This window comes from Passer montanus, unplaced genomic scaffold (genome assembly GCF_014805655.1).
Source record: "Passer montanus isolate IOZ18808 unplaced genomic scaffold, ASM1480565v1 scaffold7, whole genome shotgun sequence".
Lineage (NCBI taxonomy): Eukaryota > Metazoa > Chordata > Aves > Passeriformes > Passeridae > Passer > Passer montanus.
In genome coordinates, this window is record NW_024372147.1 from 3,238,168 (window position 1) to 3,310,256 (window position 72,089).

A 72,089-nucleotide genomic window follows, 5' to 3' on the forward strand; every position below is an offset into this window, starting at 1 on the left:
AGGTTGCCAACCTTGCAGCGCAGTGCATGTGGATGATTCCTATTTCCCTGCCAGCAAACCAGCTGCATTAATTTCAACAGTTCATGTAATAGTTTGAATTAACTTAGTTTATTTTGCTTGATCTGAATTAGGAAGTATTCCAGGACCAGTTTAACAAGACACAATATTGGGAGGTGGAAATTTCAAACCATCCAAGAAAGATACCCACAGGGAATGAACAATAACATCTTTAGCTGATGCTGCTGCACTCAAAAGGGAGCATCTGTCCATTATATAAAATGCAGTTTCAGAGTCTGTAATACTGGAGCTTTAAACTACTGAATTACCAGACATTATCAATTTGATTTGAATCAGGTGTAGATATATAATTGCATTTTTATCAAATTAACCATAGCAAACAATCCCTGATCCAATAGGAAGTTATGGCAAATTATGTTTGTTCCAAAATAAAATTTACCTGCAATACCACAAGCAAAATACATTAAAACCACTTTGTGAGGGGGAGGTAAACATAGTCCTTTGGTAGGTTTTATCATAGTAGTGCAGCTTTTTTGATCCATATACAAATACTGCACATCAAAATCACATCTCATGGAATCACAGTTTGAGAGAAGCTTGTTCCAGCCTGTTTTGTTTTGGGTTTTTTTGGTTTGGTATTTTGGGATTTTTCTCACTTATTTTAAGAGGATTCATGCTTCCTAGGTTTTGAAGAGATCCCCTTACGTGGGAGCAAAGAGAATTTCATAGAACAAAAAGGGGAGAGGTGATCTCTGTGTGTCAATGAAGGTATGGAATCCACAGGAAAGATTAGGGTACCATTTATAGGAAATTCCTATGTATTGTAGAAAAACTTACAACAACCTTGTTCGTATGAAATATTGCCTTATTTCTTAGGTAAGCCCATGGTAATTAAACACAGTGAGGTCACTGGGACCAGAGTCACAATGATCAGAGTTAGAAAAATCTCATAACGGGGTAAAGGGCCACAGCCTTATACAAGGGAATTTTTGCTCATTGCTTTGATTTTTATATTCTTTTGACTCAATATTTTAAAAACTTTTTCCTGAAGTTCAAGCCAAGAGCAAATTCTACTGCTGATGTCCTTATGAGTTTCATTGTTGATTGCATATGCAAGTAATGCAGTGATTGAGCACTGCTTCAAGAACTTGTTTTTGAAATTACACTGTGAAGATCAAACATTTCAACACTTCTATTATTGAAAATTATAATGCTGTATGGGGCAGATGACTGTAGAGAAGACTTACCTTAAATATTATTTGTCTTAACTGTTATCATTAGATTAAAATATGCAGCTGAGGATGAGTCTAAATCAGAGCAATCAAACCTATTGCTCTTGATGTAGAATGGAAACAAAACCCAGATTAGAATCTTGAATGATCACTGTAAAGTTAGAAAAACATCTAGGATTAATATTTCTTGAACTATCTGTGGTGTAAGATCCTAGCCAAGTTTCATATCAATATTTTATCTCAACATTTAGACCGTTTCAACAATATTGCATCTCCTTTAACATGTAAGATTAAGGGAATCTATAAAACTAAATTAACCAGACTGCTAAAGGTGCCTTTGGTCAAGTGAAGTCTGTATATGGAGAAATGCCCTGCCCTTGCCATTTGTATAGATGTGCTGATGAACAGAGGAGTGGGTGGTTGCAAGAACACAAGTCTTTTCTGCTCATCCAAGCCAGTTTTTAATTGACAAGGGAAACAAACCTTTCAGCTTTCTGGCTGCTGGTTGAGGTCCTCTATGCAAGATCTAAAACTAAAAAAAACCCCAAATTAAAATCAAAACCCAAAACTAGAACCCAATGCACATTAAAAAAACCCCAAAACTCAAAGCAGCATCACCATTACCACCACCACTACCAATAATTTAAAAAAACCCAAACCACAAAATCACAAAAAACTGAACAAACCACTCACAAAAATTTGCAACCCAGGACCAACACCCTATAATTTTAAATCTGTAGATTATTTTCTGTTTGTAAAACTGGGAAAGCAAAGAACTAGTTCAGGACTGATATTTGCACTCAGATGTTCTAGCCTCTATTCTCTGAATTGTGTCTGTTTGGGTTGGGTTTTTTGTTCTATTGTTTGGGTGGTGTGTGTTCAATTATTTATTTCTATTATTATTTCTATATTTCCTAGAGGCACTGAAGAGAATCTGGGTTCGAGTAAATTAAGTTATCCAAGACATTTAAAACTTGCAGCCATTTTTTATGAGTGGGTTTTGCACTTTTAGTTCAAATTACTGGGAGATGCATACAGTAGACATCTTTTCAAATGAAGTAATTATCCTCTGTGTACTCAAGAAAATAATGGGGCACTCCCTCAAGAAGATAATGGGACAGTACCTCCAAAAATCCCTTTTACTAAAAAATTGCAATTAATTTTTTCTGTTTGGGTAAAGCAGCAAATAGCATTACATACTCTGGAGCACCATCTGCTGGTACCTGATAAATTCTTTATTCACCAGAGCAATTACTTTTTTTTTTCTCAGTGAACAGCTTTGCATCTTCTATGATTTGGAGTCTAAAGGGGGTGGGGGCATCAGAGCTGGGGGGAGAGTTCCTGTTTTACTACAAAGTGGAGAAGCTGCTAAATTGAAAAAAAGACTATTTCACAATAATATTCCTGTCATCCACAGCAAATACATTACAAAGCAATCTCGATTTTTGGAATGAATCAGTCCCTTGGAATGCACAGTTCAGGACCTGTAACAACCCAGCTTTTACCCATGCAACCCAGGGCAACAGGGGCTTGGCTGCACAGACTCACTTGGGATGATAGCAAGAAGAGATTACATGAGCTACCAGGGTATAAATATATAATGGGTCTTAATAAATTATGTGGGTTTGTCTCACAATGGCCATAGTCATTACAGTTCCAGTATGAAGCAATAATCCACTCTCCAGAAGTGGTGCCTTGGGAGACAACAGCAACCACTGTTTCTGTGCTGTCCTTCCAGTATCCCCAGTATTGACCTGTTTATGGAAAACAGTTGGCTAGGAGTTTCCGTGGAAAATGGCTTTTCATATAATTTTTTTAACTGTACTCTGTGAAAACTGACATATTTAATGAACAGAGTCCAACAAAAGACGCATGGCCATATCCTCTCTGGACTCTTAATATAAGATAGCTCAGGGGAAACACTGGAACCACTATGGGCTGCAGTTGTGGGATGGTATCATGTTCCTACCTATTCAGAGCTGGAGAGAGCCTCCACTGTAGGTTTCAGAACAGCTAGCTTCTCCCTGGGAGACCCATAGCCAAGTCATTAAGTTCAGAATGTGGATTCCCAAAGGAAATAATAAAAGACCTCTACAACTATACCCTAAATAAATTATTTGACTCACTGCTAACCAAAGGTTCTTAAATTCTTCATCCCACTGAAAATGCTAGAAAATTGATTTACTTTTTCCAAAGAGAAGAGAATATTTTTTGAAATTTCCATGGAGGGGAATTTCAGTTGCCAGAGTCTTCTGAGAAAGATTACTCAGTGCATTGCTGTCTTCTAAATCCAGCAATTGCTAGTCATTCAGGAAATGAAAAAGAGGCCAAAGCTCTCCTCTCTCTCCAAACACACACACACACACACACACACACACATATATCTTAATATCTCCTGGAGCCAGTGATTTCAGCAAATGTTTTCAATGGGCCCTGTAACTTTTGAATTCTGATTAGTTCAACTCCCAGCTCCCAGCAGTACTGCTTCACTTAGCATAAATTATTTATTTATTGCCAAGAATTTCAAGGGGATGAGGAATAATTCAGCTTGATAAAAACATCAACTAGCAGAAGGAGACTGAACTTTCCATGTAGTAAGAGGGGGAAATTTCTGTTCGTTGCTTTTCAAATGAAAACATACAGAAGGATGACATAACTGGACATGAAAATCCCCCAGCCTCATCCCTAAAATTATTAATAAGTGAATCCGGTTTGTAAAAGCAAGCAATACTAAATATATAATGCTTTATATCAAATAAAGACCTCTCTTAGCATTTGCAGGAGACTGAGTTGTTTTCTGATGTTATTTTTTTTTTTTTTTAAATCCTGATGTCATTTTTTGGGACAAAAATCCACTTTTGAGCATCGTGAAGAAAACCATAATGTAACACGAATTTATTGCATACTATAAAAACTATCTCATGAGGCCAACAGATTCTCTCCTCTCCTTTTCCCAAGCAGAAAAAGCAGAACTGAAACTGGGAGGAGGGGGACTTTAAAATATATTTTCATTCTAATTAACTGTAAAAAGCTGGTTGCATTAAGGAAAGAAAATATTTACCCAGAAGTCTTTATTGTTCAGTTTTACTGAGGCATCAGAATGTGGCTTTTGCTAGTGGCACCATTTTAACCTGCTGTTGATGTGTACAAAAAACAAACAGACAAAACCAAAACAAAATTGAAACACAAGCATTTACACAAATTTTATTTGATAATAAGGTAGGTTTGATGTAAATTTCAGAGCATCAAAATGCTCTGAAGGGGTTGAAATTTGTAATTGGTATATACGTGCTAGGGTGGTTAGTGTACTCCTGCTCACTGCAGACCTTGTATTGAGCCAGGGTGCACTTGCCAACTCCTCCTAGATGGTTTCTTGACACATTTCTACCTCTGCCATTCCTGTGCAGCATTAGCAGGGGATTGGTTTGGTCATCTGTACAGGCTAGCCACTCTCAGATAATCTCTTCCAAATGTATCACCAGTGGTGAATCAGCAGGAAGCTGTGTAGGAGGCTGCTCATTACACCTGGGGACTGCTCTCACCTACTCACCTGTTTAGACATATTCTACAGCACCTGCAAGTTGACAAGTACTTCAGCCACTGCAGAAGAATTGTAGTCCCTTGAAGACAATAACTATTGGAGGCTAATGCTGCCATAACAATCCTATCTTCACTTTTAATCAATAGAAACCAGATCAACGTTATTAGCTGCACTGTGATGGATTTCAAATCTGTTTACGTAACTTTTGTCCTGAGATCGAACAGACAGGGTCATGGAGAGCTCCCAAGGCAGAAAGTCAGCAATAACTAGGAAAATGAAATAGTTAAAGGAAAATAGTTTTTGACAGCTGTGGCATTAGGATTGAAGAGAATAAATCATATTTATTCTCCTTCCACTCCTCTTCTGTGATTCCCTTCCGTCCTGCACCCCTTTCCCAAAATGCTTACAGCTCTCCAGAGATTGCATTAAACAGAGTTAATGGAGTAACCGGTGGAAGAACCCAGAGCAAATACTGCCATCAAGTGTCCAACCGACCTGTTAGCAGTGTAGACTTCCATCTACATCTGCACATGGAGATGAGAGTGTTAACTCACAGCAGCCATTGGTGGTGGATGTTCATATACAATTCTCTCTGGTACAAAGTCAAACGGTTAACAAATCTGAAGGTACAGGTCAATGGAGACCCATCCTCCTGGGGACAACAGAGATACATTAGAGTCTGAAAAGTGTAGCCAGGATGGGAAATCATTCTCCCTGTGTCTGGGCTTCTGTAGCTGTACAGCCTACTCTATTTCCTGGAATGCCTCAAAATCGAATTTAACTGTTTTCTCTTGGTTCAGAACTTAGGTGTGATGTCAAGAGCTTCAGGAGAAAGTGCACTTAAGCATGTGGGATCACTGCCACCACCCTCATGGGCTGCCATTAATGCGTGTGTCTTAGGCAATGCACTGACCACAGTGCAACAGCACCCTACAATATCCAAAAGGACCTCCGAGTCCACAGGACACCCCCAGGGCACTGCCCACCCAAAGGCAGAAACCAGCTACTGGGTCTTATTCCTTCTTCCCTCCTATTTACTTGGGCGGTCACACCACACTGCCCCTCTGACTCACTAGCAAGAAACTCTTTCCCCCTCTTTATCTTTTGATCTTACTGCTTAATTTCAACAAAATCTAACTGAATGTATGTAGTTTTTGAAAATTGGTGATTTCCAGTGAAAAAGAGAAACCCTAGCTGAGTTTTATTCTTATTAATCTTGTGAGATGGCTGATTCATAAAACTGGCAGGGAATAGATGCATTCTCATTAAAAATATTTATACTTCAATTTTTCACTGTTTATTATTTTAAACAGGTAATGTACAAAGAGTTCTTTGTAGTCATCAAAAACAAGTGTGTCCTCTGATGATGTTAATTTTCACTGTGTAACTTACTATATGAACGATGTAAATAAAAGTTTTAAGGGAATTGTGTTTAAACAACAATAATCAGTACAAAAAGCAGGAGCAGGAAAGTTTTCTTGTTAAACTTTCTTCAGAGAGGCTTGAAGGAGACTGATGGTGAACAGAAATTGTGCAGCTTCTTGAAGATTAGGATGCACCAGGGCAGCGTCCAGGAAGTTGAAAAGCAGAGAAAGAGATTAAAGAAATGGTGAAATTTAAGGATTAAGAAAGCCAATTGAATTTATTATGAATTTACAATAAATAAAGATGTAGATTAAAGCAGAAATATGACTACATGGAACAACCAAAGTAAAAACATACAAGAGATTAAATAGAATGCATAGCTTCAATATTACATGTGGCATAAAGGTGAAGACTAAAAGCCTGAATATGACATAGGAAGGTAATCAGATAATCAATGTCTCTAAATGGAATCCAAGACTCTTAATAAGAATATCATTTTATAGGCAGCAGTGGGTTAATTATTCTGTGTGTATTCATTACCAGTAAGAAAGCAATTAGTACTACTGGCCATAGTTGAGCTTTGGGATCCTTATATTGACAAAGAGAGGAAATCCTTACTTAGGAAGACTAGATATAAACAAGGAGTTATTTAATGTAAGTGTTGAAAAAAGGAATATTACAGTTAATCCAAGTAGTATAGATACCACATCAAAAGAGAAAGTGGGATTTCGGTGTCACCAGAGAATGTGGGCAGGGACTTGGCTGTTCCTGTGTTTCCACAAAGGATCTGGGATGACCTCTCCCTTTGGGAGTTCTCACAAGCAGCAAGGGAACCTAGCTTGACTTGACTCTTTCAAGTTAAACTTTGACTCTTGGCTGGAAAAAGGATATGAATGTACACTAAAGAATGCATCTGTCAGTATCTGGACCAGATACTTCTTTTACATTATTTTGTCAGGGAATCAGGGTATATATATGAATAATCACATACCAGAAATAGGAAGAATAATGCTTACATTCACTATTCAGACCTGAAAGACAGCTCAAAAGACCAGTGCTTGCTAACGCTGTCACTTTAGAATAAACAGAGACTTCCTGCTCTGACAGTCTCTGGTGTGTGGCCTATCTGGAGAACCCCACACATATATTGTATTTCTGCTACCAAGAAATGTTACTCCTCTGCTTAAAATTGCATAATTTATTAGAGCTTGTTTCCTCTTTCCAAGAAAGAAAGGGGTCAGGAAGTGCACCTGACCTTTCATAGTTCTACGCATCAATCACTACGAGGATTGTAATATGATTCCCACACAGTGTGGTTTGGTGCTGCCTAACAATTAATCTTATATAATACAGCTGGTGCAAGACAACTCTGCAAGGCAATTTGCTTCCAGTGGAATTTTCGAATGTACTTTAAAGCACTTGAGTGTAATACTTTGTAAAATGAATAATCCATCACAAATAATTAGAGCTGTCCTTAGAGGACTTGGCTACTCAGTCAGAAACAGATGTGTTGTGTTTATCTTACTGCTTATGCATAGCCTGAAGAGTCAGTTTTTCTGAGAGAGGGTCTGACTTCGATGGCAGTTAGCAGCTCCAGAGGGTGTCAATGGACAGCCTATTTAATGTGAAAGAAATCCACAAAAGAAGGCAAGGATCAAAAAAGAAGTAGCAAGTACTTTTTCAGTGGTTAAAGAGACATGTGACCAGCCATTTACTTTTCTTTTCCCCTTGTGCTATTCACTATTCAACTGGCAATTGCTAGTTTTCTGCAACACAATATCTTTTCTCTCATTACGCTCCACCCGGTTCCATAATTAACTAGAACATCTTGCCCTCAGGTTGCAATTCCTTCCTGCTTTTAAACTAATTATGTACTTTTTAGTCCAATGGTAAACAAATCATTTTCTCCTTCACTACTTTTAAGCTAGGTTTGTCTCTTCGTACATTCTGAATATGCCTGACTCACTCTGCTGTCTTGTGTTTGAGTACTCAACAAAGATTTGGAAATGGATCCTGGAAGGATTAGAGTTTGACTTTCTTCATGGTACACTCTTGCCTACTTTTTAAAAAGGTCTAAATTATTCACTAGTAACATTCAAGGATCTCATAGACCTATTCAGGACAAAACACGTGGGATTTAAAGACGTGGAGAAATTGCAACCTGTATGAGGTCTGCCAATATTCAAATGAACTATATGGGGAATAAGAAAACTAAAGTGAACAGAATCCTGTGTAGAAGCTTTGTGCATTTGTATCACCAAATTTCACAAATTTTTTAGATCAAGCTAGATAAACAAGCTAGTGTCATCAATCTTTGGATCTAGGTCACACAAATCTGCTAGACAGCACTCTTTTGTTGAAAAATCTGGAAGAAAAATTACACTTGTGATAGGGTCAAATGAGATAGATTACTTTTTTTCTGTCAGAAACATAATGAAAAAAAATGTATTTAGGTTACGCTGTGTCAATTTATTAACAGGTTACTCTATCAAGCAGTATATTTAAAAAAAACTCAAAAGGTCATTAGGCCAGAAAATGTTTAGATGAAAATGTACTAATGAACAAGCAGTACATACAGCCTGTAGTACAGAAACATTATAATAAGCTTTGGAATTTTTTTTTTTCGCACAGGCAAACGAGAGCTGCAAAAATGAGACTGCAGAAATAGATTTCCCACTAACATTAGCTGCACAAACACAGGATCCACTGGTGAAAGGAGGAATAATTTATGGTACTGGTTGTCCAAATCCACTTAGGCCCTGTTAAACTTTTGCCTTGACAGACAAGATGTAGCTTTGTGTCTCTTGAACCTTAAATGAATATCCCAAATTTCTTAGTGAGGAGTGGGAGATTGCAACTCCTTATACTAAACCGTGCTTAGAACACATGTTCTTAGGTATAATTCCAGGCTGGTTGTCTTGCAAGATGGGTTTGACTGTTTCCCAGACAAAGCAAACAGCTCAGCGTGTGGGCGAAACGGTCTTGCTGGGATGACACAGGGCACAAACACCTCCAGACTTCAACAGTCAGTAGATTTCAGCTGGAAGAACTGGTCTGGGCAGCTCTGCTACGACGCTGGGGCAGCCCAGAGGTCTCCGCATTGCTCTCTAAGCCGGGTCCTGCCTGAAAGCCATCAGGATGATAACAGTTTATCTGTGTTAACAGCGGTATGTTAAGAGTACTATTTAGCCACTGTTGACCTCTTCTCTTAACACTTCTCAGCTGTTGCAAAGGCTTGAACTTCTAAATATCCATTAACAATTCAAAAGATCATTTTAAATTGTGCTTCTCCCTCCCCTGGAGGCAGCAATTTTGAAAAATGCCCTGGAGTTCAAAACCATTGCATATGTTGTTCTCGGATGGTGTAGTATTTCAGAACCCTGGAATCTATTTTCTATTCTGAAGCATTTTTTACTTTGACTTCTGCATCTGGTCAATAAACGCAAAATACACAGATAGGCAAAATATCAAAAGGGTGCTTAATCATATTTAAGTATTTCAACAAGCCAACTTCTTGATATTCAAAGGGTAGGATTCTTTCTTGTAAAAGGTTTTCATGCTTCTATTTCTTTCAAATTGCATTCAGCACTCAAGAAATGACCTTTAATAGAATCATGCTGGGTGTTCCCATTGCATCAAGCAGAGAGATGCTATATCATCTCTAGTGCACCTAGGGAACCAGTATGAGGGGGAGATTTAGCACAGTAACTTTGAATTCAACCTCATTATCCTTCAAGACTTTATCCTCCATACTGGTCTCATTTTGGAAGATTTGCTCTTGCTGTAGACCTCTGGAATACTAATTCAAAAGGAATTCAAAACCTCAGTGTGTGCTTGTGTTGCTTCCAAGTCATCCACTCCACCAAAATGTATGTATGTAATTAAATTAGCATTGTTTAGTGGAAGTGTATGAGTAGTGTATTTGCCATTCTCTCAGAGGAAGTATCAGCATCACACAAGCAAAAAAATGAAACTCGACAAACAGACAGACTAACGAAAAGTTAATGAGTAAGAAATTTGCCCAAAAAGAGTATGTATTATATAGCATTTATGTCCTTGGATAGGCCTTGTTACCTTTCCTAGATAAAAAGTACTTCTAGTACTAGTACACTAAATTAAAGATACTCACAGTAGCATACACCCTCTACCTCCCATTACTTTTTTTGTGTTCTTAAGGAGCCCCTGACGCTAGAGGTGCTGTAAATTAGAGCATAACCCTTAGTTCTTTTATTCCAAAAATAGAACCTTGCTGAACTGCCAGTGTGACCAGTTGATGGTTTTCAAAAAAGGTAAAATAGGGCCATTTGCTGGCAGTTAAGACAGTATTACAGAGACTTCAAGGTTAAATCTCTCATCAATGCTGTTGCTTTTAAATCTAAGCAACTTGACTGCAATTGAAGGTACAAGTCTATATAAAAATGCTCAACCTCACTTCCAGCTGATGGTTCCCGCTCTATAAACTGTGCCATTTTTACAGCAGTGAGTCTTTGTTGTCTGCATAATGAGTGTCTCCACAGGGAACCACACTGAGCACTGTATATTCACAGTAAATCACCTTGGATCCCAATAACAATAAGTGATTTATCATTAAATGTAAGGAATGTAAGTATAGATTTTTTTACTCTCTTTTCATTTCCCAGCCAGTAAGGGTTCCCACTGCCTGGTTTAAGCTCCTGCTTATCATCATCCTCTTGCAGTTCCAAGCTCCAGAAACCCTATTAAGTGTGCAAAGAAAGCAATAATCACACAGAAGAATAAGTTTTGTGTTTTGAGTATAACTTTTCTTGTAGACAGACATCAAAACACTTTCAGAACTTTTAGTCAGGTTTTTTAGCTTTCTGATCTATGGCTGTCCCCTTTTTACTCCTTTTGAAATTCTTTATCATAAGGAAAATATTCATTTGTGCTGCTAGATCTTGAAAATACTACGCTTGAGCTTATACTACACTGGCAGATTATCTCTATTTACTTACACAGAAAACAGTTCAAGTAGGTAAGTAGTGTTGTTTGATTATAACAGCAACAAACAAATACACTACAAGCACTGAAGAAAACAACAAACCACCAACTTCTCAGATTCTCGCCTCACTTTTAAACAAGTAGAAATAGTTTGTGTTAGTTTATACCAAATTGTTTTAAGAAGAACACTCTCTGACCTGTACACACATTTGCAGAGTGAATGCTAGTTACAAAAATTATTTCCTGTGATCTTTTGCACTGATAACCAGTAATGCTTTTGTGGAGAACCAAATCTCTCAAACAGGACTATCAGTCACTATGCAGATGGTGCAGGACTCCACATTGCAAGTGTTGCAATGGCATCTTCACTGGATCAGATCAGACTCTTGAACTGTATAATTGAGATAAATTTTTACAACCCTAATGATCCTGCTATATTAGTACTATAAGCAGGATAACTACCCTAATAAGGGTATAATAAATTCCTATGGGCTAATTTTAAGTACCTACAAAACATTCTGATTATCTTGGCAGTGGACAAAAGACTATTCGACCTTACTATTCCTACATATGCTGGAACAGTGTCTAGTCGTTATTCAAATTTTCTTATCTATGCACATTTTGGCCCGGAGGAACTCCCAGGATTACTCAGTTCCTCCACCCAGGATACACATTGACACATATCAATGTGCATGTAACACCTATCAACTTGTCTCAGTCTGTTATGGTAGCTGGCAGCATAAAGCTCTGGGAATCCAGCACTTGGAGAGATCCAGTGTCAACTAGGCAGTTGCTACAAAGCAAGCTAGGAATTCAGTGAAGTAATTTGTCACAAATGAGTCCACTCTCTCACCTGCACAGAAACAAGCTGGGAAGTTCCCGCGAAGGTACACCCAGAGGCATACCTTTGTATACACAGTCCTTGCACATGCTGCCTACACTACAACTGGTATCACAGAAATAATTTTAATTTCTTCCTTCTACCATTATTATAAATTGAAAGGGGTTGGTCATACCTGCCTTTGCAGGAAGTGCAACAAGTGATTATACCTGTAATTCACTTTGCACCTCAGAGGTCTAGTTTTCACAACAGGAGTGATTGGCTGTCTGGTTGACTCACTATAGAGTCAACTGATACATTGCATCCCACTGGGATGGGAATTTTGCAGAAAGTAAAATTATTACAACGTAAAAATAAACACGTGCCCAGAATTCCTTTTTTTTTTTTTTTTTAACTTTACACAGGTATTTTCCACAAGGTCAAACACAATAGCCCTCAAAGCCCTTGACTTTCCTTTGAGAAGTCTTTCCCCCCAAATTCATTGCTTTTGTTAAACATGCCCTTCTTTTGCCATGTTTCCATCCTGTGAAAGGGCAACTTTAGTTCAACTGTGAAGTATGCAAATGTTTCATTTCTACTGTCACAGAAAAACGAGGAAGTGGGGAAAAAAACCAACTAGAGAAACAAGGAAGACAGTAAGTCTGCTCAAATTCATACTGATTTTAAAAGATCTCAGATGGAGAGCTGCAAGACAGAGAAAGAGCTGGACATTTATTGGGCAGTGACTAATAGGAATCAAAAACTGAACTCAGAGCAGAACCTGGGAGAAATGGAGGCAACATCTGGCCACTCAGCCCCCTTATTTACAGTCACTTTGTACAAATATAAACTATTTTTAAAAATGGAGATCCAGGGGTTTGTGTCCACATCTCATCAAACTTGACACCATTTTGATTTTTTAAACTGTTTTTATCTTACTAAGAGCTTTTCATTGTCTGCTTTTCCCTTAAAAATGTAAGAGCAGTACCTGAGAATTTGGAGGGGAAATTCCCTGTTCATAAAAACAAGTCCCAAAGTCACATTCTCCAAGAAAAGTTTATGTTGAGGGACAATATTACACACATAAAATATTGTGTTTCTTTTCCCCAAGACAGTACTTTGTTCCCTTCACTCTTTGTTCTCAAAATGATGTGGAGGTTATAGTTTATCTTTGACACTAGTATGATAATATTTCTAAAAACTGAATTAGCCATACTGCAAACACCTGAAGCTTGTAGGTTATAGACATTAACAAAAAAAAAATCTTTCTGGCCCATGTTTTTTCAAATATGGAGGGCACCTTTTTCACTCAGAGAAGTCAGAAGAGGGATAAGCAGGACTGGCTAGATAAATGGTAGGATACATACCAAAATGTAACTACTTGCCAACCATTTGTTAATGGTAACCATAGTCTTTTTCATTCACCTTTCCTCTGAGGTGCAGTTTATTCAGGGCATGTATGAAAAATTGGGATTTGATTATCTCAATGCTTTTGAAATTTTAACTGAAAAATTCTTGAAATCACAGCTGAATAATATTAACAAAACTATACATAATTATTAGGATAAATTAAGAATGTAAAAATTATTAATTTTTTAACTTTGCAGGTTCTAACGATGAAGTTGCTTCTCACAGTTCAGCAATCAAAAAAACCCAAGATGACTTTACTCTTTTTTAGATACCTTACTCATTTCTTCATACTCCCGCTCACCTTCTCTATGCACTTAGCAAATGATTAAGAATCATGTTCCTATATATTTGTCTGCTGTGTGTACAGTAAGCTGTGCTGTTGGTCAATATTTTTATACTACCCAAAAAACCTTTCTGGCTTTCACCAGTCTGTGTGCCAATTTCAGAGCATACTGAGCATTGCTGTGCTGTTACTTGAAGAACAAAGAGGTTCTGAATGCTTTGCCATGTGACTAGGATTTCATGGCAGTTATATAGCAGTGGGAAGATTTCATTTGCTAACAAAATATTTTATTTACTTGACAGAGTATTCCATTTCTTTGCCACTCAGATCTCTAAGCAAAAAGCTCAGCTGAAAGCCTCTCCTACTAACAGGATCTCTTTTTCCTTCACCTCTGTTAGAATACAAGGAAAAACACTCTGAAGGTGTGATAACATACTCTTCCTTAAAAATTTTATGAGGAATGAGAGAAACCACCTTTCTCATGTTTTGAGGAAAGGATTCAAGAAAACAGTTGGTTATATTCAAACCTTTTTACATAACATTAATTACAAAAGTTTATTCATTTTCTATGTTTTGCTCATAGGTATGATGAAATAACAGTAGTTCGCTGTGTCAGCTCTACATAATATTGTAAAAATACCCAACACATTAACATTAAATTTTCTTTAGTCTGTATATGAAAAGTAGTTTCTGTTTTTCCAGATTGATGTTTTAATACAATAAAATGCTTTTCTTCCCTAGTTTTTCAGGCCTGCCAACTGAAAAAACATCATTCTTTCAATAAATTCATAAACTTCTACCCTTTAAAATGGAAGTGAGAAGCACCCAGGAAAATTATTCCTTCAAATGCAAATAAACTTCCTCCATGTATTTTTCACACTAGGAAAAATATAAATCTCATTCTTATGTGAAATTCAGTGAGACAATTAGGCCTTTTGGTTGGTCTTCCTTAAATAAGACAAAGAGATTCCGGAGTTTACGCAGAAATAGTGGGATGGAACACAAAGTTTCTTATCACTATTCTTTGGAAACAGCTCTAAGATAATAGCAAATTATTTCTCTGCTATTAGTCAGTAGAATTTTGGCAACTCATATTTGTTTCAGCCTAGCAATTAATCTATTCTTGTATAAACACACTAAAATTTAAGAATGTGTGTCTTTAATGCTTTCTTGAAGCCAAAAGAATCACATAAGAGGAAAACAGGCATCCAATTATCAGTTTGTAATCAATTGAAATGGTGGTATGCAATATTCCTCAGACACATAACATGTCTTGATATTAAAAAACGTATCTTCAAGTAAGTATTTAAACTAATCAGAAATAGGAAGGGTTTGCTGTAAATCAAACATTAAATATAATTCTGACTGATCATGTAAAAAAATATCAGTGAGTTACCTAATTTTCTTTAAATATATGGTCCTCTGTCCACCAAGAAATAACAATATTTCATATTTTTTTTAGTGAGTTCAGGATTTTTCTTGGAGGTGTGGGTATTTTTGTTTTAAATATCCTGTGACTTATCTAACATAAAATTCAAAGGAGGAAACCACACTGAAATTATTGAGTCAGTGTTATTCTGAGACTTTTTTAAATGAGAAAAAACTGTTTTAAAAATTATCTAATGGGTTATCTAATGGGCATGAGGAACTGTCTTGTAACTGTTAGGAGGATAGACCTTTCTTCCATCTATACAAATGCAAATTACAGATTTTAAGATTGCATAGACTGGATTTGAAAATTATTCATTTAATTGTTTCCTCTACCTTCTTGTGATAAAAGCATGTTCAAACTTGAAAGGGGGAAAGAAGGAAGAAAGGAAGGGAAAGGAGCTGAGGTATGCAGAAATCAGCAGGCAATTGTATAAAAACTTGTTAAAGATATTTGCAGTTATTTCTTGCTGAAGATTGTTCAGAAAGAAGTAATTAGTCAGAAAATGTCCTCTACTCACAGGGCAAATATAATTACCAATAAACAAGTTAATTCCAAAACCTGGGTCTCTAAAATATTTTGAACACTGTAAAGCTAAAAATCATTAAAAACCATGCCAAACCTGGCCAAAAAAACCCCAGCTAGTCCTCCTTTTTGAGCAATAGTTATAGTATTCAGAAAGCACATATTGCAACAGTATGATTTATAATACTGTAAAACAGTTGAAAGATTACTCAGAAAGATGCATCATCTTATTTTTCATGTAATTGTTCATTATTTTGAATAATATATTCAGTCATGCCAATCCATTCTGGTTTCATACGTAGAATAGGGCATAGTTTTTTGCTTTTCACAAGGTGAGGCATGACTCATGACATTTTCCATCTGCATGTAAAAAGTTATGAATGTCGGCAGCTAATGAATTCATAAATATATTTTGCTGTATTTCCAAGAAACAGAACACTGTCATTTTTGCTGTTCTTAATGGCAAAATTTTTATTCACACAAATCCCGTCTGACATTGGTGTCTGTAATAGTGCTAGTGTTTTCAGGACTTATACAGAACAAGCTGTATACACAAAGTCCATAGTCGACAAAAAACATGGGTAAGAGGTCCAATTGATAGTTTTAAGAACATCTAATTTCAATACTGCAAATAGCAAGCCTGAAAAGTATCATAAATACTCTTCAGTTAAAGGTGAGTAATCTGTGGATAGATAACCAAAAGACTCTGTGCCATGAAATACATGATGTCAACTGAAAGTGGCTTTACCAGCACTTGTCAGCATTTTGAGCATTGTTCACATTCTTGTTTTGTCTCCTGCTAGGTGAAATCCCCAGCTACTATGAAAATAAAGGTACCATATCACAAAAATAATTACTTGAGAATACCCCTAAAAAAAAGGACAAAAAATTTGTTGGCCTCTCAAAACCTGGACGTGGAAGTTTTCATCACATGCAAGTGAGGAAAGACAGAAGTCATATAAGTATGCACATTTACCTTTAGGACCACCCAGAGATATACTGTGTAAAATATGTTTCCTGAGCCTGCAGGTATCCTCCATTCTTGTCTCTGAAGGCCGTTTTCCATGCTGGCCAAAAGGGGCTGTGCTAGCAGAGCGAGAAGGTGGAGCTAAGTGGGAGTAAGAGTAACTTGAGAAGGCCTCCAGCTAACTTGACTTCAAGTGATGTCGATCCTGTGGATGGATTAACCAGGTGCTGGCTGATTCTGCCCTGTGCTGCAAGTAGCTTCCTACATTCCAACATTCACCCAAAACCTCCATACCAGGCACATGGAGCTGACGGAGACCAACCGTGATCGCTCAGGAGTGCACAATTTGGCCTTCCAGGTAAGCGTGGTTTCCTTCGGTTTCTGGGGAAGAGGAAGGAGTTAAAAACATTGACCAATGTTGAATTCAGACCCTGAACAAAGAAAAACCATTTTCTGCACTCTGCCTGCAGGTATTTTACAACATTCTACGTGCTGATTCCCTGCCAAAGTACACGGCTCTTGTGAAAAAAAAAGTTGAGCACAATTGACTTATTCAGGAGTTTGCTCTACTCAGTGGTATACAGCTAGCTTTGAAAAGTGCCCTGACTCGGTAATATCTCATAGACTGGTGGATCTCACAACTGGCTCCCATCTGCTGTATCAGTTGCTGGTTATTCCTGAGGATAGGTCATATACAGTTCTGTTGAAGACAAGTGTCAGCATTATGCAGCAGACACATAACTCATCACAGCAATGTATTTCAATAATGTGAGAAAAATTATAAAGTACTAATGTAATCATAGTGGGGCATAGCATTCTTCCATGCATAAAGTAAGCACAATTTTCTTTGCTCCCAAGAGGAGTGCGAAGAGAAGATAAGGAACCAACCCAGAAGGTTTTACATTTTCTAGGCGTAAAGTAATATTAACAGCCGTTTAAAAAAACGCAGATTTCATAAGCGGAAGCACAAACCCCCGTAAACAAATACCACCAAAAAACCCCCAAAAAAACAAAAACCCAAAAGTATTTAGTTGTTGTTTCCCAGTGCCCAGCATCGCTGTGCTTTCACTGGAATTAGAGCAGACACAAACAGAAACTTGCGAACCCGCAGCCGGGCTGGCTCACTGTACTTGTGATAAAAGTAGAATAAGTCGGGAAGAGACAGTAGCTGTGAAATATTCTGAAGAGGGGTACATTAACAAAGCAGCTCCTTGCTTTCCTTTGCAGTCTTCGATCCTTATGCTGCTCTTGATCTCAGATAGCAGGAAGTGGCTAGCTGATGTGGGTATCTGTCGACACTATCCAAATAACACAGAAGGGTCTTTGTAGATGCTGTGAACTGTAGAAACATGTGGACTATTACATAACATCACCGACATTCAACCGCTCTATATATTTATTCATTGCGCTATATGGACAGAGAAGTCCGTCAGGGAATATTTACGGGAGGTAGACAAAAGAGTTAACTCTTAAAACATGATAACCCAGTGGTTAGGCTGAGTAATCAGAGCGCCCTCAACGTATCTGTGCTTCGGAGCAGATAGATAAGCAATTTGAACTTGTGTCTCCGTCAGCTCAAATGAGCGAGGTAAGAGGTTTTATCCCGTGTTTTCACACAAAATATGTAACTAAGCTAGTGCCATCAGCTTCCTAAATCTGTGCTTACAAACTCAAAAAGGAGAGGAGTCCCTAGCTTCAAAAGCTCAGTGTTGAACTCTCTTAAATGGCATAAACTGAAAATCACCTTTTTCCTCAGAGATCTGTGTTGCGCAGTGTAGTAATCCGGGTTAACCCTCTGCCTTACGCAGGTAGTTTACCCGGGCCATTTTTATTTACGTTTACGCTGTCTTATCTCTGTTTCAATATGCGAATCACTGCCTAGGAAAAATAAGACACAGAAGGAAATACAGGTAAAATTCTGTATATAAACAAATCACAGTAAAAGCCACTGAAAAGTAAACAGTCTCATCATGTCCCACTATTTATTGTGTTTAAAGCTTGTCTTGTACAAAGAGTGAATACTTTAATTCCTCCAAAATAAATTTGTCTTAATGTATTAAGCAATGAGTATCTTACCTAAACAACAAAATACAAAAGTGTTCTGGAAAAGGTGTAATTTAAACCATTTTAAGTATCCATGTAGGTACCATTTTAAGTATCCATAGGTACCTTCAGATGCACCTGAACCACTTAATGATCAATGCACATAGGGATAAAATAAGAGACGGACAATGTAAATCTGACTTAGGTAATTTGTAAAGTACCTAAGTTCGTAAAACAGCTCTCAATGTAATACAAATCAGCTCAATGCTAAGAAGGGATCGATGAAGGACCTTTATCAAGTCAAGAATGAGATTTCTGTTGCAAAGGGACGCTGACAGGATGAAGTTGTAGTATAGAGTAGTCTGCTTTTTGGTTTGTCACACAGATGGTCAAAGGGCGATAACTATGAGCTCTTCTCAAATTCTCGATTGCTATTGATATGTAAACACACACATCCGTTTGTACTGTGGTAGGATTTTCACTGCATTACCATTTTCAGTGGTAGTGTAGTACACCCTCTTTTAACAAATGTTAACTTTCAGATAGGATTGTATCCATGCAGCATGAAGTTATATTAATACCATTAATTGCATTTTTTTTAAAATGCCTGTTTCTGCAAAATATCAGCTACTTCATTTCTGCGCTATGCATTTTCCACTTGAGCGTAGTGTTGAAATTGTAGGTCCTGTATTATTACCTTGTGATAATACCAGTAGCTGGGAAACCCAGAAGAAACTTTCCCCCTTATTAACAGCTCAAAATGGTCTCAAAAGACAACAGACAATAAACCCCAAACGTAGACCTCTGCTGTTTCTCTCTTTGTCTCTCTCTTTTTGATATTAGGAATATCTCAATTATCAACAGCCATTTGGGTGTAATACAATGAGTGAGTTTTTTCTATAGAAGATAAATAGCTTTCTTTACCCATACTGCCAGTCTTCCCTACCACGTTCCTACCCTTCAGTTATAAAGTATTTAACTTAATGAAATCCAATGCAGTTTTTAAGACCTACATGCTAAAGTTACCTGCTTTGGATGCTGCCCTCATAGGTAGAATCAACAGATTGCTGCACTGTTTATAAGACATTCAGATTGTTAATATTTTTTCCATCTTAAAAATGTCATGTAATTTAAAAACTCAGATTATTATCCTCAATTCAGAAAATTGTCCTGCTAAGTGTACCAGAGTAAACCAGATTGTGTATCTATAGCTACAATAATGTCGTACATAACGTGTGGAAATGTTACTGTGCCTCTTGCCTTCAAGGTGGTTCAGTCAACCTCTCATACATGTAGTGGCTGGCTGGAGGACCACTACACTTGCCCGCAGTTTCCTGCTCAGAAACCCTGTATCACTAACAATAACCCTAAAACTGAGGTTGGATTTACCTAGCTTGTCTTTAGCCCTCATTATAGTGGCAAAATTTTTATCTAATCAGTACTGATGATTCAGATCTCTGATAACATTAAACATCAAGTCACACTCCATAAGGAATTATAAAAGCTGCATCTTAAAAAGAAACATTAGGTGGGATGAATAAACTGCCCTACAGTTAAAAAGCAGCACAGAGGCAAACATAAATACAGTGCTAAGGAAAGATAGCAACTAATAAATATTTATTGTTCACCGGCCTCCTATTCCCAGTGTTATGATGCATAAACAACCTGTACCTGTTTTTGTAGCAGAGCACAGCACGCTCTTAAGAAGCTGACTTGAGAAAGGATCCCCTTTAAAATTCTGCCTTTTGTTCACAGTGCAAAGGACATTTGTATTGCCATAATGCATGCATCCATTTCATTCAAACAAGCTTAAAACATATCCTAAAAAGTGCAATTTCTGTTTATTGCCATTTTTCACAGCTTCCTAGATACTCTTGTCTGGTTGGTTAATTAAGACTATAGATGTTATTACGAATTTGTATTTCATGAGCATCACTGTTATGTTTACCCTCGGAAACAGAGGCGGTGTTGCACTGCATTATTTGACCAGATTCAGACAGGAAATTATGTAATCCTTTTCCACATTTTCAAAACTTGCTTTCCAAAGCCATACTTGTTTTTGTTTGTTTTTTTAATTAAAAGCCCCTACATTTCAGGATAATAGCCAACTATCCTACCCGGACAACCTAATTTTTTTTAAGAAAACAACAATGTACTCAGAGGTGGGGAGTCTTATTTACAGTCCTTTTCAAAACAGCCCATGAAAATGTAGCCTGCTAAATTTATATCTGGCAGAACCTTTTTCTTATTTGTTGTTTGTACAACTCATTTGCTGTAGTTTAGTACATGGATAATGAACATTTATCCTTCCTGCCCTGTAGACTGAGTTTTATAATTCGACAAGTATTTATGAGTGCTGTGATTACTAATTTAAAAAAATTCTTCCTCAATATTTAAAATGCATTCAAATTCCAGAATCATGGCACTGGCTAACAAAAGATAGTCCATTAAGGAAAACCTAGATGAATGGTGTTCAGGGTAGCTGAATATTTAAAGAAAAGCAAGTTTTGAGCTGTAAACCAGATGGTTTCACTTCTGCTGGGAAAATACAATTCTCTTGAGTTGCAACAGAACACGACATTATAACTTGAATTATTTGCTTTTGAAGCTTCTCATTTGCAGTCGGTTCCTTGAGTATCCTGATTCTAATCTCCAACATAATATACGGACCCACCCGTAAGCAGCTGCCTCAATGTAAAGTTGGCCATCCTATTTTCCTCCCTAGTAACACCATCTACTCCAGAGTGTCTGCTATTGTTAAAAGCACAATAGAAGTTATTAGCCCTTTGCCAAATCCATCCTCCTTCAAAATCAAAGAGGAGATGTCAGGGAAGATAAATTAATGTAGTCGTGCAACAATACTAGGTGAATTAACAGCTCGTCAAGAGGGAACTAAACAAATATTGAAAGAGCATACACAGTTGACACAGCTATTTCCTTGTCATTTAATCAAGTATTTTACAAGAGAGGAGTTCCAAGCTCTTGAGTAAAGCAGTTTGTGAAAGCAGAAACACGGCTTCAAAACACTTTGCATATTACAAGCATTCAAAATAGATGGACCAATTCTGTAATGCTTTAACTGTGCACTAAAGCAAAGAGAATTTTCCCATCGAAGCTTCTCTGTGAACTTCCTGGTCTCTCATGTCACCTGGAGGTCGAGTAGGTTCAGAAGTGACGTTACCTGCTGCTGTACTGGCCTGTGCTCATAACAGCATTGTGTTATTATAGTTCCTAAGGCTTTAATTCCCATTTTCTCTAGCGCTGTTTTCTTCTCCAGACATTTACAGGGAGCTGAAAAGGATACTGAGTAAATGAGGCAGAGGTTTTCTGCTTGTGCTGAGTTGCTTACATATAGCAATCAGCAACAGTAGGTAACAAGCACAGACCAACATGTCACTTGAATATTTCTGTTCTTATCAGAAATTAATTTTTTTTTCTTCAAGCAGTAGGGTTAAATAATGTGTTTTCACTAAACAAAAATAAATTCTATAAAGGGGAGAATGAAGACACAGTTCTTAAAAAAAATCAGCTGTGAAATAAGAAAATTACTCAGCTTCATGGCAATAATTAAAAGACTGTTCAAGTCAACAGAAATCTTACTAGAGTAAACTTGTTATCAATGGTAGTTAACCAGTTTCTGCTGAATCAGTAAGAATCCAGAAATGTTATATGATCAGTTGAAATAGCAACTTTTTTAATTCACAGAGAAGGACATAAATCTATCAATCTGCAGCATGGGCTACTGAATTCAAGCAATTGTGCACTGCTCTTAGTGGTTTTGTTACCACTCATACATTACTCATACATTCATATATTTTAATTCTATAAATGAAACTTCTTATGCAATTATTGCACTTGAGCAGTGGGTTCACCAAAGTGACTTCTAAAGGTGTCTTCCAACATAGATTCTTTACTTGTGTATTTCATGAACAGCAACTTGCATGCTTACTGGTTTTCACACATTTACTGAAAAAATTCTAGGAAATCTTTGCTTTTTCTTCCTCAGCAACAAGTATGGAAATCTTCAGACACACCATTGTCAGGAGTGTGTGGGTGTGTGTACATGTGAATTACAGAACTATAGTGCTTTGATTTTGCTATGCTGTCCTGTGTAGTATTTTTAATATATCTCAATGCTACAGTTAATCTCTGCTTATTGTGATTCTTTAAAAATTGTATGGAATGTTCAGTAGTTGTGTTTGTTGCTGGCTGCAGGGGCAGCTACAGCAAACCCCTATGATGGTATGGTTAGGAGAAAAACAAGTGACAAGGGTATCTGAAGCAGAAATACCTGTCTTAAGGGAAGGAAAAGAGACATCAGTTTCCTCACTTCTAGGTGAAGAGTATCAAGGCCACAGCACTTGAATAAACAGCCTCTTGTGACTCTCTCTTCTCCGAGACACAAAACGTTACAAAAACACTTTGAGTGAAACTGATTTCTTGTGAAGTCTAGAGGCAAAGTATCTTTAAGGAAAAGTGTGACTAAGCATTGTTCTAGTTGCTTCTAAGGCCATGTTTTTGTTAAAAGGCAAAATTCAATTTATTTCTAGTAGTACTGCTTATTCCTGTCTTTGGAAATTTTTATTAATTTACTATGATTCAGGTTATTTGTATTGTTCATGTGGAAGTGATTGTTTTCATTGTAAATACTGAGTTTATTACCATGTAAATAATGAGATACCTCATGCAGTAAAACCCAGTGAAATTACCATACTGTAACTGCTGCCATAAGAAACCACTGAAATACAAAACATTCACAACAATTGCAGATGTAAGTTATCTGAAATTTTGTTTAGGCAGCTTTCTTACAAAGTCAAGAACCAGATGTTCTAGGACCATTAAAAAGATAACTTATCCTTCAAAACACTAAGAAACCAGAAAACTGAGATTCAGGATTTATGAAAAAAGTAGAATTAATTGGGCTGGTTATGGCTGTCTTCATCTCTCTGATAAAAGGTATACCTCAGAGGATTAATATGGTAAAGCTAACTCCTCTCTTTACCGACACCCTAAGTGTTTTATTCTTAGAGCAATACAAGTACATGTTCACATTTACTCCATGTGTGTAAGGAGCATAAATACTGGGGCAAAGGTACTAACAACTGAGGAAGGCCCCAAATAGTCCATTTTGCCTTTGGTGAGGAGAAGGCCTGAATTTTTATAAACTTGTTGAACCAGTCCTGAGACAATGAACAGCACAATTCACCATGGGAGACACGTCAGTTTAGTCAAGAAAACAGCAGATTCACATTAGTTGAGTTCCATTCATGACCAAGGCACCTCTGTACAGTAGTGCAGGGACTTGAACAGCCAAGCTTTGCACACCAAGTTTTGGGGTGCCTGTTGTGGTAAAGCAGCACAAAGAATTGAAGAATCATTTAGATATTAAAAGACCTGTAAGATCATTGGGTTCAATCATTAATCTAGCACAACCATGTTCACTAATTAACTATGTTCCCAAAGTGCCACACCTACAGGTTTTTGGAACTCTTCAGGCATGAATCTATCACTTCTCCGGGCAGCCTGTTCAATGCCTGACCACCCTTTCAGTGAAGAAATTTTTCCCAATAATCTAAATCTCTCATAGTGCAACTTGAGGCCATTTCCTGATACCCATTCACTTGCTTCCCAGGCATCAGATAATAAATCAGTTCTTACTGTACATGAGAAAGGCTTTCAGCTTCTGATTTGAACCAATGTAATTTCTGGTCCTAGAATGACAGTGATGATGGTGTGGATGATACAAATCTGAAAGGCCTTGGAGACAATTTGCAGCGAATCAAGAATTCACAAAATAAGGAAACAGTGCATATTAATCAGGTATGTTTTTTTCTCTTTTTTTTCTTTCTTTCAAATAACCCTATAAAGATTAGTAAACCTGGAAGTTAATGTCAGCAATGTATTAGTATATCCAGGACAGATATTCTAACAAAATATGAATATCATTTAAAATGTATAAATGGACAGGAAGTTCCATTCTCAGAAAATATATTAAAGAAAAAAACCTGCATGTGTAGATTCAGAAAGAATGTATTCCAATGTCATAATGGCTTCATACAAGATACAAAAGAGGCATCAGAAATGGTAATCAGAGGGAAGACTGAACAAGGAGTTGCCCTAAAAGCATTTTCTAATAAGAAGGTGAAAAAGAGAGTCTGTAATCATTGGTTTTAGAGATACAATCTTTCAGTCAGACGAAGAATTCATATTACTAAATATCTAATAATAAAATAATATTGAATTATTAAGTAAACATCCTAAATAGGGAAAATTTCAGACAAACACAAACTTGAGGCAGCAAGTGCTGTGTAAAACTGACCAGAGAAGAAGAGAGCACAATGCAGATTATTGTAATAATAAACACATTAATTTTGACTTCTTTTGACTGTATGTTTGTTTAAGCCCACATACTGAATATCCAGCTATGAAAACCTGAGTGTCGGGTTAAAAAAATCCACAGGTATTTCACCATTGTCAGGTATTATTTCACTCCAGAAATAACTTGCTACTCTAAAAATTCTATTCCGTTGTAATCATATCTACTTGCCAAGTTTGGTAATGGTACTCAAAGAAGCATACAAGAAATACTTGATGCAGTGGGTACTCATTTCTATCTTCTGTTGTTTTCTTGAATATGATCAGAGGCAACAAAGGCATGGTGCAAAGTAATGTGTCTGCTCTCAGAGTTGAATTAATTTCAGATATACAGTGATGGAAAGGATCACTTAGACAGTTCTGTTAAGGACTCCTGGAAACTAGATTGGAATCTGAGATCCTAGGACAGAAAGGTGGTAGATGGTGTCTATAGCTTCATCTTCAAGAAAGCTGGCAAAAAGAAAATTGTTAAAACAAAACAAAAAATACTTAAAAAGGGCTTTCAGAACTGATTGAAATGGTAAAAAATTGAAGAAAAGAAGTGACATCTATGAAAGCTTTATTTTTATCAGAGAAACCAATTTCCCACTGAAAAAGTTCATCTGAAAACATTCTGCCACTACTTGGTGCAAGAGCATCAGAGATGTGTATATTCACATCAACAATTTCTCCGGTACACTGTGACAGAGGCATAAGAATTTATTTTGATGGTCTTTACAATATGGACTTAGCAGTGTCTCCTTTTGCTTGCAGAAGTCCACATGTTCCACACAGCCCTTACGTAACTCTGAGCAAGGGCCAGCACTCTCCACAAGCCAGACCTGGTATCATGTTTGGCCATGAAAAAGAATAAAAGGGGTTTGCATCCATTTTCCAATTTCACAAAAAGTTGTCTTTGATTTCAGATTTTCTCACATTTTAATGTCAGTGTAGGACAGCATTTGTGACAAGAGTGACATAGTAATATTCTAAGTATATTAAATACATTGTGAACAATGTGAAAATATGTAGATTGATGTGTTTGTAATTGACATACTCAAAAGAAAAAATAGCTTATATATTCAAATCAAAACATATACTTCAGAAATTCAGAGAGCCAGAATTCAGGCTGTGGGTGATCCAGGCACAGATAGTATGCTCTGGCATGGGGAAAAGAGATAGGAGAGCATGACCTGGCCTAGGCAGTGCAAGAAGTGGTGGCAGTGGGAATGATGGTGGAGATTAAAGCAATATCTGTAGGGCATGAGCTTCAGGCTGTGACCAGAAGAATTGACAGAGTGCCAAAGGGAGTGTAGCTGCCTGCAAATGTGAAAAGAGGCACTTCAACCCGGAGGGCTCGGGCTCTCCTGATTCCATAATGGTGGTTAAAAGAATGTGTGAGAAGCACAGGTATGCAACATATCCCAAATTTAATCTCAGGAATAAATTATATTTCGATATTATCACCATTCAGTGTCCTTCAGATAAGAAGCCTATCTTGTACAGCCATTGAGAAGAGTACTGCCAGTTACCAAAAGTAATAGTAACTTCGTAGACATCTTTCAGGTTCACTTTGTTTCACAGTCAACACCAAAAAGCCAAAGGAATTTAATTTAGTGAGATGCAGTCACACAATGCAACACCCTCCTCCAAAAACTGCAGTCAAGACTCCTGCTGGTCTTATGCTGAGATTTCCCTAGGAGAGTAAACAGCAGCTTCTACGTATATACTCCCCTGGTCTCACCATGTGTTAGTTTTGCCTTTGAGATCATTAAAGCCTGAAGATACTTGACAGGCTGAGAGAAATGTGGCTGTTCAGATAGGAGAAGAAAAGCTCCAGGATCCCCTGTGGTGTTTCAGCACTTAAAGGGGGCTTACAAAAAATAAGGAAGAGGAACTTTTTATAGAGACGTGTAGTCATAGGACATGGGGGACTGGATTTAAATTGAAAAAGGGTAGGTCTAGATCAGATATCAGGAAGAAATTTTTTACTGTGAGGGTGATGAGACCCTGGACTAATTTGCCCAGAGAAGTTTTGGATGCTTCTGAAGGTGTCCAAAGTCAAACTGGTTGGGGCTTTGAGAAACCTGGTGTAGTGTGGGGTGTCCCAGCCCATGGCAGGGGGTTGGAACTCTGATTTTTAATGATCTTTAAGGTCCCTTCTAACCCAGTCCATTCCATGACTCTGTGGTTCAAGTCTCTCCCCAGCAACTAACAGAGCTTTCCAGGGCTTTGGGCAGCACCTGCAGCAGGACAGACAGACAGAATGCAGGGGCCAGGGCAAGGTCTGTGGTGGGCATTGCTTTCCACAGCAGACTGGGGAATTGACTTACCATAAACAAAAATGACAGAATAACAAAAGGTAAACTCACCTGCAGATTGTCACTGCTGCAAAAGTGGCTGAGCACTGTGGGCTACTCTTGTGAAGAGGGTAGGACATGTCTGCCAGGCCAGGCCAGGCCTGTCTGTCATCACCCTGGTCATGGCCAGACACTCCAGGCCGGTCAGCGGGTCACAGTGCTCAAAGGGAGAGGCGTGAGTGCCACACGCAGGTACGCTGCTGTCTTTGAACACAATGGTCGCCTGCCCTGGGCCCTGGCCACTCTGCAGGCCCCACCATGAGCATGGAGGTAAGTTGCCATGGGACAAGCTCCATCCTTGTGCCCCACCAGAGTGGGACGGGGGCAGAGGTGCCGCGTGGGCATGACAGCCCCCAGGGGTGTGCTGAGCAGCTTTGAGAGGCTGTGCCCCTCCTGGCCTTCTCAAGGCTGTCCTCAGACAGGCTGTGGGGCAGCCTGTAGCCACACAAAAGCTTTTACAGTGCCGTGCTTATGTGGACTCAGGCAACAATTTTTCTTCAAAATAAAATTCTTGGCTTAGTTAAATTTTTAAAACACTGAGCCTCACCCAGTTTAATCAGTCAGAATATACGAAGGTTCCATCATATTAAAGTTCTGCAAAGAGACAAGCAACAAAACCTGGGGGTGTCTATAGGAGGTGCTGGGCAAGCTGGCTAATTCACAGCTTGTCCTTTTCAACTGTATGCAGTACAGGGCCTCCATCTATGAGGCCCTGCCCTCATCAGCTCTGAGTAACACTGGTATTATTCCCCCCTTTATTTCCCTGTTGAAAATGGTGTGGATGGCTTGGGAAAATCCTCAGCTGGTCTAAATGCTGACTACAGATTTGGTGGCAGGTGGGAGAGCTGGAGACATGAATGCAGTGCAGACAGGAAATTCTAGAGACTGCTTCAGCCAGTTGCCAGTGGTGATGCTTTTTTGCACCTTACCTAAGAAGCATAAACCCCTCTGACAAGCTTGGCACTGATCTGCTTTCCAGGGGGATGAATACATCAATATTGAGAGTGATCTGCATGAAAACAAACGTGCCTCCGTAGATGATGAACAACCACGCTTGAAAGGGTAATGTGTATTTGCATGAGTAAGTCTTCCACTCTATCCTGGCCTAAGCAAAAAGCTGCCAGTGTTTATCCTTCTGCAGTGACAGCTCTAAATTTCTCTGCTGTACCCTTATGCTACACAGACCTTTGTATTGCCTAGCAATTTTTGTAATAAACACAACTTGTTTAAAATTATTATACCATACAAATGACATCTGTGATTGTGGAACTATCCTTTTAAAGCCTTGCAAATTAAAGGAGCTATATTTTTTTTTCTTGTACAATAACTTCTTTTCCAATATTTCTAGAGCAGTGTTTCTTACACAGAGGTCTTAAAGAGTGGTCTCTTTCAGGAAGTTGAAGATTCACTAGTGTATTTCAGTTTGCATAGCCATTTGCTGCAGCACAAAGAACAGAATAGCTGTGAAAAAAAGACATTTTAACGGAACAAAAATTTTACTTTGTGTTTGCTCTACTTCCAAGTGATCACAGAGTGAAAACACAAATTTTACTTGAGGATTAGGTATTTTTGTGAAAACTGCAAAAAAAGTTTCCCTGTTTAAGGTATTAAAAAAGTTAAGACACAATACTTAAAATCATACTAAATGTACGTATGTGTCACTGATTTCTTTCAACAGATAGTACTGAATACCCTGCAGTCTAAGACACAGCCCTTTTGAAAGATCAGTCTGTTGATAACACAGATTCACTGCAAGTGCAAGGTTTTAACATTCACTTCTTGAGTGCATGCACAAGAAAATTGATTTCTGAGTTACAAAATGCAAGCAAGAATAGTTTTGACATATATAAATATTTTACATTAGTGTTAAAGTAAGATGTTTTTTCAACATCTTCAGTTATATTTCAAGCCTTTAGGATCAGCTTTTAGAAAATAATGATTCCTTAGTAAATTAACCATATTTCACAAGGAACATATTTTTTCTGCCATCTTTCAGAACAGAGCTGCATATTCATGACCTATGTGCTTAAGTATTTTAAGATATTCTGGTACCAAAGTCATAATAGCCTAAATTAATATCATAAAAGGAAGAGAGAGAGAGATGTTAGATAAAAGAAGAAATTACAAAAAATTGTAATCTGAAAATAACAATTTTAAGTCCCAAAGGGCTCATAAGTAGCAGTAACTGTATTTTTTTCCTTTTCTTGGGTGATGAATGAATCAAAAATTTGATACAGTAACTGCCTTTTTTGTTTGTCTCTCATTTCTCCTTTTTCCTTTTCCTGTTGTATATAATCTTTCTGCTGAGATTGGGTAGATAACCTAATGTTCTTACAAGTTAGAAAAAAAGTGCTATGATTTGTGAAGCTACAGGAATTCCCAGAACTGAAATTGAAGTATCAAAGGTAATCAGGATTTCTCTGAGAACTATTACTCTCTGTACTTGTGAAGAAGCATGTTCCTGCTCTGTTCTTCAGTGTACTGATATAATTTAAATTAATATTTCTCATTTATCTCAAATTTATTTTAAATTAATTGAATTTTTTTGAGTGCAGAAAATAAGCGTATTCATGCTGGACATCAGTGGGCATCTAACTCAAGCTGCATCTAGATTCCAAACAAGTACAGTCTGGATAATTAGCATCTCTAAATATAACATTGCCTTTATGGACTGGGAATGCGAGAGACTGCTTCAGAGATGTGCTTCTCTAAAGCCGTGCCTCTGAGAGGAAAGAGACATAGCTGTAATTTTTTTTCCAGCTTGCACAGTATGAAGGTGGTTTTTGTAGCTGCTGTTTCTGTAATTGATATATGTCCACATCACCAGCATATTTAACACTGGAAATCTCTGTTGAATTAACTCCCTTATCTGCTATTTCCGTAAATTGTGACTGACCTCCCTCATGAAATCATGCTGTTACCTTTAGTGAGGAAAACAAAGAAAGTGAAATATGTTATAATTGGAAGAACTGATACTGGAGCATGATATTCAAATATAACAAACCATTTTAACTTCCATGAGATGATGAGATGAAAACTTATGTAATAACAACCAAATTTTTAAAAATTCAGAAACATCTATGCATGCCGTAATAAGGTTTTGGATGGGTATTGGTTATTTTACACACACACAAATGCAGCCTTAGACCTTCCCAATTATAGCAAAACTACTATTCCACATCATTAATGCTGGGTTGGCTGTATTAACAGACTTTGTGGGTCTAGTAATGGAGACTAAATTTTTAACTACCTACTCAGTTTGCACTAACCCTGTTGACCGATCTCTCCACAGAAGAGGTGCACTTCAGAGCGTAGCAGAACTGGCCTGCTGACTTTGGCCCATTATGTAGATGACAGATTGTCCCAATAGATATCTGCCATATTTTCTTTTTCACCTGTCCAACATCAACCCAAAGAAATCCCTTTCAAAAAGCACTTTATATTTGGCACGTTGAGATCCAAATATAATTCTCTTCAAATTCAGTGAACTTCAGTGGAGAACTTTTGACCAATTTAACATAATTTTCTTCTGCAAAAGCTTACATTTCTATTCTTTTGGGGTTTTTTTCCTAGGCATTTAGAAAAAAGGTATGATGACGTCTGTGAATTTTGCAAGAAACATAAAACCAGAATTCATTATGTGTTCTATGGAATTTTAATAACAGGTACAGTATATTACATCCAGAATTGCTGAAGCCTTGTTTACTTACCTGTATGAGATTATAGGCTGCACTGTCTTTGTCTGGCACAAAAACTCTGGACTGTCTTTAACCATGTATTTCAAAGTAGTTAAGATTTTAGTCCCAGAGAAAATTCCAGATTGCAAAACCTCCACTTCCCAAACACAACAAAGGGACAAATCTTGCTAGACTGCTTCTCCAGCATGTTTAAAGTCTGACTGGCAATTACACTTGTGATAAACAGCATAGTTCAGACTTTGTGTCTACTCCATTAGCAGCTGACTCCAAAATTACAGTTTCAGTAACTTGTCCAAGACTGTGAAATTACTTTAAAAACTGTCAGGCACCAAATAGGACTGAACTTAAGTAATCAGGCTGGAAATGAAAGCTTTCTTTGCTGACCCATATCACTCCATATTTACTGCAAATTTTTTTCTGGAGTAAGTGTACTTATGACAGTATGCACTGCAAAATCATTCAGATATTCTTTTTTCTCCCTTTCCTAATTAGCCAGTAGGTTGGTTTGTTTCCTTCTACTTCACGAAGTTTGTTTTTGAGATCTTTCTACTTGAACACTGGGAACACAGAGACATGAACTATGTCTATGAGACGGTACTCCAGGAGGTTATAAAAGTGTTCCTTGCATGCTGAGTATCCTGCCCTCATAACTCATCAGGTCTTGCTTTATCATAGTACAGGCATATTCTGGCTCAAGAAAGTGAGTGAGGTCTAAGAATATGTCAGGATTTCATAATTCCATAAAAACCAATTTGCATTACAAAAATCAGTAGTCCTTCTTCTTTGTTTACCACAGACAAAATCCAATCATTCTTTACAAGAACTGAATTTTTTTTGGCCAGCATTTATCTGCAGTGAACCTGTCAAAGAAATAATTTCATAGCTACTTTATGAAATAAATTACTTTAAAGTAATTCACAATTACTTGAGGTCATAATATCAGTCAAATGACATATGTTTATAAGTGTTTGTTTATAGTTTTATTTGATAAACTCATCCTCTTTTGAAAAAAAGAGCATGACTCATGCTCTTAATTCATACATTTTACACAGGAAAAAGAAGCTCTTGTAGATGGGTTTCATTTTTCTGAGTGATTAACATGTTTCATATGAACCTACCTTGGCAAAATCATATAATCTGCTTTGACACCTTCCACACCAATGAGCATACCATAAGTAACAAAACAATCCAAAAAAGCAAGATTTTCAGTATTTAGGGTGAGAGTCAGAAAAGCACTGAAAAGATAAACACAGGCCTGACTTTGACGACTTCTTATAAATTTAAAATTTCATCCTGTTTTTAAAAAGACCAACCTAACTGATATATATATTCTTGTTTCTGTTACAGCATACTTGGCATTAGTTATTGCAGCCTGCACTTTGAATTTTCAGAGAGCTTTGCCACTCTTTGTCGCCACTGTCCTAGCCATCTTCTTCATCTGCTGGGATTTTTTTGTAGCTAAGTTTGAAGACAGAATTGCTGCATTCTTTTCCCCTGGAGACCAATATCTGAAAAAACAGTGGTTTTGGCTGAAATGGTAAATATTAATTACTTTCTATTAATGTAGGTGGACAATGCGCTAGTCAAGTTACCCCTATGATTTTATTTCAGCTTATTTCCCCACAAGAACAGGGGGATGGGTCAATCACACATATCTCATTAAAAACACAGAATAATTCAGTGTTTACCAGGAAACATCAGAAACACATTCAGGATTTCAATGCAGTAGCCAGGGATCAAAAGTCTTGGCAGAAAGCATAGGGAAAACACCACAAACTGAGGTGGGAAAAGTTTGTGGTTGAAAGAGAATATGTTCACAAAAGTTCATGTGCGTTGCAGCCTTTTGCATTAGTTCTGAAAACCAGAAAGTTCTTCACTGTTCATAGAATTGTTAGGTTTATAAGAACCTTAACTCTGACATTTGCAAACTCCTAAAGATGGGAGTATAACATCTAAACACTGTTTTTCCACATATCTCCATAGCAATTTTTACTTGACCTTCCGGAATCAAAACATACCAGCCAGATTTAATGCCATAATAATGTTTTATATCCTTAATTTGGGATAGTAGACATTCATCGTGTAGATAAATGGTAGATGACTTAGATTATTAGATAACAATCTAATTATTATCTATTATTAGATCATAATTAGACCTATCAGACACTTATCTCAAGTATTCCTGAGCAGTGTTTGGGGATCTTGAAGTTATCCCTGGCAAAATGAGAAGAAAAAGGAGTCTTGCAGACCAAAGAAAAAACAAATGAAATATCATTAAAAAGGAAAACTAAATTGGCCAGCTACTACATGTTTCAGCTAGATCACCTACTAGCTGAGAAAGAAAGAGTTTTAAGGAGGAGTCATTCTCAGTTCAGGATAATGTCCCAGACTATTCTTAAGATTTAGAAATGGCTTTGATAAGAAAGGCGTTATAAAGATTGTGGTCCTTCTGCTCAGCAGCCATATTAGAGAGCAGTCACACAGAGGCATTTCCATGTAGATGATCTGGCAGCCTCTCTGGGAGATAAAGAGTAAAAGGAACAGGAGAGTCCTGAGGAGCAGATGGAACAAATGGGGGCAGTAAGTGCTGTATTACCTGGGCTGCAATATTTAAATTGTACATATCACAGGTTAGGTGCTTAACTGTTTTCTTCCAACAGAGGGAAAGTCTCTCAGGTATAGAAAGGGTTACTCAGCATTGCAATGGCCAAGCCATTTTGTGGAATTTGCCTGCAAGGTGTTTAATCCCCATCTAAGGATTGAATTGATGTATCTAGGTACCACTGAAATCGGTGAAACCTTATTGTTAGACAAAACTAGCATTAAAGACTTGGGACAATGTTTCCTCTCTGTATATGGGGTGAGGTATTTTGTTGCCTTCCAGGCTATTGTTGCAATAATTACCTTCAATAAATAAGCTTGACATGGTTCTGATAATGGGGACCATAGAAACACTGAAACACAGATATACATTTCATTGTTTCTGAGATAGCTGAATGGACTACAAATGGTTACAAAGAAATGAGCTGTTTATAGTCTGCTTCTCAGTAGAGTGTGCTTCATGGTCCCACCAGCTAAACAGCACAGTGCAAGTCATAAATACCACAGCCTCTCTTGCCCAGAACTAAAGATTCAATAAAGGAAAGGAAGGGAAAGAAAAGAAGGATTAAATGAGAAAGGAAGATCTCACATTTCATTTAATAGAAATAGCACCCAAACAAGGGTACTTCATGCTTTTTTTGGCTACTCTGGCTTGGAGGACATTTCTTCCAGATGCCACCAAAGGATGTTGCCAGAGGCACACCAGTAAAGGCAGGTACCTGCCTGTGTAGAGCTACAGGTTTAAGTGCAATACATTGTACAAAGAGTTTATTCACAAACAGAGATGTAAATGTTTTGGGTATGGGAAGGGAAATTAATATCCCAAACATCTTTTTCAGGATATCACGATGCTTTTTATTTCGTAGGGTGTTGTGTGCAACTCTTCTTATAATGATCATCTGCTGGCTCATCTTTGACACAACAAAACGAGGATCCCGTCAGCTAATCTCTTTTGGTGGGCTGGTGATGTATGTTGTCCTGATGCTTATCTTTTCCAAATATCCAACACAAGTGAGTATTCCAGGATTCACCTTTTGGGATTTTTTTTTTATTCTGTGTCTAAAAAACTATTCCCCTACCCTACCCAAGTCTAGTAAGAGTAACAAAATGTGGGAAAGTAAGAATATAACCTTTCCTAAGACCAAGCCAAGTGAGTATTCCAGGATTCACGTTTTGGGATTTTTTTTATTCTGTGTCTAAAAAACTATTCCCCTACCCTACCCAAGTCTAGTAAGAGTAACAAAATGTGGGAAAGTAAGAATATAACCTTTCCTAAGACCAAGCACTGTGTTTAATTTCTGAAGAAAGTAATTTTGCTCTTGCGGACCATGTATAGGGCTGTACCAACACCTGTGTCTCAGTATTTGGGAAGCTGCTGCCCACCTTCTGTTCCAGCCCTGATACAGTTCAAACTGAGATAGGCCTTCTTCATGCTTTCACTCACAGGAGCGTCACCACAGTCCTCAGCATATCACTTATTTGAGGACATTGTCATCACATCAGTACAAATTGCCTGGAACCAGAGATTTGATAGACTTATATAGTACTTAACCCCTTAAGTTAGTTATACTAACTTAAACAAGTTTGTTTTCCACTGCAAGTTCAGCAGCTGGGGTTGAGCTGATGTCCTCACTTTTTGCTCGCCCACGCCCATAGGCTCACAAATGCCATTTATTTTAATTTTCCATGAGAAATGTCCACTCTGTTTTGCTGTGGTATTACAAAGGGCTTCATTCAGCCACCACAATTACCACTTCAGCTTTTACTCCTATTTGCATACCTAATATACCTCAGCATTCTTCCTTTAATACATACATTGTCCAGGTCACCAAGATTTCCCAATATTTTTCATGACTTCCATCAGTGCTGAGACTTTCTTAACAGGTGATATCCTCTTAGCAAGGACTAATGAACTTGCCCTATCCTTTGCAACTGCTGCTGTCTCCAAGTGAGGTGAAAACTCATATTCCAAATGCTTTGTGCTCTCCCACAAGCCCTCATTACACCTAATTGGTTTGTGTTATTCAAATATGATCTGATTAAATTAGAGAATGCCATCGTAGCTCTTTGTTTTGTAAGTGATTTGATTCAATTTGCACAAAACAAATATGTTTTCTGAGGCAGTGGAACAGGAATCATCAGTGTAATAAAGAGGAACTCATCATAAGCAGCCACAGTTTCTCCTATGACTGGCTTTGTATGATGAATCACAATATAAAACTGAGCAGTTCTCAAGTATCAAAAGTCTTTAAAGCTAGGGGACATAAACAGAGTTGAAATTACCCAAGGACAAACCCTGTAGCAAAATCTCCTTATGCTCTGTCCAAATATGTGAAGATCCATGTCCCTTAAAACCTGTTTTTGCAGCTGCTTCCATTCTGCAGTATAGTCAGACTATCCCCTTACATTATTTAAACAAACATCCAAAGTAAACTATTATTTATTTAAATAACAAGCAGTTTGTTTATTTTTCTGCCTATCTAGGTTGCTTGGAGACCAGTATTTTCAGGAATAGGAATGCAGTTTATACTTGGGATTCTTATTCTAAGGACCAAAGTGGGTTTTGATGTATTTAACTGGCTAGGCATTCAGATCCAGGTAAGCTATTGAGCAAAATCCTTACTTGTTTAATATATTTTTTTTGTCTTGAGAGTCTTACATTGAACAGACTGTTCAAGGATCCATTTGTCCCTTGATTTTTTCTTCTCTTGAGAAAAAATGGATTCTCAGAAAGGTCATTGACTTCCTGAGTTCAACCTTCTTCTCTTTATGTTTTTTTTTTCCTGTTAATACAATGGCCAGAGTAATAGCATTTATTAATGGCTTTACCATCATTGGGCTGAAGTTATAAATTGGCATTCTTGAAACACAAATTATTGTTGTGTCAAGGCACTCATAGGAGTTCTTAGAAATGGCTCAACTGCAAATCATCCTTGCAATAAACACAATATGTTGAAAAGCCTTGAGATTTAGGGCACAGCCCTAATTATCTTCAGAGCAGCAACATTCCTGGTATCAGAGACATTTCATAGTCCTCATGACATACAAGAAAATTAATTCAACTATGTGCAGGTGGCAAAATCCAGATCTGCACGCTGAAAGGGATCTCAGGAAAGTTGAAGGGATCTATCCACAGGTATCCCTGCAGACAAAAAGGTTTTTAAAAAGTTGGTTACTGTAAAGTAATGAATAAGCAATATCCAAAATATACATCAGACAGTACCCACTGAAGGACATTCAGACTTTTCACCTTGGGAATACTATTCTCACAGCTGTTCTTCACAGATAATTAAGGACATGTAAAACCAGACAGAGCAGAATGTACTGTCTCTGTGCAGAAGCAAAGGCACAGATCTGACGTCTGTCTAATCTGCAGGCAGTGGGAGTCATCTGGGTTTTGTCACCAGGTTCTCGGTCTCTGAGTGAAGCAGGTCTGGTGCCCCCTTTTTCTAGCTTCATGTTTTCAAGTCTTACAGTCTATCCTGTCAGAACTAATTACTGTAGCTATTATAAACTGTATTTTAACTCCATTTTAAACTGTATCAGTAATGCATATATTTGCATCAGAAGCATAAAAATGCACTGGCTCAAAATTTAAAAGTAGAAGATTCCCTCAGGCTATCTCTTAGCTACACCTTTCAAAACTTATTACTTCAGCTGTCAAATCTCCATTTTAAGTTGTATAATTCATTGTACTTATTTGCATCAGATGGAGAATAAATGTGCAGCACAGTATTGGGATCTTAAAGAAAATTTTTTTTTCAGTGTAGTTTATGGCCTCCATTGTGTCGGGTACTCAACAGAGCAGTGTAGATACCCTCAGTTCAGCCAAATACAGTCAGCAAGGCTTGGACCCCTACAAATCAAAGCCCAAGCTTCTTGGACCTCACCATATTTCTGCAGCACAACTAGCAGTATTTTGTGTGGTATTGGCAGGTACCCAGAGCTTATGGCTAATTTACTTTGCTTTCTGTCCCCAGACTTTTCTGGAGTACTCTGATGCAGGTGCCAAGTTTGTGTTTGGTGACAAATACACAGATCATTTCTTTGCTTTTAAGGTAAGATGGTTGCTGTATGCTGTATGTACCAGATAAAAAATGGCAAGAAGAACAGTATAGCTGGGAAATAAATTGTGTGGCTTGTGACACCTATGTAGTCATCAAAGAAATCAACAGGTAAACTATTCTTTATTGTGTGATATTCTGAATAGAAAATTTGGGATCACTTTCATTCACTGCTGAACACTGAGGTAGATGTGTTTATTTAGTCTAATTATAACAACATACATTGCATGTAGTCAGAATTTTTGAATATTTTTCTCCAAGGAATAGGTTAAAAGGCTTCTACCTGGCCACTGACGGAAATATTACCTCCTACCTATCTTCCCCACTTGTCCATGACTAAAAGTGCTCTGCCGTGCCATGCTGTTGTACCCTTAAGTGCTGTACAGACCGCTGCTTCACAAACTTTCCCCCTGAAGAAGTGGAGAGCCTAGACGTGTATTTACTCACACATGGGCGAAGAGTTAGAAGATGCATAAGCAGGAAGAATTGCATGATATTACATTAGTAACATCACAGAGGGATTTCCCATCTCTCTGTTAAGAGACCTGTTTGGGAAACAGCTGGAATACAGCTTATCTGCTCTGTGCTGTCTAATCTGCACCAGCATCCTTCAAGGTTTTGCTCTGAGAAGCAGCTGATGCCCTAGTGCCTGCTTAGGCTACAATCAAGAACATACAAAATGAAAGAAACCCCAAACCAACCCAAATAACAAATAAATAAACCCCAAACAAATATGAGAAATGTATCAGGACTTAGTTGGAGACCATTCTTTTGATTTTTCAGATATATGACCGTGGGCTTACGTGCCTTTTCTCTTATTTTTTTCTTGAGGTGATATTCCAAACTAGATGTTCTGCAAACTTAGCTCTTTCATTTCTTGAGAGAGAAGGTGCTATCTGTAAAATAGTCTGCTACTAAGAACAGTCAGAAAGTCTTAGAAGGGAAAAAAAAATTAGGTATTTCATCAATAAATATGAATTATATTTTAAGAGCAGTTCTTTTGTACCTTTTGTTTCACTTTCCAGCTCCTCCCACCTTTACTTTGGGTGGTATTTAGTTTACTTATTGGAGCACTTAAATAACAATTTTGATTCTCAACTACATGTTTTAGGGATGAAATTATTTAATTCCTGCCCCCACTGCCATCCTCCCCCCCATGTAATTTTTCTCATGGTTTTTGGCAATGCTTTATGAATATGATTCTTTCAAGGTGGTTCCGAGTCTTCACTGATGATGCAAAATACTTTGCTTACTAAAGCCATAACTAGGGATTAGACAGCCAAAAGTTTGCTTCTGTGTAGGCAAACATACATCAGTCTTATCCTATGGTTCAAACCAGCAAAACCATGGAATTTCTAGAAGATTATAACAGTAATAAGTATATTATCTCACACTGAAAAGTAAGAAAAACAGTTGGTTTTCAGAGCTACATATATATAGGAATATATACCTATAAATATGGTAAATGGAATTGCAGAAAAGTGTACAGCAATATCAAAACATGCTCCATCTGCTCCTCCTCTAGACAGGGAATTCCTTCTTCCAACAACAGTGAGTGACAGCCAGCCTGTTCTCCCTTGAAACACTTGTTATTTATTTAGACATTAATTGGCCCAAAGTGTTTTTTTTGTGTCTTTCTGATATTATATGAGTTTGCATGTTGTGATGAGCTCTTTTAATCTTGCCCCAAGATATTTCAAAATATCATCCAAAAGACAATGCTTAGCTCCTCAGAGATTAGACAAGGGACAGGATTTGTCTGTCAGAGTCCAGTTGTATCCATCCTCAGCAATATGCAGGGACACATCCGTTTTCTGCCAAGGGAAGTGGACATGTCACCAGAGCAGAGACATCCCATTTGTGCATATGCACACTTGTGTATATATATATGTTCTGACCAGTTCCATCAGTCCCACAATGTCTTTGAGCACATGGTTCTGGAAGCACTAGTTAGTCAAAAATGCACATATTTGCATGCATAAACTGGTTTGTTTTAAATATGTATTTGTGCAGGCAGATGCAGAGTTTAAGAGTTCTGAAAAAATACCCACTTGCCCACATACAAAAGCATTTCCAAGCACTTAAGTAGATGGAAAAGACCTTTTACTATTAAGTCTTCTATCCTGTTGACTACAAAAGAGAAAGTTTGCTTTGAGCAAGGAAGAAATTAGATTTCTGTTAAATCTGTATCTTCTTTTTAATACCAGGAGAATTATGGTTCCCTGAGAATAGCTTTGCTTTGAAGGTCAAATTTTAGAGTATATGAAAAAGCAGGATGCTTCTTAAACATCAATAGCAACTTCTTTAAAGGAAAATAGGGAAAAATTTAAACGTCAAGCCACAAAGAAGGGGAGTTGAGAGTAGACAACAATTTTACAATTTTAGCTTCCTGCTCTGTATGGCAATAACAAAAAAAAGGCAGGGAGAAAGACATTAATTTTATTAAACTAAACTGTCTGCTGTTACTGCATGGCAAACTATCCCTGCAGAATTGCAAAAAGGATCAAGGAACCAAGATAGGGAAAGCAGCATTATATTAATTTGTTGAACAGCACAACAATATTTGCTTAATTGCACTCTGTCCTTTTAGAGAAAGGTTCTGATAATCAAAATTGAATTTCTAAATGTTTATCAAAATTGTTTATAGTACTAACTCTCCTCTAGAAAGGCATAGAGTCTATGTACTGAAAAGATCTGAACTAACAGAGTGGTTTGTTGTTTTTCATTCTGTTACTTGATTTTATTTATAATGCATTATGTCATTAGTGAACACACATCAAAGCTTCCTAGTCTTCGTGGTTGTGGGAAAATGACTGTGGGCCCTGTGGACTGGTAACTGGGGATACACTTAGAGGAAACTGAGCAGTTATATTCGCATTTTAAGAGGAGTTATAAAGCAGAGTAAATCACCATTGCTGCTTTCTGGATGGAATATGGCTGGTGCATGACTTGAAACCCTTCCAAGAATGATTCCCCATCACCTGTTAAGGGGGATGGAATGGAGGGTGGAGTAGAGTGGAGGCACCCATGGCCAAACTCTGTGGAAATCCTTGCAGGGAAGGGAACTCGGTGGTACTTTGTAGCTGATAAACCACATACCTGCTGATAAAGAGCATACCAGGGAAAGAGGGGAAGATGTCCCACTGGTGAGCCAGCAATTGTGGTCAAATCCCTCTCCTTAGACAAACTTGCTTCATTAAAGACTAATAATAATATTAATGTACACCTCCATGTCAAAGTTATCTGCTCCTGATATATGAACAACCCTCACAGGAATGCCAGGGTCGGCTGTTACTTGTCTCTGCCCCAGCATGGGAAAAAGTGGTTCTGGGTAGGCCGCGCTCTCGAAGAAGGAGTCTGGACTCTTGCTTTTAGGTCTTCAGTTGAGTTTATTATTTCTTATCTACAAAGATTTTCTGTCTGTCCAGCCGAGGTCTGATCAGCAAGACAGCCAAAGGCACTCTCCCCCGCCCACGAGGCGGTTGTCTCTTTTATAATGAAAACTACGTATTAGATATTTACCTTTAATTCCCAATACTTTCTGCCCTTGTTGGCAAGTGTACTCTTTCTATGAACCAATCCACACATGACAACATCATCCTGAACATGGATGCCATGCACTCTACATTCTTTTTGTCTGTATCTTTAAAAGCAAAGGGAGAGAATTTTATGCTAATCAGTAACAAAGGTCACTCTATGACTAGAGTCACTCAAACTCCACATAAACATAATGAAATAGAATATAAGTAAGTTGAGAACCGTGGAAAATTAGGGAAAACTCCATCTTAACTGCTGGGATCAGTCAACGGGCAGAAACTGTCTTCTTCCCCATAGAGACACCTGTAAACTGGTAAAAACCAGGCTCTATGTGCCCTGAATACTTTCACTTGGGATTAGAGCCTGTCTGTGTATTCCTTCAAGTATACTTTTGCAGTCAGATACAATGAGCAACAATTTTCTAACCTTAACATTTTGCAGTCTTATATTAATAAAGAGTGTTATTCCTGAAATTATTAGTGTAAATCCTTTATGGGTGCTGGCAGTCGGCAGCAGGGAATACACTCTAGTAAGGGGTAAGACCTGCTGGGAGGATTCCCTTATGCTGGCAGTGTGTTTCTCTTAACACAGCCAAACCACTGTCCAGCTGAGGAGGACTGCTCAGTTAAGGGTCTTCCTAATGGGATGCTGAAAGACTGGTCAGCTACAAGGGTTTGGATTTCCTGGGACACTGACAGACAAATTAAATACTAAAGGGTAAATAAGTCTCTCCACATTAATGGTCTAGGAAGTCTTCCCCCTTTCACACGACAGTGGTACTGTTTTAGCTGTTACTAATTTGACTAATTTTGGATATTTAGGGGGTGGATTTTTCTTTCTGTTGTATACTAGCATAGAAATGGTGGTGTCCTGTGTATTTCACATATTTGAGAATCAAGTTGTATTCGTTTTATTCAGAGTGAAAATCCAGCCAGAGAGTGGTTTAATAGCCCATCAGAGAGTGGGTTAGGTATTTATGCAATTCTTGTAAATTATGTTTAAAGGAAGTATTTTTCAGTATCCACTGTGAGAGACCTATATTCACTTTTTGTATTTAGTAAGTATTTACCTTTAAATAGATTGTTTTTAAAGGATGTAAATGTTTGCATTGACTTAAACATGGTTATACACTTATGTATATTATGCTAAGCTAAACAGTTTCTAAACAATTGCAGTTGTATTAGAAAACTATGTAGATAAATGAAAATTATTTAATTACAGCACAAACAGGAAAGTCAGGAAGGAAACCACTGTAGAAGTTTTAATGATCTTTTGTCTTCAAATCAGGTATTGCCAATTGTGGTTTTCTTCAGTACGGTTATGTCTATGCTTTACCACGTTGGATTCATGCAGTGGCTTGTTGGAAAGGTATGCATTTTTGCCAATTGGATGCTCCTTTGGCTAGTGTGGGAAATGTTTTGAGCATGTGCAGAGGAGCCATAGCCTGGAAATAATTCCAAATGTTACCATTGCAAAATCTTGATTTGCATCTCTCAGTCTGGTTTCATTGCTTATGTCATATTAATTGTTAGATTTGCCTGATTAGCTTTAGTGTTCCTCAGATGCCAGACTTGCTTAAATCTTCATTCCTGCCTGCCCTTCTCCCAGCCCTCAAAGTGCAGGATGAAGATTAAATTACGGAGAGCACATTTCTGCTAAGCATTTCAGTAGCAATCGCATATACCTTCCTATCACAGATACCCAGATAAGATCAAAGCAGGTTCCTCACCTCACTCTCCAAGTGTTCATTTCTGTCAGCATCTATGTCTTGTGCTACTGTCTACTAATATAAGATCAAGTCCACTTTCTGTCATCTCTGTCCAATAAACCTGTCATATGAGGGAAAATATCTTCCTCTATGGTGGTAGTTAAACCTAATTTGAAGATATTCTTAGATCAAAAGTTCTTTGCTCTTTACAGTCACAGGATTGTTATAAAAGTACCATGAACATCACCTAGCCAACATTAGTGTGCTAAAATTGCAATGAGACATTTTTAGCCTTATTTAAAGTTTCACATTTTTCCCCTTCATATGATCCAAGTATTTTTGGACAAGAATATAAGTCATAAGAACACATAAAAATATCTGTTTTGTTTAATTTATTTTAACGTTTTTATGCCCAGAAGGAGCCTGGAGTACTTTCAGTTCTGTTAAACTACTCCTCTGTCTTATTTTAGCGTGTACCAATTACATGAATGTGCTATACCTTTAAGCTGAAATCATTACCTCGGGAAGTATTGTAACATGTCTCTGAACTCTTAGATTGATATGGTTAACTCAAGAATGGCATGGAACAGGAAGAACAAATTTTTGTTTCTTTTTAAAAATCGTTTTAGGTTGGTTGGATAATGCATGTCTTCATGGGAACAACTCCTGTTGAGTCTCTGGTAGCTGCAGGTAACATATTTGTGGGACAGGTGAGCTGGAGCACAGAAAAACATGCTAACATGTAACAATATTACAGAATTTATGGAAATAATGCTGCTCATTAAACAGTTATTTAATGATTATTAAAAAAAATCTCTTTCAAAGCGAGGATTCCACTACATCAAGTCTGATGATAGGTTTCCAAAATTGCAGTATGTTCATATATTGGCAGCGATGCACAGTGGAAAGGATTTGGGAAGTGATACGTTTTCCCAACAGAAGGTCAAGCATAAATGTACATGATAGATCTCCCTGCTAGACTTCTCCAAGGCTATGAAGAAATAACAATTTCAAGGGTTTTTTTCAGTTGAAAAGGCAAGTGATATGAAAAGATGGCACACAAAGCAGGCAAGGGCAGGAGAGAGAGACAATGAAGAAAACTAAGATCCAGGGTTAGCAGTATATGGCCTTATTCAGAAAAAGAGTGGACAGCATCTAACAGACCACTTTAATGGGAAAAATATTAAACCCACATTTACAATAATGTCTGTCCCAAGCTTAGAAGAAATGTAGAAAGAACAACAATTAACATCCAAGCCAAAATGCACTATTAGCATGATATTTAGCAGCGGTGCATCACTACATCACACAGTTAGTTTCCAGATTTAGAGTGGTACCATTGCATGACGCTGCCTCCAGGATGTGCTCACACACATGCCAGAGGGGCATGTTTCACTTGACTAATAGCCTTATCTGTGGCTCAGACCTGTGGCTGTCCTCAAGTCACTCAGAATAAGAATAGAATTTCTTGGCATTTTCATTTGTTTTTCAGGGAGACAGCAAACCAGCCAGAATTGTCTTCAGACATTCTCTTTCTTGAGATAAAAACCCCAATCTATTGAAATTGGAGCACTTGTTAGCACTAGGATTAACTAATCAAAGATACCTAAGAGAGTCTGATGCAGACACTCATTTTTCTGCCCTTAATAAAAGAAATCTTTGGGCTTTTATTAGGGATTTCTTTATTTGATGCTTGTTTTTCCCTTCCAGACAGAGTCTCCACTCCTGATACGGCCCTACTTACCATACATCACGAAATCTGAACTCCATGCAGTCATGACAGCAGGATTCTCAACTATTGCTGGAAGTGTCTTAGGAGCGTATATTTCTTTTGGGGTAAGACAGGGGAAAAGAACTATATATATGAAAATATATGGTTTATCTGAAATCTTTTAAGTATTTCACCCAGCTACAATGCTTTGAAAATATCCCTCAATCGTCCCCTCTGTTTGCAATTTTTTTGTCTCTGAAAGAATTAGCCACAAAAATCCCTGGTCTTCTGACAGCTCATTCTCTTCATTTCCTTATGAGCAATATGAACTTTTAATGACCTTCTGTAGAAAAATCATGCAAACAACTAAAAAAATTAATTTCATTCCTACATGTTTGTGCGTAATATGGTTATCATGGAGTACTTTCTGTCACCTGGAATTCTAGGTTTCCTCCTCCCACCTACTGACTGCTTCCGTGATGTCAGCGCCAGCATCATTAGCTGTCTCCAAATTATTCTGGCCTGAAACTGAAAAGCCTATGGTAACTCTGAGGAGTGGCATACAAATGGCAAAAAGGTAAGTTGATTTAGGTGCTAGTTAATACTGCTGCAAAAATGACGTCTGGAAAAATAACCTGTCACACATAAATTTTAAGGGCATTACTTGGTAGGTGTGCAAGCAATGAATTAATTACAGTCTAAATACTGCAAATGGTTGATTTATGAATTCAGGTAAACGTGCCCCGTTACAATCCAGGACCTGGACCAAACTGTAAACTTTCCAAAGAGGGAAATGCCTACCTGGTGACCTGCCAGTAGGTGTTCCCATTTGTAATGTTGATGTCTTTTTTCTGTAATGAATCTGGAAATGCAAATATGTAAAAAACAAAGGCAAAGCAATCATTTCACAACAGCAGCAAATTTGTTGCCGATCTGCAGGGACACTTCTCTTGAGAATGACAGGCAAAGTGAAAAGGCTTCTAAGGATCTGTTTCTGAATGGCCCAAGCATTTCCGCAAGGGCTGTGTGGAAGAAGAGCAGTGACCACTGCCTAATCCAAGCAGTGCTACAGTTTTGAGATCTGATCCATATCTTGCTCAACCCTGAATGTACCAAAATTCATCCTCAGGGCACCACAAGCATATGCTTCAAGTGTCTGCCATGAGGATTGACAGGAAATGCCTACTTCACCTCATCATTCCTCTTCATTATTTTCTCTATGAGTGTACAGACAGCTTCAGTACTAGACTTCTAATCAAGTGCATGTACCTTTTAGTTGTTATTTGTTCTTGAATTTAAAGATGTTCATACTCTGGTTTTCTCTTCATTGGCAAAGTGAATCAAAGAATCTGCTGGAAGCAGCCAGTCAGGGTGCCTCTACCTCCATTGGGCTGGTGGCAAACATCGCCGTGAATGTGATCTCCTTCCTTGCCCTGCTGAGCTTCCTTGACTCGGCCCTTTCATGGGTGGGCAACTTGTTTGACTATCCACAGCTGACCTTTGAGGTATGATCTCCAGGTTCCTCCTGCAGCTGACATACATGCATAATTTGTCTTTCTCAAATTTAAGTGCTTGTATGGTTTGTTTGTTGTTTTTTGTTCTCATTTTGTGTTTTAATATTATATAAGCACATATTTTATTTGCATATTCTGAAAAATTTATTAACAGTTAAAGTAAAATTTTTGCCATTTAAGTATTTCTGTATCTATTAGTCCACATCTAGCTTCCCTCTGTGGTGTTCTTGCTAACCTTCAGGGTATCTTTATACAGAATAGGTTGGCACCTGCCTTCTCTGACTTGGTAGTGCAGCACATCTGTCAGTTACATGCTTGCCAAGCCATTAACATCTCGTTCAGCTAAACATAAAAGTGGCTTTATCTTCAAAAGGTTCCATCAAACCCTTAATGCTCACCGTGTTCACTTAGATGGGGACACTGGGAAAAGGCTGGACTTGTCTGAAACCAGACTTACTCGATATCAGTTAGTTCTCAATACAATTACAAAGTAAAATTGTACCCAAATCACTCAACTGAGGAAATGGGTTTCAAACAGGACTTCTCTTTGAACCTAGGTCAATATGTTGTTTTTGACCCAATGCAATCAATGTTTTGGGCCTTTTTGTTTTGCAAGACCCTAATAAAAATCCTGTGAGAAACATGGATATAACTTGTGTTAAAGGTGTTGCCGAAGTAAATAGCCATTCATAAAAGATATGGCTTCAGCAACACTAAGTTATTACCCTGCCAAGCTTTCACCAATATCTCACTGCACCCTGGACACCCATAGCTGAGGAGAGCCACAAGTATGCATGCCTTAGGCATACTCGTGCAGGGGCTGGTATTTTCATAACTGCTGGGTGGTTTAACATTTGTACAGGTAGATAGTCCACAAGGAGTTGAGGCACACAGACATGATGCATCTAGCAATCTTCCCTTGGGAGAGACACTAATGTGTAACCTTCTGTGAGCAGAGAAACCAGCCAGAAATAGTAACAGCTTAAAGACCTCCATTACATTCCCTAAGGACAATCTGACCAAACCCTTTCACAGGGGGAGCTATTTTCTCTCATATAAAAATAAGCTGTGCTGTGATATGGGATTTCTTTTTCAATTTGCGTAAATCTTATAATGCCAGGAAAAAATGGGTACAGCTTTAATTGTGTCAGATGCACAGCTTTTATGCAGAGACAACTCTTTTGTTTACACCGGTTGGAGTCCAATAACCTGATAATTAAGCATGTTCATTAACACATTTGATTTAATCTAGCAGAAGAATTAGAATCCTCGGTTCTCTTATCAGCTTTTTTAGTTCAATCTTCCTTCTTTTTGGCAAACACAGTGCCCAATTTGAAGCCATTATTGAGGGAAAAGAAGACACAGAAACCTTTGTTTTATTTTACACATAAAATTAGGGATATATAAATATTTCATTCTATCTAGAGTGTGGATTAATGTTTTAAAAGGTACTCAAGCATGCCTGACAATGAAAAACTCTCCCAGAGTTCATGGCAGCAAAAATTGAAGCCCATTTTCCTCTGCTAAAATAAAACCATCCTTATTTTAAGTCTCGAAAACTTACACTGTCTGCTATTGTTTTTTGGCATGTATTTTGATCTGCTTTTTCTTATACATTCTGCAGAACATTTGTGCTTATGTCTTCATGCCATTCTCTTTCATGATGGGAGTAGACTGGGAAGACAGTTTTATTGTTGGTGGACTACTAGGTTACAAAACTTTCTTCAATGAATTTTTGGCTTATGAGCGCCTTTCAAAACTGATTCAAAACCGAGAAAAGGGTGGAAGCATGTACATTAATGGTGTGAAACAGTATATGACAGTAAGTAACATTTTCTGTTCTACAGATTTATTTGATCAAATACTTCAATGTTGAAACTCGGCTTATTTTTTAATATGAGCATAAAATAGTTGCATATTACTCTAAGATGCATCTTTGAGCAACAGAGTTCAGTTATGAAAGTGCAGCATTGTGCAGTTGCTGTGACTGTCCAAGCTGTCTTGAACAAGCATAGAAACAGAAAGGCATGGGTTTGGGGAGCATGCAGTATCCCACAGGACACCACACTTAAGACAGAGGCTGTCTTAAAAACGTTTCTTCTTACCTGATTCTCAGTACTTCTCTATGACCTACTCTCCCAAGAAAACCCTGAGAAAGAACTGAGGATCCTCCTGCCCTCAAAGGTTTGTCCAAGCATTAAATCTGAAGAGAGGCATCCAGCAAATTCTAACAGATGGCATTACTGGCACACCTTTACTGTAGGCTATTGTTCCCACTGCGGAGGGCAGTAATAAAAGACATAGTACATGCCATACACATCCACTGCCGCACTGAGTCCAACCAATCTGTCTCAATCAAGTTTTCCAGCCTTGTCCTGCCGCTCATTCCCAGTTTACCCAACAGACGTGTAGCTCCTACTACAGTGCCCTGCGAAAGGCAATGCTAAAGGCATCTTGCATGTGTGCATGGGCTAAAGGTCATTCAGTGACCAAAGCTGACCTTTGTGGACGTGACTGCTCCACTATCTGGCATTCACATGCACAGCACATGTTGAATTCTGTCCTGAGCACAGGCGACAAAAACCATGATATCCAACTTTATACCTCCATTGATCCTTCTGTCTTAAATTGAGGCAGATTGTCACTGTAGAGAAACCCTGAATTTGAAAGTATTTTCCACAACTCTTATTTGCTTCTTTGAATCAGATGGGATGCTGTGGATACCTCTTATATTAAAAACCAAACCTAAATTCCTGATTAACAGAACATATTTCACATGTGGAGGTAAAAAGCCAGGCAGTCTGATCAACTATTCACTCCCTTGTCTAAGCATCTATTACCAGTGTTCCTGAAATTCCAGGCAATAGAACCCTGGGCTAGAATGATCTTTGATGTGCACTGCTATGCTATAGCTATGCTTCCTTCTACTACATGAATATGACACTGAATTCCTGAATGAGTGAGTATTTGAGTATGGAATACAGCCTTAAAACACAGATCCTAAGAACTCTATTTATTTCCTCCCCATAAGATGCCACACAGAACTTTGACATTCACTTCTAATACCTATAAGGAGCTGTATTCACTTCCATGGTGCAAAGGTCTGAGAAACAAAAATTTTAATTCATAATGCTGGTAAAAATGGCTGATAATCCTTATATTACAGCACAACAGTTCAGGTGAGGGTGTGCTTGTCTTCCATTTTCAATTTATCTTCAGTTTCAGAGCTCTCTAATTCATCCACACACAGATATTCTCTCAGACTGAGCAAACAAGTGTCTTCACCTGAGTCATTAATTACATGGCTTCCTGTTTTCAGAGCTAGGAGAGTGCAAATGAAAGCAAGGTACACAGAGCTTTTTCTAGGAAAAGCTGGTAGAGTGGGTACTTGAAAAACATTTTCCTGCATTTGCACAGATTGATTGAAAGTATCTACAAATTGATGTTCATAAAAGAGGAATTAAACCAGAGGAACTTCTAATAAACAGGAAACCTGCTAGAACACTCACTCATTTTCAGCTTGAACCTAAACCACAGTAAATAGGGATTCAGAGCTGCCAGGGGGACAAAAATCCATTTGCTGAGATATGTTGCCTCCTTTCTCAAAATGTTTGAATTACATTTAACTGCAGGCTTGCAAGGTTTGTAGCCTGGTTTCACCTAAAGGACCATTTTGTGTCCTGTAGCCTTTGCCTCTGTGGAGGAAAAGGCCAACCTTGTCTCTGCTCTGAGTTCCAGGCTTAGTTGGTGTTACCCAAGGGGAGAAAGGTGGCAGAAGTCAGTACAGAAATAAGCTGTTAATGGGGATTCCAAAATCGTAATGTCCCTCTCTGCCTGTAAGCACATCAATGTACCCACTTCCCAGAAGACAAATTTGTCTTCTTTGCACAGGGTGGAGAATGCACAAAGTAGTTTTGTATATAGAGCCCTCTGCTTCTTCAGTGTCAAAGAATTCAGGCATGCATACCAAAACCTGAGGTTTCAAAAGAGTTTTATAGAGGCATCCAGCTGTGGAAAAACAAGTTGAGTTGTAGCTCTCTGACTCATACTTTCAGAAAACAGCAGTTAAATTGCCACTAGTAAGATAAGATTTTTTTTGTCTTTAATTACTACTACTCACTTCAAAAAGGCAAACAATATATGTGAAAGATAAAATCATTGCATAGTTTGTCAGTCCTCACATGGGCAGTGGGTATAAAAGCCTGTGACTTTCAACAAGGAAACAAGTTCACCTTTCTGAAAGCCACACCTTGGGCAGCAACCAAGCAAAACAGTTATTTTTGTAGGCAGAGTTACAACGCCATGTTTTCAGATCTTTAAATCACAATGAGCTGTTTCAAACCACTCAGAGGCTGTGTCTTTGCTTTTCAGGTTCGCTCTGAAGTCATAGCCACCTATGCTCTCTGTGGATTTGCCAACTTCGGCTCCCTGGGACTGGTAATAGGAGGCCTGAGTAAGAGCCACTCTCACAGACAATTTGTGGAGCAGATCCCAAAGAAAGCACCAAAAGGAGCAGGCGGGGGGTGAAGCAGCATTAGGGGCTGAGCAGCTGCTCTGCCAAAGCCTAGCACTCAGTTGTGAATGGAGGGGCCCAGAGGGGGTACAGGCTTTGGTGGGGAAGTACTGGGAGACATGCTGAAGGCAAGGGTAAGGAACCAAGCCCTTCTGATAGCCTTGCCTGTTTAGACCTCAAACATGAACATGAGCTACTACTGCCCATGGGCTCCAGGAGGAGCAGGTCAACTCCATAGCATGCTGGTTTGGGAGACAAATTTGGTTATTTTCTGTAAAAAATCACATATATGCTGTAGGCTTATAGAGAAAGAATTTTTAAAAAAGGTTTTCAGATCTCAGCAGAAAAAGATAAATTGGAAAACCATCTGAGTTCTTCACCAGGCAGCCAGAATTGCTGGCAGTCATCTTTACCCTGAAGCCACAGTGGGCTCAGCAGTGAGGCAGCGTAGAGGAACAAAACCCAGACTCTTCTGAAGGGCACAATCATCCAGCACAGACATGCAAACTGCCAAAGAAAACAAAAGTTACTATTTTAAATATAGGCAACCCTCTTAACAGAGAGAGCCAACACTGGCACTTGACCTTCAAATAACCCACTAAAAAATGTCCCATTTTTCCTCCATGTTTCCCTTAGTTTAAACTGCAGAGTGGGAAATTACACCTGCGGGGTCAAAAGCTGGCAGATTCACCTTCCTTATATGTATTTCTGTTTGACATACACTTTGTATTTCTTCTAGCAAGCATTGCTCCCTCAAAAAAGAAGGAAATCGCTGATGGTGCCTTCAGAGCAATGATTGCAGGAACGGTGGCCTGTTTCATGACGGCCTGTGTCGCAGGTACAGTGCTCAGGTTTGGTGTCCCCTGCAGTCAGTGACCACCACGGGGCAGTGCGCCAGCACCATACTATATCCACCTAGGCTGCCCCTGTCACTCAAACACAAGTATTTTTGTGCTTGGCAGGGTTGATATGAGACAAAAAGGTTCTTGAAAACTTGCATTTGAAAATATGTAAATATTTCAGTTCTTCCATTATGTCTGTTTTTAGGAGAGGGGTATGGTGTTTTAGTGGGGGAGTTTTCTTTTTTTTTTTTTGTTAGTTTGTCTGTGCAAAACATGTGACTCATAAACAAAGCAATTTATAGATTAATTGCAATCCCTCCTCCACACCACTAGATACAGGAATAGAGAATTAAGTTTGGAAAAGAAACAGAAAAATGGAATGAAAGGGTGTAAAAGAGTAACAGTGAGGGAGAATGTGAACAACTCTGTCATAATGTTAAGTCGATATTTTGAGAGGATAATATTTCCACAGAATGCTTAGGCTTGTGAAATGGTCATAAAATGGGACTCCACAGCTGATCCTTATTTTCAAATTTCAGTTTCAATTTGAGTGAAAAAATCACAATGCAACAGTCATTTTAGGGAGTAAATTAAAAAGAACAAATTAATTATTCAAAAGATGAATTAATTTATATGTTTCAATAGGTTATAAATTTATCCTATAAAAATTAAATAATAAATTTAACCAATACGTTATAAATTTATCAGTATTTCACAATCCCTTTTCCAGCCCTTTTTCCTGAGCATGTGGTATACAAAATTGGTATGAAGTGTTATGATGAAGGTTAAAGCACTCATATTTCAAGAGTGAAGAAAGATATTGGTACTTTATGTAGCTAAAACCACTATATGTGCTTCTACCACAACTTATCTATGCCTTGGCATTCATGGTAGCAACAGAAACATACACATTTTAAAGATGAGCCCGCACTGTTTTTGGAAGGCTACAGAACCGGCATACTTGAAATAACATTACTCTCACAGCCATCCATAATATTTTAATACATGGCACTACCCTGAATAACTGTGGAACAAGGAAGCCCTACTAAAATGTGTCATTTCACAATACTGATCTTAAGAATAATATTGTGAACAGCCACTGAGAAAATCTCTCCAAAATAATAGAATCTGCTTTGGAAAGAAAATTACATTCCACCCACTCCTGCCATGGTAAATGCTTTCCTTATGCTCAGGAGAAAGTAGAACATTCAAGTGATTTCTATTACCCCAGTTAAGTTAAGAACATATTAAAAATGTGTCGAAATTCTGCAACATTACATATAGGAGGAGCTATCACTTTCATACTTTTGTGTCTCCATTACTTCAGTGACTGATGACATTAGTATTTGTAGGAAATTTTAGAGAATATGTAGCAAAGCAAACCCAATTGAAAACAAAATAAGAGGTTCTGTATTTACTTGCACTTCTATAAATACAGCACAGCTTCATCTTAGTTAATGAAACCACATCGACCCAGCAGTGAGAAAGTCATTACTGCATAATATTAATATCATTAAAGCGGTAGAAAACCAAAATTATCCAAGTGTAACAGTTTGCTGTAGTTTAATTCCTACATATAAAAAATGTAGAAATTTTAAAAATTATTCAGGGTAGAAGTCCTACAGTTCAAAGGTTTTGACCTTTTACCTTTACATAACCACCACAAATGATGATTTTGCGTCAGACAGAATGGTTGTTTGATCATGGCTTCATTCAAACTCACATTCTCAAATCTTATCTTCCTCTTCATTATTCATTAAGGAAATTGTAACTTACTTCACAGGAATGCTGACTGTCCCTATTCTGCAAGATCCTTGCCACATCTTATTAGGAAACGCTTCCAAATTCACAGATTTCCCTGCCAACAGCACAGAGCTAGTTGAATGCTGCCAGCAACTCTTCACCAGGTATTGAGAACCCTTTATCCTCTGGGAGTAAAATTTAGGGAGCTCATATCTTCTCTGCAAACCTAATGTTATTTTTATTTTTTGTATTTGGCTGCTTTTCTTAGGCATCTGCTTTCAGTGAACTAGTGTCTTTTAGAGGAATGGCTATTTTAATGCTGTTGAATTGTTTTCCTCTTCTTGGGGCGTTTTTCCATTGCATGACAAACATCTGCAGAACCAACAGACAATTCAAAATATCTTTGTTAAAACCTCTTCATGAGAGGAGGGTCAAGGACTGATCTCCCCTCTGTGGTGACCAGTGACAGCACCTGAGGGAATGGCCTGAAGCTGTGTTGGGGGAGGTTTAGGTTGGCTGTTAGAAAGGGGTTCTTCCCCCAGAGGGTGGTTGGGCACTGGAACAAACTCCCCAGGGACATGGTCACAGCACCAGCCTGACAGACAAGAAGCATTTGGACAGTGCTCTCAGGCACAGAGTGAGACTCTTGGGGATGGTGCTCTGTGCAGGGCCAGGAGTTGGCCCTCAATGATTCTTAGTTTATCTCAAATACTAACAAGAAAATAAATCAAATATTTTAACTGATATAATGTTAACCTAGTATTTGAGGCTAGCAATAGCTGAAAAAAAGTCAGGAGCCTTTCCCTCCCTTCCCTTTTCTGTCTGTAATGTAAATAAAGATAGTAATAATCAGGCCTGTTTACACTGAAAATTTTACATGCATTTAAAGTAGAAAAATATTTCAAGATAAATTTTATTTCACAGCTCTCTATCCAAGGCAGAGAAGAAAGAAATACTGATATTAAATAAGGGATATATTCAGATATGCTTAACACTATTTCACAAAGAATCAAAGCTCTATGTATTTAGGTTATGGCAAGAACCTTTCAAATTTATGCTAATGTGATTGGTTCTCCCCCCTTTTTTTCTATTTTCAAAACTAATTACTTTAGAATAAATGCTCTTAATTCATGCTTTTTTCTTGCTATTGAAAATAGAAAAACTTACACAGCAAAAATCATCTCTGGGTACATTCAATCATTGTTATTTCTTCTTTACTTGAACTTTTCCTCATCACACTAATTTCAGCTCTACCATGTTGCTACAAAGACAAAAACCTGCTCTATTTTTAGCAGAATCAATGTTAAGCAGGTGCTTTGAAAATATAAAAATATTGAATAGGGAAGTGAAGCCCTCAACCATTTCTGTTATCTAGGGGGATGTACCAAAGGCATGAGGATTTGCTACAGAAAACCAGAAGTTATCCTGATAAAAAGGGAGAACATCTGGATGTGGGACTTGGCTGGAGTTGGGAAAGTCTTCTCTATATTTTGTTTCTCATGAAAATCTTAACACATCTGAAGTTGCTTTGGAGAAAGTGTGTGTTGTCATGTACATGTGTGTGTGTGTGTATACATGTACTGCAGAGAGAGATTCCCATGACAAGATTCTGTGAAAAGGAGTTTTATTTGATTTCTGCTTTATTTCCTCCCCCAGTGCAAATCATTCAGAGGAGATCTTTCCCGGAGGAAACTACAGTCTGAATTCCTGGAAAGTGTGTTGCCAAATACTGGGTGAACCTGCTTTTCATTGCACTTAGGTTAAGTTGAATTTTTTTTACAGGATTGATCATAAATAAGAACTGTATTCCTTGGAAGAAAGGGAATAAAAATTTTGCTTTGCTACAATGAGTGTGAATTTCCCCCATGCAATTTTTGTTTTCGTCTCTTACCAGCCCAATTCCTCTGACTTGCTTGGAATTATTTATAAATTAAACTGGCATAAATGGAAGACGCCTCTTGCTGCAGAATTCTCCTCCAACTACAAATCAGAATAGAAGAACATTTTTAAGCCTGATTCTCCTGCTTTTATTTCTACCCTGAAACTAACTAATTTTCCAGATTAAATTGCTATGAGCATGCAGAAAATCAGATTCAGAAGATTTGGCTGCCACTTACAGATAGCTATGAACTAGAAATAATAATTCAGTTACCATTAATTTCTAATACTATTTCTGCCCTTTTTGATGGCAAAGTCTTTACTGCATGAAGAGAAATTACTTTTCTGCAAAAGAAAATGCAGAGAAATTACTTTTCTGCAGAGAAACCTGCATTTTCTGTAGAGATAATTATATGCATACACATATATAGATATATATGTATATATATTCATACCTATACCTAGGTAGCTATAGCTGTACATGAACTGAGCTGCAAACTTGTTCTACCTCATCAGCTTGGCCACTGAAGCACCCAAACTGGGGGCTAGTCACTCTGCCACAGTCCTCCTTCTGCTCAGGAGAGTGCAGGAAGTTCGTCACTGTTTACAGTTAACTCATATGAATGAAAATGTCCAGCCCCCAAGTAAAGTTTCCTGTATTAATTGTTCTAAATCTATGTTTTGAACCATTGAGAAAATTGATGCTGGAGTCACCAACAAGGAACTTTTATAAACATTTGACCATTTTCAAATGCAGGAAAAATCAGGTCCATACCATGACTATTTTCCATTAAGCATGGTATGGACCATAGTCCATACCATGACTATTTTCCATTAAGCAAGCTTAATGTAGGAGACCTCCACAGGATCTCCTTGAAGAAGAAAGTGTGTTATGACTTTAAGCTTCAGAACTTTCAGGGCTTGAAAACTGGCAAGTTCTGTGCGGAAATAGGGAGAGAGTGATTACTATCCTATGATATTGTTAATGCTAAGGGCTTGGGAAAAAAGGTCAGAACTAAAGTACAGGAACATTGAAAAATTCTGACACATTCTGCAAATAAAAACTGTGCAGATGGTCTGTTCAGGAAAAGCAATTACTAATTTTTCAAGCTTCCATTAATTACTGCAGAATCTTTTCCAGGAAATCCGAGTTCATTAACTTAGACAGCTGCCAGTACAGTGATTTCCAGGGGGTATTTATTTGAACTTACTGTGAAAGTGCTAGTTCCCTGTAAAGCTCAGTTTATTAATTTAATCCCCAGAAAAGTTATAAATATCAGTATTGCTACTACTTGTGATTTTTTTATCTCTAGTTTTATATCATTAGGTGTTTTTCTTTAGCCTCATCCACCTAGGTATCTCATCCTTAATTTTCAGTTGTTTTAAAGCATGTTGATAATGCTGATTAGGACAGATATATGCTCATATATTTAATGTGAATCCATCCTAAAGAAAATGCATGGATTTGATCCATGAGTATTATCCAGCATGCTGGTTATAGCAGGGTTTAGATTTCAAGTAAGTTTAGAGTCTGAAATAGAGTAATATATTATTTCAAGGAAAATTCATCAGAAGCATTAGTTCTCACTGTTCAGAAGAGCACACCCCATGTGCTCTCTTTACAAATCATCAGTGGTACTCTCCTTTGCTACTCCCTACCATGCTCTATTTAATATCAGTCTTTTGAAATGGCTGCTCTTTCCCTTTCACAATTGTATGCGGGGTAAAAGGGCTGATTGGGCTAGTAAATACATCATGCATAAACTGCTAAAAAAGCCTTTCATGTGGCTGAAGGCTGCAGCCTTCCTCTCGCAGAAGAAATGTGGTGGTTTTCCTTTTTAAGACTCCTCTATAGCTGGAGTATAGATGGAAGGCAATTTTTGCAGAGTATACATGGTATTTCTCTACACCTGCTTGAAGAGATTGTCCACCTGGTTTGATGATGGTTTAATCTAAAGACAACATATATGGGACATTATTACATCTTAAGTGTAGCAAAAACAGCAGTGAAAGCAGGACGGGATTGCTACAAGTACCATCATGTGTTCTGGTGACTATTTTCTCTCTGTCCGTGTGATGGTGCTAGGAGTTCAGTGTAGAACTCTGTGTTTCTCTCAGCACAAAACTGGGATAGTGCATTTCACTGGCTTGGAGTTACCCTGGCAGCTTGGACCCTGAACTATCAGTGCCCAGGAACACATTTCTCACAATACCACCAGCAGCAAATCTGCATCACAGACCTCAAAAGAAACATTTTATTTAATCAAATGCTTGCTAGCGCATGTGATGGGTTGACCTTGTGGTGAGATGGATGCCAGGTGCCACCAAAGTTGCCCTACCCTTCTCTTCTGCTGCACAGGTGAGAGAAGAGCCAATGAAAGGTTTATGGCTCGAGATAAGGACAGGGAGAGATCATCATAGGCAAAACTGACTCAACTTGGGGCAGATTAATTTAATTTATTGCTGATCAGTTCAGAGTAGGATACAGTGAAACAAAACCAAATCTTAAAAACGCTCTCCGCAACCTCTCTCTGTGTCTTGTGATCAGTTTTACTTGTGATTTTCTCCACCTCCATCCCCACCACCCAGTAGCCCAGAGTGATGAAGAATAGGGGTTGCGGTCAGTTCATTACATGTTGTCTCTACCCCTCCTTCTTCCTCAGGAAGAGGAATTGTCACAGTCCTCTTCTGATCCACTGTGGCATCCCTACTATAGCAGACAGTCCTCCACAAACTTCTCCTTTGAGTCCTTCCATGGGCTCAAGTTTTTCATAACTGCTCCAGCATGTGTCCCTTCCATGGAGTGCAGTCCTTCAGGAACAGGCTGTTTCAGTGTTAGTCCCCAACAGGATCATAAGTCCTTCCAGCAAACCCACCTCAGTGTGGGCTCCTCTCTCCACAGACCTACCAGGACCCTGCTCCAGCACCAACTCCTCTTTCCATGGGGCCATGGGTTTTGCCAGGAGCCTTCCAATGTGGGCTTCCTGCAGGATCACAGCTTCCTATGAGCATCGACTTGGTCTTATCTGCATGCTGCAGGTGGATCTCTGCAGCCCCATGACATCCCTGGGCTGCAGGGGCACAGCTGTCTGACCATGGGCTGCAGGGGAATCTCAGCTCTCTACCTGGACGAGCTCCTGGCCCTTCTTCTCCACTGACCTGGGAGACTTTTTCTCTCGTTTTCTCACTCTTCTCTTTTGGCTGCTTCTTCTGCAGCAGATTTTTTCCTATTTCTAAATAGTTATCACAGAGACACTACCACTGTCACTGATGGGCTCAGCTTCGGCCAGTGGCAAGTCCATCTTTGAACCAGCAGGAATTGGCTCCATTGGACATGGAGGAAGCTTCCAGTAACTTCTCAAAGAAGCCATCCTGTAGCATACTTCCCTTTCCCCCTCCACTACCAAAACCTGGCCTCGTAAACTCAGCACACACTCTACACCTATAGGCTCAAAGATGTAAATGAATGTTTTTTTCAATCCATAAATAACAGATGAAGTCTATGTGGAGGTAGCCCTGTTTCAAAGGTCTTGCAAAAATGAGAGTTTAACTTTCTTCAAAGTTAGAATTATCAGAATGGCAGTGCATAATAGTTTGGAACTAATGAAGGTGACAAGTGAATGAAGCATTAGTGGCATGACTCAATTTCTCACCCTCACAAGCTACCCACTGGATGTCAGTACATATCTAATAGCTTTGTGCTGTAGCTTTCACAGGGTGTTAGTCACTAAAAGTCACTGGTAATAATTCCAGGAAAACTTTTACGCAGTTTTGTGTGCAACAGTTCCAGGAAATCTACTGTATAGCCTTTATCATGCTCAGAACATGTAGATCAATGAAAATTGCCCTTAAAGTAAGACTTGAGTTCTCCCTCGACCCAATTTAGAAAAGTACTGAAATATGCAAATTAGGGATGTCTGGCAGGTAACAGGAATATTTCTATTTTAATTGGCTAAGATAAGGGGCAGATGGAAAAAACAGGGACATTTTAGAAACAACCTTTTTCCGATTCTGTGTATCACAGCAGCCATTGCAATCTATATACCTTTGTGAACAAGTGAGTTGTTGACTATATGTTGTGATTTAACTGGCAGGCAGCTAAACACCACCCAGTCACCTGTTCATTCCCTGCTGCTACTTGGGACAGCGAAGATAATTCAAAGCAAAAAAAAAAGTAAAATTTGTGGGTTGAGGTAAAGACCATTTTAGGCAATAATAATAATCGTCATCATCATCATCATCATTATAAATACAGAAGCAACACATAAGGTAATTGATTTCTATCCACTGACTACTGGCTACTTAGTCCCTAGGCTGCAGCCCCCAGCCAGCCTACCCCCCAGTTTTTAAACTGAGTATGACGCCAAATGACATGGAATATCCTTACAAACTGTTTGAGTCAACAGTTCTGGCTCTGTGTGTTTCATGGTTTAGGAACAGTGCTCCCCAAAGTAATGCTCTCACTGAGACCCTCCAAACTGCACCACAAATCACTGGCTTCCCTCCAGCTCCCCTTTCCCCCTGTGAGTGGCTGGAGAGAATTGGAGGCACAAAAAGTGAAGATCACTGTTGAGATAAGAGCAACTTACTGGAAACAGCAATGAGATAAGAAAACAAACAATAACAGCAGCAATATGAAGACCAAAAATGTACAGAAGAGAGGGAGTGATTCCCATGCAAAAATGCTGTCACTATAGAGCTCAACCTGCCTGCAGCTACACCACCCCAACTGCTTCGTCAGTGTCGGAAGCAGAACTACCCAGCTTTTCCCTCTGTGTGGAAACCAGCATTACCCTATTGCTCCTCACTTATTCCCACACTTACTCAACACCTCAGCAGAGACTCCCTTCCTCTGTCCCTCAGCAGTGATGTCAGGTGGTATAAAAATAATGAGGTGGTACAGAATAATAAGTTGGTATAGAGTAACCTCCAGGCCCTGGACACACCCTCTCCTGGCTACAGCAAAAATGAACCCTCTCCTGTCTGGAACCAGGACTTTTCTCCCACATTCTTGTGCTCCCTCCCAGCCTATTCATTGTTGGGGTGGTATGAGAAGCTAAAGTCCTTGACTTATTGTAAGCACTACTTAAAAACAATTAAAACATCAGTGTGTTATCAACATCATTGTCATCCTAAATCAAAAACTTTACCTACTGGAAAGAGAAATAACCCTATCCCAGCCAAAACAAGGACACTGTCAAAGTGGCATGCCATGCCCAGCAAGTTATGAAGCCAAATCAGTGTTCTCCAAAATAAATACCACCTGTTTCTTACAAAAGTCATGAATAGAGTGAGGCAAGATGCCAAGGATACAGAATATAAATCCCAATTCTTCTACAGCCTGAAACGTTTTGCTATGCAGCAGTCAGTCTACTTCTCACTGTGCAGTGCCATAAATTTATTATTCCTAAAAGTTATGAGTCTGTGGATCACTGACAGACTTCCAAATTTTGACTGGAAACAGCTTACATTAAATGCTTAGTAGTGCCATAGAGGTGTGAAGGTGTCTCTGAACCTCAGCTCCATCAGGTGTTGTAGAAGACAAATGTGTGTCCAGGGCATTGGTGCAGGGCAAGGGAAGCTCTCTATCCTTGTGAGGTACATGGCATGGGGAGCACAGCCCTGCTTTGCAGTCACCAGCACAGCTGATTTGCACTGGGAGCAGCTGGTGTGTGACAATTGTGGCCGCAGTTCATTCATGTGGGACCATCCATCTCAATTCTTCAAGCAGACCCACAAAATATTTAGGTCTGCTGCAACTCTAGGCTGTTTTCTGGTATCAACATAAAAACAAGCATCAAGTCACAAAACTTTCATGTATGAGAGGCTGAATCAAATTCTCTTCTCATTTGCATCAGTCTAAACTTGGTGGATCTTCACTGAAGCTGGAGTTATCATACACTTATGACAATGTAAATCAGACAGGAGTTGTTTCCTCAATGAAAGTACTTAATAAAATGTTGTGTATTGTATGTGTACAGCTGTACACATCCTTCTGTTTTGCTTTGTGAAGCTATGCATCTGAAACATGATAACACAAAAGTAGAAAACTAACTGGTGAAAACCAGTTCACTCTTTAAGTCTTGATGGTTTTCTAGAGGGGGGAAAAATCAAAGTATTTTCTTGTTGCTATGGTATTCTGCAGCATAGGGATTCACTGCAGCAACCAGTGCATTACATCATAAGACATTGATCAGAAGCATATGTTGCCATGGTTGCCACAGTTAATATTTTATTTTTGCTATATTGATTGATGCCTTTGATGTCAGATGGCTAGAAATATGAGGGAGATGGGAGCACCCTACATGACAATCTGTTTGTTCCCTAACAGCAAATACAGATCACATTGTCTAGATGAAATGAGAAAATTTTGAATTTTTAGGTGCAGAATCTTGTTTGTTACCAGAATTAAACATAGGTAAGAAATATCAAATTAGGGGGTTCTTGTTTATTGTTTTCCACTTGCTAGGGAAGTGTTCCTACCTCAGCACCAATTGCATTGCAATGTTTGGAGTCCCCATGTTAGAGGAATACCTAATATGATAAACCTGAATTTGTGTCCACTTGTGAGTTCTTGTACCCCATGTTCCCTTGGGAAAGTTTCTCATCTCTGTTCCTGATCTGTAAAATGAAGCAGTAATCTGGGTGTATTGCTAGAAGTTGTGTTAAAACAAAAATTGTTAGCAGAAATGAGAGTGGAATTTTGCAGGTGTGGGATTATACATCCAGAAAATCCATCTGTCGGATTCTGTGCTGGAAAACAAGCAGAACATACATTACATGCTTAGTTTCTGTCTCTTATACATGGATTGAAATGGGTATAATTTCACCAGCATGGTAGTTTGCCTGAGCTAACAGCTCTGGTTTCTGATTCAGAAACTAGACCATGGATAGTTTCATACCAGTGTTATTTCCTCTCTCTGAAGAAAAACTGTCACACTGCTGCAGCATCTTAGCACAAGCAACACCAGGGGCACAAATTTGGTGTCCATACCAAACAATTAGTTACATCACACAATCTCATCTATCTTCCACATTGTTCATAGCCCTAAATAATCCAAGTTTTATTAAGTGCTCACTGAAATTGTTTTACAAAACTATCATTTAACTCTAGCTGGTTGTGTGGCCATATTAGAATAATTATGACATAAGGAAAGTTTCTGAAGTATCTTGTCTCTTTGTTTGGAATACTTTCTTTGTTAAAGGTACTTCCTCAAGGAGCCACTAAAAAAAACTTTTCTCTATTTTCAGTTCAGAAATACCACATAGAAGACATTAATCCTCCAAAGTTTTTTGAATAATCATGCTCAGTTGTTTCAAAAAAGCAACTGATCCTTGCTGCTGTGTACTATTCTTGCAGACTGCTCAGCTGAAGTCAGTTAAGGTCTGTACTATGCATATTTTCTATTCATAAGTGATTATGGGACCTGGCTTCACCTGAAACCAGATGTAGGAAAAATAAGAAATCTCCCCATAACAATCACTTTGCCCCCTCTGCTACTTAAGTGCCATAATAGAGCCACAGCCCAGGAGAGCCCAGACTGAGACTTCATTTCCCAGGTAACTGTTGAATTCCCAAGCATCTTTCTTCTCTCTCTTCATCCTTTTTTAGTCTGATCATTCCGTGACTTTACAGAAGCACACTTCCCATCTTGCTTTCTGTAATTGTTAATTTTGATCACGTTTATTTTGATTTCATGCACCATCACGGGAATGCTAGACTTTTTCCTTTTTTGGGTCACTAGATGGCAGAAGAGGCTCTGTAAAAACTCCCCCAGAATATGGGTAGGGATAAAGTATGTAGCCTTTTTACTTATTGTGTGGTCCACTTGGGGTTTTTGTTGACCAAAATTTAGTGTTAAATACTTTTTTTTTTACCCTGTTTGCAGGATTTTTTTTTCATATAAAAAATGTGATATGCTTTGCCTAAGGTGGTTTGCTTTTAAGGGGCCACTCTGGGCACGTTACAGCTCCAGTTCCTGGAGTGCCACACAGTCATTCCTGAAGACCATCTTTTCCTAAAATGATGTGTGCTGATTGCCCTACATTTCTTATCACCATTGTAAGTTCTGGTGGAGGGTGTTAGTGACTGTAATAGCCTTAGAGAAAGTACTAGAATGAATTATGGAATACATAAAATTTAAATGCTGAAAGAACTCGCAAAACATGGATGTGTGAAGGTGTATCCTGCTACAAAATCTTCTTTCTCTTTACCTGCAGGTAATACAGGGCTAAATGTTTCTAAAAATTATGCATGGCCTAGAATAGCAACAGCAATAATTGCTCCAAAGTATATTTTATTGTAATCCCCACCACCAGTGCACCTCTCATCTTGTCCTCTGCCTCCAGCATTGCTGAACACAAGAAAGTTTTTTGCAAGCTGATATTAATGCCTAAAGATTTTTGCATTTTGTGTATTTCTGTAGTTTTATAGATTTTAAGGTATAGCTGTATAGTTTCTAACTTTTTGTCACTTTAACATAGTAGCTGCACTTTCCAAGATACAGAATTCTTCTTGGAATTCTGCTTAATCTTGCATTTTAGACTAGAAAGGACACTTTGTTTTCCACTCATACTTAAAAGACATAACAAGAAAGCCCCTGGAATAACTTCATTGAGGCAGAACACAGGAGGAAATTACCTAATCAATGTCTTTCTAATTGGACAATATTTGATAGGTATACAAATCAACTAACTCTAAAAAAATGCAGAAACACTATGTGTGCATATTGCCATATTGTGCACCTTGAAAGCCCTTTAATTAAGGGTTTGCTTATATATAATCATTTTAATTCTGTTTGGAAAAGATATGTGTTTTATCTGGGCAAAAATAAAGGGTTCCTTAGCTGCCTTCCAGACGTAAGGGGGAGCAGGAGCAATCATCTCACTGTGGGAGAAAGGGTTCAGACAGACATACTAATAATGACATAACCTTGAATAGAATCCTAGAAAATGGTACCCTTGGAAAGGAGAGGGAAATTCATTGTGGAGAAAACAATGACAAGACATCCTTATGAGATATACTCATTTACTCAAGTACATGGTTTGTTTCTGGAGTATTGATTGTTACAGCATCTGGCAAACTCTTTATTTACAAGGAAGTGGGAAGAACAATGAGTCTTCCTTGCCTTCCAGAGGTACTAGAGCCGCTGTTCAAGAGCTTAAATGCTTACTTCTAAATACAGCAAAGTAATCCGCTTTTCAGAGCTGTAACCTGTTCACAGTGAGTTGCAAGAGTTTCAACAGAATTTAAAAGGCTCCTTAAAAGAGATTGGATGGGTATAGTATTCTCAATACCTGAATAAGAGAGTCTCAGCATTACTTTCACTCCATCTGTGAAAGGTTTCATCTAACATGAGACAGCGGCTAGTGACTTTGGACTGTTCTTCATCTGTCAGATCTATGACTGTTAATGGAAAATTCAAGAAAGGCATATAGAAGACAAGAGCATGTATTCCTTAGGAACCATCCAAAAAACACTCTCAAAAAACTTGAAGGGCTTAAAGCCCTTCAACAACAATGCACTGTTGAGAGCTTAGATAGATTTGGCTTTCCTGCATTAGCTTTTCTTCATATTGCCTTATATCATTCTATAAAGCCTGGTGTGTATGTTTGTCAACAGAATGAACTGAAGCCCTTGGGAGCAGTACAGGATGGGTGGTGGATTTGCTCTTACTATTGATGCCTTGAGAGGCTGACCTGGAACAAAGACTAGTCAGAGCTAAAGAATATAGTAGGTATGTATTAGAAGGCCTCAGTGGATACACCTTGGGCAATACAAGAGCCTGCCCAGGACTACATCCAAGATGGACCCAAAATGGTCACAAAATGGATGACAGGTCACGAGGTCTCATAATTTTATTAGTTTTGGTCCATTTACATACCGGAGTTAATTGTCCCATCCCATTGTAATTGTTAATTACAGTTTCAGGTTATAAAGTCCCATCCTCCTTGATTGATCTCTTCAATTTGCTGGTTATGCTTTTTGAGCCTGAGGTTGTAACAGTTGTCCTTGGTCTCAAGCTGGAAAAGGATTGTTTTGTCTATCTACCCTGTGAAGAGAACTACTAACACTTAATATGAAGTTCAGAGTTACACCACAGCAGCAGAGAATCTGAAAAATATGTAAGCTAAAACTTAAGATATCACTAGCACTACCCAGCTTTGATCCTTTTTTTCCTGTTCATCTCAACCTGACTGCTTCCAAACAAGACTTTGCCAAATAATGGTCAAAAGGAAAAACCTAAAATGTTGGTCTTACCCACCGTAGAATTTTCTCTATTTTTTTTAACAGGGAAATTCTAGACTTGAAATAGAAGTAGATTTATTTTCCATAAAGCTTGTCCCTTAAATATTCATGACAAGGGGAAGAACTTTCTTTTCCACATCTGAGTATATTGCAATAACTATAAAAATATAATTTTTTATCTAACCATTGCTATTCTGATCTATAAAGACCTTGTCCTTTGTAGATCTTTAAGGATTCAATAGGATGCTAAAAATGTACCAAATTTGTTTCTGCATAAGAAGTTACCTTCACCCCCAGATTATTATCTAAATAATCCCTAAAATAGCAATTGGTGCTTTCAGCTGAGAAATAGCCTAATATCTGAGAACTATTTGACTTAGCTGCTCTAGTAGTCAATTAAAAAAAACCCAAAAACCACAAAAAACAAAAAAAAACCAAAACCAAAACAAACAAACAAACAAAACAAACAAACACATAATCTGACAAGCATGAATTTACCAAAGAAAGCTTCCATTGAACCAAACTTGATAATGTTGTACAAAGCAGAGGAGAATGTTAATTCTCCTCCTGGTTTATTTTGGTAGGGGAGATGGAAGAACCCAGTTTTCAAAATACAATAAATCTTCCAATTGCAGTTTATCTTTGCAAGTATAGACATTTCAGAGAGACAAAGTTGAATCCTAAGGTGCTGATACAAGTGACTGAGGAACTGTTATGGTGACACTGGAAGCCCTTACTGTTGTCTTTGTAAAAGTGATCTCATTTACAATTCTTGCAAGATCCTCTTATCCCTGCATGCCTGACATAGCTAGGGTAGAGCTAATTTGTTCTCAGCAGGTGCTACAGTGCTGTGTTTTGGATTCAGAACAAGAGTGGTGTAGATAATGCACTGATGTTTTTGGTTTCTGCTAAGTCATACTTATCCTAAGTCAAAGACTTTTTGTTTCTGGTCTCATGCTCTGTCAGTTAGGACATACACAAAAGAAACTGGAGGAAACACAGCTGCTACAGGTGACCTGAACTCACCAAAGGGATATTCCACACCACAGAACATCATGCCCAGTACATAAACTTGGGAAGTCACCAGGGAGAGCAGCTGGTCTGTGTGTGGGAACTGGGTCTGGCATCCATCATAGGGAGAGATTAGGGGTTGAGCAAGCAAGCAGCTCTGTGGTGGTTAATTTCCATCTGGGCTTAAACTACAACAATGCCACAGAGAAAAACGAAAAAACAAAAATCAAAACACCATAACACCTGCTGCTAAATGTCTTTTTCCTGATCGTAACAAAATAAGATTATGCTGATGGTACCTGTTCTGTCTGATGGCACTATTTCTGGCAAAACACGCTCTACAACACAACAGGTATAATTCTGAGTATATTACTTTATCAGAAACAATAAACGGGAACTAACCTCCTTTTTAGTCTACATTATGGAAAGAAATAGACCAAACTACACAGAGATTTTGATCCAATTTTTATGGAGCAAACAGAAGAACATGTGTAGAGCTGAAGGCAACAACAGACTGGTGAATGCAATGGTAATCATGGAAGCACTACCATAAAGTCAGTACAAATTAAGCAGCCAGTAATGATACAATACAGAGCACAATACAAATATGACCAGGCCTCTTTTCCTAAGCAAGTGTATGAATGTGTTACACTTGTATATTATTTGTGCAGTGTAGTCCTCAACTGCTGGTAAAACCATATCCTGCAATCAGATAATCTCCTTCTTTTGACAACATTTAGTGGCCCACTGCTAGATCTGTATTGGTCAGTTCCATTGCTGGCAATGGATAAGAGACAAAGGCCTTTTTTATTATCAGACATGGGCTCATGGCGCTTTGTTCACAGAAAAGCACTGCCTCTCGATGGGTTAAAATTTGAGTTTTGTATACATATGTCTACTGAAGAGACTCATACATAGTTGTAGAATCAGTGAGACTATTCAGGGTGAGTATTTTGTTTTAACCAGTTTTATCCCTGGTTACTTCACCACAAGTCTAGGTAGACCAGGATTGACAACATATGTCTTCCATGGTGCTGCTGGCAGCACCCGTGGGGCCAAAAAACTGTCAACAAATGTGGGATTGACATTCTCTGAACAGAGAGAAACAATCCTCTCTCTCAGGATTTTTCCTGGAGAAGCAGAGAAAGAATGATCAAAACAATTCTTATGTAATTTGCTGCTCCTGTGTTTGTGCACAAGTGGAATGTATTCTGGAGATTGTTTACCCGAGGTGACCAATTGCATCCACATGTGTGTCGGGACTATTGGCTGACAGTCATGAGTTTTCAGTAGTAGAACTTAGAAGTAAGTATGATATAGTAGAGGATGTATCTCTTTAATACAGTACGATGTAATGTAATATAGTTTAATAAAATGAGCGTTCAGCATTCCAAGGCCATGGAGTCAGATGCCAATCACTTCATCAGGGGATCACCTGATTTTACAATAAACAAAGGCAAACTTTTCATAAGTGTTTGTAAAGGGAGAGGATGGGACACGATTTTGTTTGGAAGTTTTGTTTGTTTAGTTTACAACTAGTCAGCTTGATAATGATCAAAAGTGAAAGAATATCTTGATTTTGCACTGTCTTGTTCAGCTCTGTGCTAAATTGGTTCTAGGACTGGCCAGTGAGGCGTAGATGGCTCTGTGCTAGATCTCCACTGTAAACTAATAGAGGTGCTGCCATTAGAGCTCTTCTGAAATCAAAGTCAGAAGTTATGGAGCTGCTCTTGCTGGAGCACTTCAGCACAGAAGCACAAAGGAAGTGATATATTCTTTTTATGTGGCAAGGTTTTGGTCGTAAGGAGCTGCATGTTTGACCTTTGCGAGAAAATACAGGGGCTGTCCACATGTCAGACACAGCAAGTTCCAAAATGGACCCACCACTGAAGTCCACATATTTTGTATATGAAAATACCTTATATGAAATTGGTCTGAATGACCCAGCAGACTGGACATGAAAAAGAAAACAGTACAAATTCCAAGTGCTGTCTATTAATAAAGAGTTGGAAATAACATAAACAAAACTAATATAAATATTACACTTTATACTATCCCTCTGTCTTATTAGAAATACAGAACAAGCCAGTCTAATAATATTATTGAACAAAAATGGGGCTACAGTAACCAGTCTGACCCTTCTAATTAGTGTGATCATAATCTATGCTATTTTTTTCTCTTATAAACTCTAAGAGTCTTTAAGGATAAAGTCGTTTTTTTTTGTTGGTTTTTTTTTCCAGCTACTTGAGTTGCAAATTATTCTTGAATAGCTAAAACCTGCCTGGTAAAGCCTAAAGAAGGAAAAGGACATCTGCAGAAGCAGACTTTGTTTCTATTCCTGTACACATTTCTACAGAGCTCTCAGGATCACAGAATTGTTAGGATTGGAAGGGACCTCTGAAGATCACTCACTCCTGCATAGGCTTTTCAGTCATGCTGGCATCAGGGCTGCCCTGTGGTTCCACTCACAAGACGTTTGGGTGCAACCGCAACAGAAGTGACCAAGCTCAGAGCTGCTGTGCTGCTGTGAACATGTTAGAAGAGTCTGGGGACAGCTTTCCAAGCATGTCTCACTTACAGGCAGCTTTTACATGCTCATCATCAAGCACTTTGCATCCTGGCCAAAATGGCCAGAGAGGTCACACTCCAGTCTTGTACATCTGATTCTGAAATGGGATTTGCACCCCTCCCAGCCTGTGTACCAGCAGTGTTCCCTGGGTAAGTTTGTCAGAAGACTTTCCACAGGGTTGGGATTTGTGAGCTGTGGTGGTCTCTGTCATCAGCCAATATTTTTTTTTTCTTTTAAAATGTACCTTCCTCATCAGCATTTTCCTACTTAAAAATGGCTTTAAGGTTGCTTCAGGCTGCCAGAGCATTGGAATCCTGTGATTCTTACACAAACATATGTCAGGAAAGAAAATAATTTTAGTAAACACAAACAACCAGCAATGATGGCATGGGGTATGCAGGATTGAATAAGAAATATTCCCCAGGTTGAGAGGTCTGTGTGACAGTTTTGCACAGCTCATCCATCAGTAATAAAGTATCATGAAGTATCCTGAAGTATGCCTACTACTCCAGGTAGAGAGTACTGCCTATTCCTCTGGATTTCAGCTCTAGTCGAGGACAAAGCAGCAATTCACAGGATTTGTGGAGGAAATGTAAAGCTTTATGCCATGGAGTTTATTGTAATTATACACTCTCAATAGATGAATGCTACAACTGAAAAGAAGTTTGAAATCTTCAGGCTGAAGGATTCTAACCACTCATATGTATGCTTTTAAGCCATTTCTAGTCATCATTTACTACTCAGATCTGAAAAATCCCCTCCATGTTGTTTACACCATGAGACTGTAATGATCCATATGGCATTGGTGACATACTGACATATGTTGTAGCATATGTTGTGAAAGCTTCTGAGCATCAATCTTCTCCTGAGAGTAAGAAGGTAGGGAGGCATGAAAAAATGTGCGTCTCCAAGCATGGAAGGCATGGATGCCTCCCCCTACTTGAGTGTTTGTGGTTTTGGCAGATATTTCTTTAAGTCCGTGACATCTTTTTAAGATTTTCAAACCTCTTTTCTGTCCTTCATGTCTGCTCTGACCTTCTTGTGAAAGAGCTTTCCAAAGGTCAGTGGACTCGCTCCTCTCCCCAGCATCCATGGAATGGGAACTTCCCTGCTCCTCTCTCCATTCTCCTGCTGACACTCTTCTGTTCTCACCTCTGTGGTTCCCTGTGTTTCCTTGTCTCTCTTTTCAGAGGCCAGAGTGTGTTGCTGCCTCCAGTTGGCTGCTTTCCCTCTGGGGGACAAGAAATAGGGTAAAGGGTGCCGCAAGGAGGAAGGGGTGTAGGGACAGGAGCTGTGGGACGCATAGTGTGGGGTGGAATGGGAGTGAGGGCTTTGACCACATGCACAGCACCCAATTTCAAAACTGTCTTTGCAAAACAAGAACCTAAACACTGCTCATGAGCTGAGGACTGTCATACTCCAATAGGATTTTCAGTAGTCTGTCCTCTGTAAATATGCAGAAATACCTAAAATTTCTCACCAACCCAAAGGTAAAAGATGACAGCATTAAGAAACCCTGGAAAGTGGACCTGAAATACAAAATTCAAAACACTAGGAAATTAAAACCTCTGTACAGTTTCCATGCAACTATTATTTTCTGAGACAGATTTTCCAGAACACAGTCTGGTTTTCCACATGATGGCTGAGACCATCACTCATTTTTGTTATGTTCTGTGTTTGGACTTCCCAACCTTCCAAAATTATTATGTGTTACACAACTGACATATGATAGTTCATTGCTGCTAATCAACCAATTTTTTTTAAAGCTGTATTTTTTCCTGACACAGATGGTGGCAAAGGCTTAAATTTAAAATTAGCTTTCAGACAGCACTTTAACAATGTGCATGTCCAGAAAAATGTGTAATAACTCCCATCAATGTCGAAAATTTGACTCCTCCATCTCTCATTTGTGAATCTCATTTGTGAATGTATATATTTAATTTTGTCTGATATTTTCCCCAGTTCTTATGTCACCTGGTTTCCAAAAATTATTTTAAAATTTTAAATAATTAAAAACAGAGGGGTAACTGGAAATGTTTTTCAGAGCTGGAATTAATTTTTACTTTTTCAACTTTAGTTCCTGATGGGTGTTTTTCTGTTTGTTTGTTTGTTTTGTCTACCACAACATTTCTTCACACGGCTAGAGTTTATTTACTGTGATGAGAAACACTCTAGAAAGAAAGGCTTGAACCTGGCTTGTATTCACGGACCAACAACTTTGTGGGAATGACTGATCTCACTTTGAGCTTCCTGTTATTTAATTGTAAGTTTTCTAAGCTCAGTTTGCAAAGCATCAGAGAAGTAACAAGCACAACATTTGAGAGAAGAGGACAGAATAGTAAGTGCACTCACTTTTCATCAAGTGAGTTTTCTGCAGTAATCATTCTTGAGCCCAAAGAGACCTATTACTTAAAACACCCATCTCTGGAAAACTCTAAGCTTCAATGCGAAATCCAACACTCCAAATTTTGTGTAGACTTTCACAGAGGCATGTTTGCTCTTTTGTCACCTCATCATCTCTGGCTGATTGAAAACTCATCTCTAACCTCTTCATTCTCTGAAAATAATGGGAAATTCATCTACTTTAGAAACTTCTGCCACATTCTAGAATATCCTCTTTTTTAAACTATTGCTTTCTTGCTTCTTTTTGCTGGTTTTAAGCTGGCTTTACTCCACTCATGTCCTACTGACTCAGATATGTGCTGTTTCTGTAGTTCCCCACTTTTAAAAATACTTTTCTCAGCCCATCAGCTACACTGCATTCTATTTTCTAGTCCCTTCTCACAAACCTGTTGAACAGTTCAGCCTTTCTGACAATTAAGCATATTAGGACCATCCAGTCACAGTCATTCCTAGGTACTTGGCTTCTCCCACTCACCCACTGCTGGATTGCATCCTTCTCCTGTTTTTTCTAGTCCATTTTTGAATAAGGAACAGCTGTAAATATATGTATTTAAATGTCCATGTAACTAATATTTGACCAAAAAAGGGGGAGAAAGGCCATGCCAAGCATTAGGAAGTTTTCCTGTCTACTGCTCTGTGAGAGAGTCACAGCAATGTAGGGCCTGTTTCAAAAGCAAGCAGAGTCAGAGGAAGTCACAATAATTTCAGAGAACTTTTGAGTTTGACAGTAGCTGATGTTATT

General features: G+C 38.4%; 1 protein-coding gene across 2 annotated transcripts; it reads left to right on the forward strand.

Annotated features, from left to right (window-relative positions):
* The first annotated feature begins 16,755 nt into the window (after window positions 1-16,755).
* On the forward strand, window positions 16,756-55,028 carry SLC28A3 (solute carrier family 28 member 3). 2 transcript variants are annotated; one of them, XM_039729806.1, is made up of 18 exons: window positions 16,756-16,907; window positions 24,308-24,412; window positions 28,286-28,368; window positions 30,880-30,971; window positions 32,352-32,541; window positions 34,472-34,616; window positions 36,090-36,203; window positions 37,586-37,663; window positions 42,494-42,574; window positions 43,544-43,624; window positions 44,625-44,750; window positions 45,072-45,202; window positions 45,962-46,130; window positions 47,764-47,961; window positions 50,511-50,592; window positions 51,392-51,490; window positions 53,278-53,401; window positions 54,894-55,028. In XM_039729806.1, the coding sequence occupies exons 1-18, from the start codon at window positions 16,851-16,853 to the stop codon at window positions 54,994-54,996; spliced, it is 2,058 nt and encodes a 685-aa protein (XP_039585740.1). In that variant the 5' UTR covers window positions 16,756-16,850; the 3' UTR covers window positions 54,997-55,028. The 2 variants fall into 2 exon arrangements, with proteins under 2 accessions (XP_039585740.1, XP_039585741.1); XM_039729807.1 differs by lacking the exon at window positions 24,308-24,412.
* The last annotated feature ends 17,061 nt before the right edge of the window (window positions 55,029-72,089 follow it).

Excerpts from the sequence above, each read along its gene's own strand:
- SLC28A3 (XM_039729806.1), top strand. The coding sequence starts at position 16,851 with ATGGAGCTGACGGAGACCAACCGTGATCGCTCAGGAGTGCACAATTTG. Across the intron at positions 16,908-24,307 it reads TGCACAATTTGGCCTTCCAG|AATGACAGTGATGATGGTGT; the intron begins GTAAGCGTGGTT and ends TTCTGGTCCTAG. Across the intron at positions 36,204-37,585 it reads GGCTAGGCATTCAGATCCAG|ACTTTTCTGGAGTACTCTGA; the intron begins GTAAGCTATTGA and ends TTCTGTCCCCAG.